Source organism: Hemibagrus wyckioides, linkage group LG26 (assembly GCF_019097595.1).
Source record: "Hemibagrus wyckioides isolate EC202008001 linkage group LG26, SWU_Hwy_1.0, whole genome shotgun sequence".
NCBI lineage: Eukaryota > Metazoa > Chordata > Actinopteri > Siluriformes > Bagridae > Hemibagrus > Hemibagrus wyckioides.
Window position 1 is genome coordinate 4,581,554 of NC_080735.1, and position 72,089 is coordinate 4,653,642.

At 39.4% G+C, this 72,089-nt stretch overlaps 3 protein-coding genes across 8 annotated transcripts; all 3 read left to right on the top strand.

The window, feature by feature from the left end:
- Positions 1-534: 534 nt before the first annotated feature.
- Positions 535-5,597, top strand: LOC131346567 (tripartite motif-containing protein 16-like). 4 transcript variants are annotated; one of them, XM_058380053.1, is made up of 6 exons: positions 535-1,030; positions 1,330-1,391; positions 1,442-1,755; positions 1,906-1,988; positions 2,219-2,274; positions 3,639-5,597. In XM_058380053.1, the coding sequence occupies exons 3-6, from the start codon at positions 1,557-1,559 to the stop codon at positions 3,721-3,723; spliced, it is 423 nt and encodes a 140-aa protein (XP_058236036.1). In that variant the 5' UTR covers positions 535-1,030; positions 1,330-1,391; positions 1,442-1,556; the 3' UTR covers positions 3,724-5,597. The 4 variants fall into 4 exon arrangements, 2 of the variants coding, with proteins under 2 accessions (XP_058236036.1, XP_058236037.1); XM_058380054.1 differs by lacking the exons at positions 535-1,030; positions 1,330-1,391; positions 1,906-1,988; positions 2,219-2,274 and having other exon boundaries at positions 1,448-1,755; positions 3,639-3,798; positions 3,947-3,976; positions 4,069-5,592; XR_009203637.1 differs by lacking the exons at positions 535-1,030; positions 1,330-1,391 and having other exon boundaries at positions 1,448-2,274; positions 3,639-3,976; positions 4,069-5,593.
- A 6,838-nt stretch (positions 5,598-12,435) lies between these two features.
- On the top strand, positions 12,436-20,769 carry LOC131347215 (E3 ubiquitin/ISG15 ligase TRIM25-like). 3 transcript variants are annotated; one of them, XM_058381176.1, is made up of 7 exons: positions 12,436-13,099; positions 13,401-13,496; positions 13,621-13,854; positions 14,001-14,160; positions 14,323-14,382; positions 16,115-16,173; positions 16,527-16,639. In XM_058381176.1, exons 1-6 carry the CDS (start codon positions 12,482-12,484, stop codon positions 16,138-16,140), a joined length of 1,194 nt encoding a protein of 397 aa, XP_058237159.1. In that variant the 5' UTR covers positions 12,436-12,481; the 3' UTR covers positions 16,141-16,173; positions 16,527-16,639. The 3 variants fall into 3 exon arrangements, with proteins under 3 accessions (XP_058237159.1, XP_058237157.1, XP_058237158.1); XM_058381174.1 differs by lacking the exons at positions 16,115-16,173; positions 16,527-16,639 and adding an exon at positions 19,041-20,769; XM_058381175.1 differs by having other exon boundaries at positions 16,115-16,661.
- A 3,238-nt stretch (positions 20,770-24,007) lies between these two features.
- On the top strand, positions 24,008-25,462 carry LOC131347216 (uncharacterized). The gene has a single exon (XM_058381177.1). It carries the CDS (start codon positions 24,008-24,010, stop codon positions 24,659-24,661), a length of 654 nt encoding a protein of 217 aa, XP_058237160.1. The 3' UTR covers positions 24,662-25,462.
- Positions 25,463-72,089: the final 46,627 nt, after the last annotated feature.

Sequence of the window (72,089 nt, forward strand, 5' to 3'; positions counted from 1 at the left end):
TTGATTTTTCCTCTTAAGGTTTACTACAGAATTTTTTTGTACAAAATGAACAGGTTCAAAATAATCTGAAATTGAGTTTCATTCTCTAATATTTCACAAATTCATTTTACATTTTTATTAATTAATTGTTGATAGGGGTTGGATAGTTTAAGTAATAAATATTACAGCCTGGTTTTGAACATAGAAAATCAAACAACAATAACAATAACAGTAATAATAATAATAATAATAATAATAATAATATATTTCTTTTATATTGTCTTTCTGTGAGATCCTTACCCCATAACATATGTAAAACCAAAACAATACAGCAATATTTTCCACTTAAAAATATAGTTTTTTTTTGTCACTGTGGGAAAAGTGATAAATGTTTTTAACCATGTTGACTGAGACTTTAACAACAGAGCCTTTTTATTAGGGTAAGGTTCAGAGTGCTCTCTCTCTCTCTGTCTTCCACACACAGACACAGAAAAAGAATGTCACACCCACTGATTTCAGAGTAAACAAAACTACTCTCAGATTGTGTGTGTCTCTGTCAGTGTGTGAGAGCAGGAAAATGGCAGAGGCTCGCATATCAGTAGATCACTTTTCAGCAGATCAGCTGTCCAGTGTGTCTGAATCTCCTGAAGGATCCGGTGGCTATCTCCTGTGGTCACAGTTTCTGTATGGTGTGTATCAATGGCTGCTGGGATCAGGAGGATGAGAAGGGCGTCTAGAGCTGTCCTCAGTGCAGAGACACTTTCACTCTGAGGCCAGTTTTATGCAGAAACAACATGCTGGCTGAGAAAATTGATGTAGAGTGTGATTACTCCACTGGGAAAAAAGGCATCAAATCCTGTCTGATGTGTCTGACCTCCTTATGTGAAACTCATCTTGAACCTCATCTTGAATTTTCTGCTTTAAAAAATCACACCTTAATTGAAGCCTCTTCAAGACTCCAAGAGATTTGCTCTCAACACGATGAAGTTCTCAGGATCTACTGTCGTACTGACCAAATGTATCACTATCAGCAGAGAGAACAGAGAAACAGGTGAGAACTAAAAATCTTTTTAGATTTAATTCCTCTGAATTGTATTTCTTAACTAGAATCAGATTCTTCAGTTATCAGATTTTAGAATGGTGGATCACATTTCAGCATGTTAAATAAATTTGTCCTCCTCACCCTGCATTAGTCATAATCACGTCCGAGCAGTTAGTGAACTTTAGAGCAGTTGAACACCAGTTTAACAACTTAAACAATTCCACACAAGCTTGTGAACTTTAACCATTTAGCTGCCATTAAGATTCACTCACATCCTTTTAAACCAAATGTATATTATTTGTGTTCAGAATGAGCTGAAGGGTGAGAAGATGAAATCCCAGCAGAGAATCCAGGAGAAGCAGAAGAAGGTGCAGGAGCTGAAACGGACTGTGTTAAAGATTAAGGTGAGCAGTGAGCAGAGACTGAGCTGCTCCTAGAAACACACACAACATGAACAACCAGTCACAGTAAGAAAGGAAAGTGTGTGTATGCTTCTTAACAGTCTCGTGCTCAGACAGCAGTTGAGGACAGAGAGATGATCTTTACTGAGATGATTAGCTCCATGGAGAAAAAGCGCTCTGAAGTGATAGAGCTGATCAGAGCTCAGGGGAAGGCTGAACTGAATCGAGTTGAACAACTCCTGAAGCAACTGGAGCTGGAGATCACTGATCTTAAGAAGAGAGTTACTGAGCTGGAGCAGCTTTCACACATAGGATCACATGCATTTCCTCCAGGTAACACTTGATGTAGCGACAAGTCCTAATTACTGTTCAGCAAACAATAGTATTGTGGCAGGAGCAAGGGAAAGGAAAAGGGGTAGGGAAAGTTTTCTTCATTTCATTTCATTGTTTGTACCGCTTATCTGATCTATACTCGGGTCACAGGGAGCCAGTGCCTATCTCAGACATCATCGGGCATCAAGGCAGGATACACCCTGGACGGAGTGCCAACCCATTGCAGGGCACAGGTTGGGAAAGTTATTCTAGCACATTATTCTGAGAAGATTTATCAGAAAACTAGCTTTCACACTATTAGACTATGCCTCCCTGGGAATTTCACACAAGGATTTAACATGCACAGGTTCGAATCACTGATATTGGTCAGAGACATTGGCCACCATTCAAAAATAGGTTTGTTGACAATTCTTTAATAAAAGCAGCATTTAAATAAATACAGTTGCATTTGTTTCTTCCTTAGACCACAAAGGGTCAACAGTCAAAGCAGGGAACTGGAGCCAACAACAGAGGCAGAGGGTCAGACTAACCTCTCTGCAAACATACCTTCCTTGCACACACACGCACACACACACACACACACACACACAAAGACTCGTAAGGATGAAAAGCGCAACACACGGTGAGGAAACCACCACCAAGGGAGGACCAGTCTCTACCCCAAGTGCCCAGACCCTGCCAAGACAAAGAATATACACATCAACAGATAGAACAATGAATTAACATTTAGCTGGGTTTCTCAGGCTCAGTTAACCAAACAAGAACAAAAACCTAAAGCAAATACAAGGTAACAGTAATAATCAACATAAAGAAAAAAAACAAACAAACTAATAAGCCAACTCGAATCATCCACAAGGACCCCGAGCATCAAACAAAAAAAACCCCCACAAAATAAATACAAAACCAAAGATTTCAAACCTTGAAAACAATTAAATAAATCAAAATATGTTCAACCAAACCTGAACAAAATTGAACACAAATACAAAAAGAATATACACAAGTAAACTAAAAAGATAGCTGAAACCCCATACTGGAAACAGATCAGCACGGCCAGAGCAGACTAGAATACAATTACAGGCCTTCATGGAAAACCTATAAGAAATTAAACTATTAGTGTTACCTCATTGAATTCGACCGCCCAATCCCAAATATACAACCATATTAAAAAAACTTACATACCAATCGTCAAATATATTAAAAGGAAGATTTCCGTAGCGAATTTAAGCAGGAAAATTGAAAATCCCAACCTGGCAGCTGCATTAGGCTCTCATGACTAAAACATAAAAAAAAAGAAATCCATAGAGTTCTAAAATATAAGCCAGTGCTTCAGAAACACATGACCCATTGTGACTGCAAACTGTTAACAAGCATTTAGCCACATACACATCCCATACCTGCTCTGACGTCCATATCCGGTTCATAAAATAATGACAATGACCCCATAAGTGAAGGTTAAAGCTGGAAGTAGCAATCGAAAGTGAAAGCACACTCAGAAATCACAGTCTCTAAAACATACATTAAGCATTGTGTTTAGAATTAACGTCTTATAACTGAAAATACATACTTGTACGAAACTAGCATTGCTTTTACCTTACTGCCTCAGGTATCCACGTTCGGTTCCTACGACAATGACAACAGCGTGTTAACCACACAGCGGTGTACTACAAGTGACGTATCCCAGGTGGCATACATGCTTCCGTTTTTTTATACGCTACCGAGTGCTGTTGATCGGATAAATCACCAAACAATTAACCATCGAGGCAATTGCCCCTCCTGCCAGAGTATCTTCTTGCGAGCTTCTTGCGGTTTCTTTCATCCAGTGTTGTCTTCTGAAATCATCAATTCATCTCTCGTTCCTTAACTTTCTCCTTCTCTCTCTGTAGAGTTTCCAGTCTCTCTGTGTCTCTTCTGATCATGAGGATTCACCCAGCATCACTGTCCATCAGCATCTCTCATTTGATGGAGTGAGGAATTCTCTCTCAGATCTGAAAAAGCAATTCAAGGAATTCTGCGAGGAGGAATTCAACAAAGTCCATCCACATGGTACGAGGAGCTGTTCCTGCTGGAGAAACACCATGATGGAAGTCTTTATTGGCTCAGGATATATTCACAAGATACACAGAAATAACTAAAACATTCACTTTAAACTGTTTCCATCTTTTACAGAAGATGATTCATTTTTGTCTTTCAGAGCCTAAGAGCAGGGAAGATTTTCTGAAACGTATGTCAAAACACACACACACACACACACACACACCAAACAAATATTAACATAATCACATTTTTCTGTTTTGTTTTTCTCTTTTATATTAGATTTCTGTTATCTGACTCTGGATCCAAACACAGCATATCATTACCTCCATCTGGCAGAGTGGTGAGATGGAGTTAGGAAAAGCTGTACTCTGATCATCCAGATGTATTTGACTCCTGTAGCCAGGTGTTGTGTAGAGTTTGTGTGGAAGCTGTTGCTGGGAGGTGGAGTGGAGTGTGTCTGTCTCAGTCTCATATAAAGAGATCAGGAGGAAAGGAAATGGAAATTCAATTCAATTTTTTCAATTCAATTTATTTGTATAGCACTTTTAACAAAGAGCATTGTCTCAAAGCAGCTTTACATGAGAAACAACATAAGAAAACAACAAACATAAACAGACAAACAGACAAACAGTCCTAGATGTTATCCCAAGTGAGCAAGCCTGAGGTGACTGAGGCGACTGTGGCAAGGAAAAACTCCCTTAGATGGTATGAGGAAGAAACCTTGAGAGGAACCAGACTCAAAAGGGAACCCATCCTCATTTGGGTGACAATTGTGTGATGCAGATACAGCATGTGTAGAATGTTATGTAAATCAATAAGGAGGTTGCTGTCCACAGTGCTGCTTTGAATACCCCAATGGAACAGCATTAGCATAGCTGCTGTTCATAATATTAGCAGTACTAGATGATAATGTGCATTTAATCAGATGTACTGGAGCACAAGATTATGGGATGTGTTAAATGTATGCCAGGCTAAAGAGATAAGTCTTTAAACTGGGAGACTGTGTCTGAGCCCCGAACACTGTCAGGAAGGCTATTCCAAAGTTTAGGAGCTAAATATGAAAATGCTCTACCCCCTTTTGTGGACTTTGATATTCTGGGAACTACTAGATGTCTGGAATTTTGTGGTCTTAAAGAGCGTGGTGGATTGTAACGTGTTAGAAGACTGGCTAGATACATGGGAGCTAAACCATTTTAGAGCCTTGAACGTCAGTGCTAATTTATAGTCAATTCTAAGTTTTACAGGTAGCCAGTGCAGGGATGATAATATTGGGGTTATATGATCATATTTTCATGACCTGGTAAGAACTCTGGTAAGACCTGGTAAATCCTGGAGTCTGTATTGTTCTTCTTCCCTTCTCTCTTTCTATCACAATGACATGGAAACTGAGTTCCATCATCCTCCAGAATAGGAGTGTATATGAATCACAGTGCAGGATGTCTGTCCTTCTACAGTGTCTCTGACACGATGAGACTCATCAACAGTGTCCAAACCACATTCACTCAGCCTCTACACTGGGTTTTGGGTTTATGAAGGAACTGTGAGATTTGTTACAGTACAATGTGAGAGATGTTACAGTAGATATAAAATTCCTGCTCTTTTTCTCATTGATCCTCAAATGTGATGAAACTTCAACATTTAAACAGTAAATATTAAAACACTGGGTTCATCAGCTACACTTTTGTACACAATAAAACAATTAAAAAGGTAAATTAAAAACACTTTCTTTACCTCTGCTGTGTGTAAATTAAAGTGAATTAACTGTATGAATTAAATCATCACAAATCTTATATAAAAATTTGGATAATTTCAGAGGCATTGTTCTTAAAGGAAAAAGTGCTGTTTTAATTAAATTGACATAATTAATTGACATTTATAGAAAAAATGTCAATTCTGTCTTTGATATTTTATGACTGTAAATTTGTAGCAATTTTAAAATGCAAAATTTCCAAACCCAAATAAAGCTTCAAAAACTCAAAATGCTGTCAGTTATCACTTATCCAACTGATACCATAAGACTTGTTTATTTTAATCAATAAAATCTGTTTAAATTAGTTTCTCTTATTGTTAATGATATTAGAATCATTATTCTGCACGAAATGTTTGTTTATGGTAAGTGGGAAATTGGTGTCCACTTAATAGCACTGACTCAATTACACGTGAAGCTGCACTGGATGATATAAATGCTAAATGAAACAATCTCTTGATGCAGAGCCAACTCTATTGGCTCTCAAGCGCAAGATCCACATTTGACAAATTATCTTGCTAATATAATAACAAAAACTGCACTATGTTGGTTCTTGTCTTTCATTGACTGATGCTGTAATGAAAGTAGGCGTAAAAAAGCATTTTTTGTGGTGCATTTTATAAGAACAGACAAGAATCAAAAAGAATCGAGTCATTTGTGAGTGACATCAGTAAATTTAGAAAAACAATCGGCTTATAGAAATGGGCACTTCTGATAACGCTCTAATGGTTCAAGATAACCACTTTATTAAAATATAGACCACAGCAATGCAACACTAAATTCTGTACAAATTCTGGTTCAGTGGTCACAATGAGCTCCGCAATTGCTACCTGAGCTATTAAGGTAAGTTCATCCAAATTCAAAATCATTTAAAATCTTCTTCACCAACGATAATAATGACTGACATTTAATATACTTCTTGTATTAAAATAAATAAAGCTGCTTTCCCAGAGGGTGCTCCTTTGTTGATGTTCTCAATAAAGATGGGGAATTATTATTATTATTATTATTATTATTATTATTATTATTATTATTATTATTATTATTATTATTATTATTATTATTGTTATTTCTTTATAGCCATCTCCATGATACCAACACATTCACGTTTGCGCATGCATGATTGCTTAGACCTTTTAACAAAGTTAGCACTGCTATAAAACCCACCATCTTTCCCCTGGGGCTAAAAATGTAGTCCTCCAAAGCAAGAAACTGTCTTGTTATCATCTTTTCTACTTGATTTATTTGCGTTGGACTGTGTATGCTTTTTAAACTGAGGTTATGTGCTATTAGCTACTTTTCCGTTGCTGTATGACAGTCTGTTCACTGCTGAGTCTGACAAAATAGCTGGATTTTTTGGTTTTATTTATTTTTTATTGTTTGTTTTTATTTTTTGTTTTATTACTACACAAGGAGTAATAATCTTAAAGAATATGCATCCTTGTGGCGACTCTGTGTTTAGCATGATGGTCTTAGATGTTTTTCTGCCGATCTGTACATTTTGTTGTCTCTCTGATAAGATGTTCAGCACCCAGTTACAGAGTGGGGAGTTGAGTCCCAGGTGTCTTAGTTTGTTTATTAGCTGCTGGGGGATGATTGTGTCAAAGGCTGAGCTAAAATCCAGAAAAAACATTTGCACATAGAAGTCTTTGGAGTCCAGGTGTGTAAGGGCTGGATGAAGGGTGGCTGAGATGGCATCTTCCCTGGACCTGTTCTATATGCAAACTAGAACAGGTTGTGGGAGGGAGGAAGAATGAATTTTATGTGCTGCATGACCAGTTGCTCAAAGCACTTCATAATGATGGGGGTTAGAACAACAGGCCAGTAGTCGTTGTGGCTGGATGGTTGTGGCTTCTTTGGGACTGTAATTATTGTGGTGGCCTTGAAACACTTGGGGATGACTACTTGATTCAGCGTGATGTTAAAGTACATTCTTGAGTTCATCAGCACAATTCTTTAGCACCCGATCAGGTACTGTATGTTGTCTGGTCCAGCTCCCTTGCATGGGTTGATCCTCAGGATGGTCTTTTTCATGCTGACTGGGGTCAGACACAGCCTGCTAGTGTGGGAACGGTGGGATCTTCTGTGCCTGTGTGTTGTTATGTGGGTCTCAAATCAGCCAAAGAATTCGTTGAGGCTGTTAAGCAGAGATATGTCACTGTCACAGGTCCGTGGTAGGGGTTTATAGTTTGAGTATAGGTTAAGAGTTTGGATGCCTTGCCAGAAACTCTGTGTGTCTCTAGTGTTGCTGAAATGTCCAGATATTTTATTGCTGTATTGTTGTTTTGCTTCCCTGATTCCACGGGACAAGTTGGCTCTTGCTGTTGCTAGGCCTGCAGTGTCACCGACTCTAAAAGCTGTGTCTCATGTCCACAGAAGCTTGTGCACTTCTCCTGTCAGCCATGGTTTCTGATTATCCTGAATAGTCACATTTTTTTTGTGTGACATAAGATGTAAGCAGTAACAGCCTCAGTATTTCTCTATGTCTGTGTGGTTGTTGTAAGTTGGTGCTTCTTTGAAGATGTCCCAGTCTGTTTTGATACAATGTCCTCAGGGATGCCATAGTTTCAGAACACATATTCAAACAGTGCAGTGGCATAGGTAAGCCTTTACCACACAAGGATTGCAGTGAAGCTTTGGGATTTGGGGAGATTGGTGACAAAATCGACTGAGATATGTGACCATTGGCCTTGTGGTACTGGGAGAAGCTCCAGGAGCAAATCTGGGCACAAATGTTGCAGGCAAATAGTGCAGTCGTTCGCATAGTTTTTGATGCCAGCTGTTAGTGAGGGCCACCAGTAGGCATTCATAAGGAGTTGTACAGTCTTTTGATGCCTGGGTGTCCCAATCTGGGTGAGGTTTGAACCCATTTTATAACTCGTTGGTGGAGGGCAGTAGGGATGTACTGGCATGCTAAGGGGCACTTGGGGGGTGGTTCTTCCTCCTGCTGAGCCTGGTGGTGAATCTCCTCCGTGATGTCCCACTGAATGGGGGTGATGATCACTGGAGATGGTAAGATGGTTGGGTTCCACATGCACGGGGTCATGGCATCGGCTTAGCTATTTTTGGAGCCTGGTTAAGAAGTGACAGTGAACTGGAAATGGGTGAAGAATAACGCGCTTGTCTGGGGTTCTCTTGGCCCCTTTTATATACTCCAGATTTTTGTGGCCAGTTAGTACTTGAAACAGGTGTTGTGCTCCTTCCTGGCAATGTCTCCATTCCTTCAACGCATATTTTATAGACAGTAACTCCCGGTTCCCAATGTCATAGTTGGGCTCTGCTGGGGTTAGCTTCCTCGAAAAGAAGGCACAGGGGTGGAGCTTTCCCGGGACAGAACAGCACCTATTCCACTGCATGATGCTTGGACGATGAAGCGTAGACTGGGGTAAGGTTGACATACAATGGGGCCTGTGGTAAATCTTTCCTTGAGCTTATTAATTGCTAGTTGGGTGGCATCGGACCAGCGAAGCATCTTGGGTTTGCCTTTGAGCAGAGCTGTGAGAGGAGCAGCCACTGTGCTGTATCCTCCGATAAAGAGGCAATTGAAGTTTGCAAAGCTCAGGAAACATTGCAGTTCCTTAATGTTGATGTGGGCCAATCGGTCACAACGCTTACTTTGCTGGCTTCCATATTTGCTGTACCCCCTCTCAACTGATGAAGTATGTCAGGAATGACATTAAGTGCCTGTGAAATTCACATTTCTCACCTTTTATTAACAGACTGTGTAGTCTTTGTAATATTTGGTGTATTTGGAAGATATGTATTTCATATAAGGAATATATCAGAATACTTTTGGAGTTGATATGATGCACTGGTTCAGGAAGTCTCTGAAGATTTCATTTACGTACGCCTGGACGTAAAGACGGCCAGCACATTAGTAAGTCCATTGGGCATGATCAGGTATTCATAGTGGCCATGTGAGTTATAAACTCAGTTTTCCACTCATCCCCCTCTTGCATACAACCAGGTTGTATGCTTTCCTCAGGTCCACTTCCTGGTGGTGTTTGGACTTTCCACCATGATAGTGTGACAGGGCATGTCTAGAACCTATACCCATTTGAGACAATGAAGTTGGCAGAGACCTGTGATTGACTTCTTTCTTGGACCAGGAAATTTATGGATTATGGTCTCTTAGCCAGGGAAAACCTAGGATTATTTGGTTAGGCAAATCAGATCATACACGGGAAATAATACAGCAAAATGACAATGGCTTGGTATGCAGTTAAACTGATGATACTTTGCAGAGAGTGTATGTGAGTGTGAGTGTGCTATACTGTAAATGCCCACTCGCCACTATTTGTGTCAGTACTCAGGTGAGGGCCTAGAAGAGGTATCTCTTAATTTTCAGTGCACAGAATGTAGGAAAATGTTGACTCTAAAGTATTGTAATTATAACATAATTAAGCATTGTTTTAATATGCTATGTGCCCCAACATTTTTGAACAATATAAAAGAACAAATATATTATAAGGGTTGTTTTGCATTTTGTATACACCATTTTCAGTAAAGTAGTTTACATGTGGTCTAAGTGAGTAGTTCTACCTCACAATGTTTTAACAGGATTAGCAGAATGCATAAGCTCCAGAACCTTGAGATCATGTTAAAAGAGGAAATGCAAAGGCTATATGATCAACAAAACTCAAATGTCTGAGGAAAGAGAAGAAACAAAACAAGACCGTCCAGGAGCAGGTGAGGCTCATGCTGACAATTACATTTGTTTTACACTTTACAAAACAATTAAAAGAGATTCTGTTCTGCCCCTGTAGGAAATCCACATCTAAGATATAGTTAAAGGCACGAGCAGAACACAGTACAGAACGAGGTTGCTCTGCTCAGCATCAAAAGCCAGCTGGATGAACTGATCAAAGACCGGAAAAGGCAGATGGGACAAATGGCTGAACCTAAACTCGAGGTAATGAAGAACAGGACTGAAGAGAAAAAACTGTTCTTCAGAAAGGTGAGGAGTTTAACAGGATGAAAGAATGTAGGATTTTATACAGCATTTACACTAGAAGGATAGAATTTAGGAACAAATCAATTAAGGCCTAATAAGGAATGAATACACGTTTGCTTTTAAATATTAGTTGTTCTAAGACAAAAACAACTGCTGATGATAATTCTAGGTGAAACTTGCTGCATGCTGCTGTGTTTTAAATATTAGTTTGTTTAGGGAAAATGCCTATGTATGCCTACACAATGCTCACTTGCATATGTGTGTAGAGGAGTGCCGTGCCAACAGAAGAAAACATGGACACCAAGCACAGAGACACGACACAGGACAGCTGGACTATGAAGATTGATGCAGATGTCAGCAGTATGTAACAAAGAGAGATGAATAGCTTTTTCTACATTTATGTACACTTTGGGATTTTGGGGGGATCATTGGGAATTTGGAGGTTGCCGCTTCATCCTGAGCCAAATGCTGGGCACAAAAATTGAGAATACTAATCAAGGCCAAGCTAAACAAAATAGTTCCTCTGGAAGTGTGAAACTTCCTCCGATAAACACTCACCGCAGCAGATGATCACCAGGAGGTGCCAGGTAGGACATGCAAAAGATTTTTCACAATAAATGAAATATATCTTCATACTGAATGTATGTCTTTACATTCTTCATTCATTATTTGTATATATTTATATATATATTTTCATTTTTTATATTGAATTTTTGAATTTTTTATATTGATTTTTTTAATTTATATATATGCGTAATTATATTTAACAATAGTGATTATTCCTATTAGAAATATGGATGGTTCTACACCAGAATTTTAGATACCAGTTAAATTTTACCATTCTCTATTGCAATTTTTACAGAACAGCAAAAACTTACTTTAGTCTAACTCTAGCCTAATGTCCTTAAAAAGTGACTAATCACTGACAACAGGTAAAGAGTCAGTAACAAAATATATTATAACGTAAGTATGTGAATATAATGGTGTTTTTAGCCACACTTTGTTTTATTTGTAATGGTTTTCTATGGGAAAGGAAATAGTTTAAACATGCTCATGAATACATACAATGAGGTTTATTAAATGACAAAAATTGAGAGATTGAAAAATCCTATTTCCCCTCACTTTATTCATGCATACAAGAGAATACACCAAGTGTAGCATTTTTTTCTACACTATAACAAATTGGTGTCTTTAATGATGTGATCCATGCATTCAGGCAAACATTACATTTACACATTCTCAAATCAGATCATGCTTGTGTTACTTTATTGAAAGGTTGCCTGACTGAAAGTTTAGGAAGAAGCAGTATTAGAGTATGAACAGTTGCAAGACACATGATTCTTACTTTATGACTGTAAAGTTGTAGCAATTTTAAGGTGTGAAATGAAACATTTACAAACCCAAATACAGTTTCAAAAACTAAAATAGTTGTTTTTACCACTTTGTATTTTGTCATATATGATCTGCAGCAAAACAGTTTAATAGCAAGTTTAATAATAGACACAAACCAATTCCATGATTTCAGTATATGATCTTAAAATTCCTAATGTGATATAGGGATGTCTGTGAGCTCATGTATGCAGAAAAGGGCAGATAGCTTTTCATCTGTGTGTGTAAAGTGAACTATTAGCACAATTATTAAGGACGCTGTAGTCTACAGTCCTGAAGATGAAGGATTAATTTCCCATTCTGTCAATGTTATTCTTCAATTCAGCAATATTTTCCACTTGAAAATGTAGTGTTTTTATGTCACTGAGGGAAAAGTGATAAATGTTGTTAACCATGCTGACTGAGACTTTAACGACAAAGCCTTTTTATTAGGGTAAGGTCTCTCTCTCTCTCTCTCTCTCTCTCACACACACACACACACACACACACTGTCTTACACACACAGACAAAGAAAAAGAAAGCCACGCCCACGGATTTTAGAGTAAACGAAACTGATCTCCGAATGTGTGTGTGTGTCTCTGTCAGTGTGTGAGAGCAGGAAAATGGCAGAGGCTCGTATTTCAGTAGATCACTTTTCAGTGGATCAGTTCAGCTGTTCAGTGTGTCTGGATCTCCTGAAGGATCCAGTAACTACTCGCTGTGGTCACAGTTTCTGTATGGTGTGTATTAATGACTGCTGGGATCAGGAGGATGAGAAGGGCGTCTACAGCTGTCCTCAGTGCAGAGACACTTTCACTCTGAGGCCAGTTTTATGCAGAAACAATATGCTGGTTGACGTGGTGGAGAAACTGAAGAAGACTGAAGTCCAAGGTGCTTCTCCTGCTCACTGTTACACTGGACCTAGAGATGTGAGTGCTGTGATTGATGTGGAGTGTGATTACTGCACCGGGAGAAAATACAAAGCCATCAAATCCTGTCTGATTTGTCTTACCTCCTTTTGTGAAACTCATCTTAAACCTCATCTTGAACTTCCTGGTTTAAAAAATCACACCTTAATTGAAGCCTCTTCAAGACTCCTAGAGAAGATTTGCTCTCAACATGATGAAGTTCTCAGGATCTACTGTCGTACTGACCAAATGTGTATTTGTTCTTTGTGCATGTTGGATAATCACAAAGGGCATGATGCTGTATTACTATCAGCAGAGAGAACTGAGAAACAGGTGAGAACTAGAAATCTTTTCAGAATGAATTAATCTGAATTGTATTTCTTAACTAGAATCAGTTTCTTCAGTTATCAGATTTTGGAATGGTGTATTACATTTCAGCATGTTAAATAAATTTGTCCTCCTCACCCTGCATTAGTCATAATCACGTCCGAGCAGTTAGTGAACTTTAGAGCAGTTGAACACCAGTTTAACAACTTAAACAGTTCCACACAAGCTTGTGAACTTTAACCATTTAGCTGCCATTAAGATTCACTCACACCTCGTATCCAGCTGAAAATAAGTGATTTATGTTCAGAGTGAGCTGAAGGATGAGAAGATGAAATCCCAGCAGAGAATCCAGGAGAAGCAGAAGAAGGTGCAGGAGCTGAAACAGGCTGTGGACAAGATTAAGGTGAGCAGTGAGCAGAGACTGAGCTGCTCCTAGAAACACACACAACATGAACAACCAGATATCCAGAGTAACAGTAAGAGAGGGATCTCTCTCTCTGTGTGTGTGTGTGTGTGATTCTTAACAGTCTCGTGCTCAGACAGCAGTTGAGGACAGTGAGGGGATCTTCAGTGAGATGATTAGCTCCATGGAGAAAAAGCGCTCTGAAGTGATAGAGCTGATCAGAGCTCAGGAGAAGGCTGAACTGAATCGAGCTGAACAACTCCTGAAGCAACTGGAGCTGGAGATCACTGATCTTAAGAGGAGAGTCACTGAGCTGGAGCAGCTTTTACACACACACGATCGCATGCATTTCTTCCAGGTAAACACTTGATGTAGCGATGCCTAATTACTGTTCAGCAAACAATAGCAATATGCTTCTTGCAGCTTCTTTCACCCACAGTTTGTCTTCTTCTAAGATCAGCAATTAATCTCTCCTTCCTCAACTTTCTCCTTCACTCTCTGTAGGGTTTCCGGTCTCTCTGTGTCTCTTCTGATCATGAGGATTCACCCAGCATCACTGTCCATCAACATCTCTTATTTGATAGAATGAGGAATTCTCTCTCAGATCTGAAAAAGCGATTCAAGGATTTCTGCGAGGAGGAATTCAACAAAATCCCTCCACATGGTAAGAGGAGCTGTTCCTAACACTGTAATGGAAGTCTTTATTAGTTCAGGCAATATTCACACAGAAAAGATAACACTTTTGACTAAAAACACTTATTTAAAATGAACAAATTCACTGTTTTACTTTAAACTGTTTCCATCTTTTACATTTTTGCCTCCACAGCTGCAGCAGTTCAGAAGATTTCAGTCTCAGAGCCAAAGAGCAAAGAAGATTTTCTGAAATGTATGTCTAAAACACACACAGGCACACACACAGAATTTTCAGGTTTACTCAAATTAAAATTCTAATTCTAGCTAAAATTATAATCAACATTTTTTTCCACTTATTTTCTAAGCAATGGCTGAGTTAGCCTTTCAGGATCAGAGTGTGAGCAAGTTCTAGAATGACCAAATAGTCTACCAAACCAGTGTCTAGGACTGTTATCAGTTCTAGACCAAGTCAGATTATCAGACATTTATGAAAGCTAATACATATGTTTCTATGTGTGTATGTTAAAAGATGAGATGAGATGAGGCCCCCTAAAGGCTGCTTGATTGCAGTTTCTCTCCTTTCTTAGTTGTCACTGGAACAAGGCACCGTTTCACCCTGCCCATAATTATCTCGAAAGGAGATAGTTGGGATTTTAGATGTGGTGTCATATGAATTTCACAAAGAACTGAAGGCAGGAGTTCTATTCGTTCTTCCTACTATCCCAGAACTTTGGGGATGGTATGGCATATGAAAATTCCAGTCAATGTTAAGCTTCTGGGTCACTTTGGACATAAAAGGTGTACAGTGATAACAGTACAATTGATTGTAGAATACCATACCTAGGTATTATTTCTTTTGCCAAAATTTTAAGAACAGTGTTTACATTCTCCTTTGCACAGGGAAGAGCTTCAACCCATTTTGAGAACTTATCAACAATAACCAAAAGATATTTTAGGTTTCTCACAGGTGGAATGTGTGTAAAGTTCATTTGTAAAACGGTGCTTCTGGAGGGGGTAGCACATCATGTTTGGCTCTTTTACCCTGAACACTGGCTCTAGCACAAATCATACATGCATCAAGTAGCAGTTTGGCCATGTGACATTAAAAATGCAAAATTGTTTGTTGATGTTTCTAATCACCCCTCTTCCTCTTATTTTCTACCATGAAAATGGCACTCGAGGAATGGTAAGACAGAACAGTGGAGTGCAGTGCGGCCCTGAGGACAGTGAATCAGTCCGTCCTTATCTGAGGGCAAACAGTTCTCAGAAGACCAAAACAAAATATCTTGTTTTGTAGCCTGTGTTTGTAGAAAAGATATGTCTATCTATTGGAGTCAAAATGTGTGTAAACAGAGAAAATACTGTGGTTGTTTTGTATACAAAAGATGCGGACTTGCCCTCTTTGGCAGCCCATTTTGCTACTTACTTTTGCTAATTGGGCTCGCGTTCCGAGGGAATAAAAGTGGCATAAATGACATTGGGAAGCACCCCTACCTAGCATGGCCTTATTTCTGGAGTGCCGTGTGAATGCCTGTGAGGTAAGAGTTGTTCGTTACATTCGTATGGCGGATTATTTGTTATGCAGGGTTTACTTGAGACTGCTTTATTTTTAGTGTGGACTGAGGAGCCGGGCGGGATGCTTGTAATGGTCGTTGCTAAAGGGCATCCTTGTGTGGGTTAAACTGAGATAGCTGACCTACCAGGTAGGTCATTAATCTTTAATAAATATTTTTTTAAATAGCTTAATTAACTTTTAATTTGCCAGTGTGTTTTCTAGCTACCCAGTTAACAGTTTTCTAAGCAAGGTTTCAGCATATTTCGGGCTTCTGGGTTCATATGACCATCTGAGAGAGTTGCATCCGGACACCGCAATATTGGTTGGTGTGGTTGTCCAACTGGACCAGGCTATCGGCACAGCAGAATTTAGCGGATTTGTCGTTGGATCTGCGCATTGGGTGTGATTTAATTCTCATCTTCTGTTTTAGTTCACAAGATTGTGGAACTGGACTGACCAATAATGCTATTTGGTGTTTTATAATCGAAGGTAAAACATTAAATTGTAGCCAGAAGTGGTGCATGTAGGTGTGTTCAGTTCTCACACAAGACATCACCATTACGTTTTGTTGTTTGAAATTCTTTTTCTTTTGTATTTTCCTTAAGCAGTGCTGTGATTTGTTTTATTTTTCTGATGAGTGCATTTAACTCAGCTTTTCCTGGTTTCTTATTTTTTATTATTATTAATCAGTTTGCTACTGGTTTCTCTTTTTCTTATTTTTATTTAATTTTTGGTAATGGTACATGTCTTACTGATAATTGAAAATCTTTCTGTTTTTTTGTTTGATAGTGAATGTTGAGTGTGCATGTCTGAAACCTTAAATGTGCTATATTTCCCTTCAGATTTGGGGCAGCCAGCGATAGTAAGAGTGTGTGCCTTTCTGCGTGTTGGTGGTGGTGTATCTGAGAGCTGCAGTGCTGACAGTAGTGTTATGTATGTGTTGTGGTGTTGGGGTGCACATGAGTTTGGTGTTCTCTGGCTTAGAGAGACCAGCACCCAATTCTGGAGAGGTAAAAATGTAAATTTTTTTAGTTGCTTCATGTGAACTGATTTTATTTGCTATCTGAATAAAAGTTTATTGTGTTGTCAACTCTGGTCTGACACCTGACTCAGCCATAACTAAATCTGTGTGTCTTGTGAAGTGAAGGGTAAGTCCCCAGTAATAGGCCCCAGGGGTGGCATAGATAGTTATCTTAGTTAGCAGCCCAAATTTAATTTTAGGGAGAAAGATTGTTGGGTTATTTAAGCCCAGCCCCTATGTATACTGCCACACATGTGAAATGGGTTTACTATTTGCAGCTTTGAAACCATGTGCATACCAAAATCATGAGTTACACCTGAAGCATATCGCGAGTCAGTATAAATAGTCACAACTTGATCTTTAAACAGTCAACATGCCCTTGTTAAAGCAATAAGTTCAGCTGCTTGAGCTGAAAGAAAAGGAATAGAGTGTACAATAGAGTGTACAAGCTTTGTGTCCAATGTGAGGCAAAGAACAGACTGAATACCCACTTAAGGTGGTATTATCATTGGGTTTAGGGCACGAGCCATCTACAAATATGTGTGCCCCACCCTCCAATAGATGTTGTGACCAGCCATCAGGGACCTGTTCCTCCGAACAAGAGTGCACGAGGTGGTTGAACAGGACAGCTGGGCTATTTTGGGCTGTTATGGGAAGGATATTGAGATTTTTTGTGTCACAAAGGATGGCTTCATAGCCTGAATGATATTGTGCGGTCATATGTTGAGTCTGAATATTCTGGTAAGATTTGCCTTTAGAGGCTCAGGCCAACATATGTTTAACTGACTTGGGAGTGTTATCAAAAGCACCAGCTGATTTGAGTTCTCTAACTCTGGTTGCAAATGCAGCTACTGTCATAGTTTGTAAACTTTGCAAGGCCACTCTGATCAGTTGTGCTGTCTAACTATGCATATTATTAAGACAGGTATTAATAAAGAGCGAGGGATACTGCAATGTCACTGGGAGATGAGAGCTTCCTTCCCATTCTCCTTTAAAACGAGCAATGAAAGCACTGGGAGTCTCATTACAAGCTTGCTTAGCATTTGCCGCATGAGATATGTCTTGTTGGCTCTGTGCTTGCTCCGTGAGAAACATGTGGAGCTGTGTATAAAACTGTTGTAAATGATCTGGCTCACTCCACTCGTAATTAGCAACTCAGCGTATCAATTGCGTTCCCTGGGTTTATCATAAACTGGATTCAGGTTAGCAATATTTTCATGTAATATATCCTCTGTTACATCATTATCAAGAGTGTTAGGTAAAATGCAACGAAAGTCCAGACCTGGGCATAATGTGTACGATTCTTCAAAGCGTCAACAAATCTACTAGGGTGGGAACAGGGAGAAAGAGAATCACAAATAGATTTGATTTTACTCATTTACATTTACATTTCTGGCATTTGGCAGATGCTCTTATCCACATACAAAAGTACATACGACATACAAAAGTACATACTCATGCTCAGAGGAGAAATGTGGAATGAGTTCTGCACAAAGGGAGCTGTGGCATTTTTTTAGTAGAATGAGGCTGAGTCTTGTCTTGTCTCTAATGACTACAGATTCAGATTTCTCCTGTTTCTCAGCCTGTCTATCTCTGTCTCTCTTCAGAATGGGTGGAGTATAAGGTGTCGGTGTCTGGGCTGTGGGAGTGGGAAGTATTGCAGCAGGACAAGATAAAACAACTTTTCTGTTAGGTTTTGAAAAAGGAGGCCTTTTATTTTTAGTTTTCTCGAGCTCCCTATCCCAAATTGTATATATAACCACACGAAGGCAGAAAGAAAGAAGAGTTTTCCTTTTACATCCTGCTCGACCTGACTATATCCGGACGAGCCCCCAAGAAACCGCTTCTGCCACTGCCTCCTGACCTTAATAAAGGGAAGATATGCTAAAGAGATGCTAAAGAACCACGCAGAGTCAGTGATTGAATAGCAGAACTCTTTAAATCATTTAATGAGATGAACAAGGAATATTTATACAGAAGAAGGGTGTAATCTTCAGTATTATCTATATGTAAACAAAAGACATCAGCAATAACAAACATGGTGGTTGACATGCTCACTTTCAGTTATCTAAGATACGGAAGACAGAACTGTCACTGAGTGTCTGCATTCAGCACATGTTCTCAAAACAGAATAAAAAGAATTTCTGGGACAAAACAAAAGATATCACAGTAATAAGATGAGGTCATAAACAAATGTTGACTCACACTCAGCCAAGGGCCACAGTCAGCCCAGGCCAGAGTGTGATGAGATACAGGATATCACACACACAAACACACACCAAACATATACTGACATGATCACATTTTTCTGTTTTGTTTTGCTCTTTTATTCTAGATTTCTGTTATATGACTCTGGATCCAAACACAGCACATAATCATCTCCAACTGTCTAAGAAGAACAGAGTGGTGACATGGAGTTTGGAAAAGTCGTCCTCTGACCATCCAGATATATTTGACTCCTGTTATCAGGTGTTGTGTAAGGAGAGAGTGTGTGGACGCTGTTACTGGGAGGTGGAGTGGAGTGGTGTTGGAGTTGTGTACATATCAGTCTCATATAAAGAGATCAGGAGGAAAGGAGAGGGTAAAGAGTGTGTGTTTGGACAAAACAGTCAGTCCTGGAGTCTGTACTGTTCTCCTCTCTCTCTCTCTTTCTATCACAACGACATGGAAACTGAGCTCAAAGTTCCATCATCCTCCAGAATAGGAGTGTATGTGGATCACAGTGCAGGAAGTCTGTCCTTCTACAGTGTCTCTGACAAGATGAGGCTCATCCACAGTGTCCAAACCACATTCACTCAGCCTCTATACGCTGGGTTTAGGGTTGCAGTACGTACAACTGTGAGGTTGTGTGACCCAAAATAACAGTAGGTATAAAATCACTGCTCTTCTTCTCATTGCTCCTCAAATGTGATGAAACTTTAACATTTAAACAGTAAATATTAAAACACTGGGTTTTAACTTGGTTCATCAGCTTCACTGTTATACACAATAAAACAATAAAAAAGGTGAACACTTTCTTTACCTCTGCTGTGTGTAAATTAAAGTGTAATATAAAGAATAAAGTGAATAATGAAGCAAATCAGAATTATTAGCACAATTATTAAGGATGCTATGGTCTACAATACTGAATACGAAGGATTAATTTCCATTTCTGGCAATTGTTGCTTTATTCTTCTGACATCTGCTGGTCAAACAGCGCTACTGCACACTATTTTATGCATACTAAATATTATATTTGAAATACTTTAGTTTCAGGTGTAGGTAGTGTAGGTAATGTGGAGGTAAAGTGTAGTTATATTGGGCTGGGTTGATCACGTATTATTTTTAATAAGTGCAGTGGATTATCTGAAACATGCATATGGATTGTTGTGCAGGACATTTTTACTTATGGTGGGAAAGTGTATAGTTTATGTAGTTATCTTTATGCTGATTACTTTGGTTATAAATAATGTATGTTTAATTAAGGCTTGGAAATTACACCTCCATTGAAAAGTTTCAAACTGTCCTCCAAATAAACACAAAATCTTTGTGGAACTTATAAACTGTGTGCTCTCTGATTCTCATGGGACAATAACTGTGTTAAAGACAGCAGACATGTAGGATAAAGCTGTGTACCATAAATACAAGGTGTGCTACTAGTGTCTAATCAAAATAATAAAGACTGTTTGACTGATCCAGTAAAACAATTTCTTGTACTGTATTTGTTATTTCACTAGGCTAAATTATACCATTTGGTTTTAATTTTCGTAAAAGTGCTGCTGACCAACAATAAGCATCTTGCAAATTGCACAACACATGATTGACTTATCTCATAAAAATGCGGTTATCACATATTAGTTATCACTTATCCAACTGTTTATTTTAATCAATAAAATCAAATTAAATTCTTAAACGGGGGCTTAATTTTCAGCAGGGTAGTTTGAGATGGAGTTTGCATGTTTTTGTCCTCGCTGGTATTGAGGGTGTGGGCATCTCCTGTAGTCGGCCAGTTTGCATTGTCAGTTCACAGCTCTCTGCAGTGCTCTCCCATACTTCTCTGCTCTGCTGGTACCACTAATCCACTGCTGAGACCACAGGTTTTGTCTGACCAGGTAAATAAAGATAGTTGGTAACCCAGAACGCACTGGAACAGCGTGAGGTCAGACATTGTCCATGTTAGTGAATTTTGGGCGTACTTGGCCCACAGGACAAACTCACTCCATTTATGTTGCTCTCGGCTACAGGGGGGGCAGAGGTATTGGCCTAGCTCCTGGTTGAAGCTCTCTACCTGCCCATTCACTTCTTAGGGAGTTGTACAGACATCTGGATGCCCGGGTGTCCCGAGCTATGTGAGGTGTGAACCTATAGCTTATTGGTGGAAGGCAGTAGGGACTTACTGGTGTGCTGGGAGACACTCAGTGGGGTGATTCTTCCTCCTGCTGAGCCAGGCAAATCTCCTCCATGATGAGGGGTGACAATCCCTGGAAATGGTAAGATGGTTCCAGGTCTTGGCTTCGGCTTTGCTGTTCTTGAGGCCTGGTCAATAGGTTACAGTGAACTGGAATTGGGTGAAGAAAAGTGCCCATTGTGCTTGTCTTTGGTTGAGTCTCTTGGCTGCTTTTATATACTCCAGATTTTTGTGACCAGTCAGAACTGGTAGTTGTAGTATGCTCTGGCCCCATCCCAATGCGGCATGGCGATGTAGCTTACAGCAGGTTATGGTCGCTGAACTGCTGGATGTCCAGGTGGTGCTCCGAAAACAATCTGGGCTTCATAGACAATTGGAGCTCTTTTGAGGGCAAGGCTGGCCTGTTAGGACAGGACGGTGTCCATCCCACTCGGGAGGGTGCTGCTCTCATTTCTTGCAGCATAGCACATAGTCTTAGAGCAGATCTAGTTAATCGGTGACAATCCAGGGCCAGGGCCAGGGAGCAGACAAGCAGGTTAATCCGACCGTCTGCTAGCTGCAATGAGTCGTCACTCAGGGTTCATAAAATTGTGACTGTGCCTATTCCCCAAACCAAACGAAAATGTTTTAACAATCAGAAAATTTGTTTTAGTAACCTGATTAACATAAAACTAGATGATAGTGAATGCACAGCCAGCACCTTTGATCTGAAGCTAGGACTGTTAAATATAAGATCTGTTTCATCTAAAGCACTTATTATTAATGAACTGATTACTGATCAGGAGTTCAGCGTTCTTTGTTTAACAGAAACATGGATTAAACAAAACGAGTATGTAACATTAAATGAAGCTTGTCCACCTGGCTACAGCTATATACATCAACCGCGTCTAACAGGCAGGGGAGGAGGTGTCACAGTTATTCATGATAATAAGCTAAGCGCCACACAAAAACCCAGTCATCAGTTCAACACATTCGAAGTTCTTTATACTAACCTAACGTATGCAAGTACTAATAATAAGTTCACAGAGTCAATTCCACTAATTGTTATCTACAGACCCCCAGGGCCATACTCTGAATTCCTTAGTGAATTTGGAGATTTTACTTCAAACCTTGTTGTTTCTTTAGACAAAGCATTAATAGTAGGAGACTTCAACATTCATTTTGATAAGCCAGAAGACCCTCTGAGAACAGCAGTTGTATCCATCTTAGATTCATTAGGTGTTAATCAAAATGTAATAGGACCCACTCATAATGGAGGTCACACTCTGGATCTCATTTTTACATTTGGATTAAATATAGAAAACAGTCACTCTTCCACAGTCGGAAGCCATCTCAGATCATTATCTAGTTTCATTTAGAATGCGTCTTAGTCACGAGATGCGCAACTTGCCACATTACCGTATGAAGCGTATATTTACGTCTGCTACTGCAGAGAGATTTACCGATAGTCTCCCAGAATTATCACACATGATTGGTTCACCTTCTGACCCTACAGAACTTGACCAGGCGACTGATTACTTGGAGTCATTATTTCGGAACACCCTAGACACTGTAGCTCCACTTAAAAGGAAAAAAATTAAAGACAAGAAACTAGCACCCTGGTACAACAACCGCACACAAGCTTTAAAACAATCAGCTAGGAAACTAGAGCGTAAATGGCGTCAAACTAAATTAGCAGTATTCCAGATTGTGTGGAAGGAAAGCCTTCTGAGATACAAAAATTCTCTTAGTGCTGCTAGATCAGCGTATCTCTCTGCCCAAATCGAAGATAACAAAAACATTCCAAAATTTTTATTTAGCACTGTAGCAAAACTAACTAGGAGTATAACCACTGTAGAAAAGCGCACACCATCTACATTTAGCAGCAATGACTTCATGAATTTTTTCAATGAAAAAATTGACAATATCAGGCAAAAAATTCAGACTAGTAATTTAAAACCATATTATTTGATAGATAATCCTTTAGATAATATAGCTATTTCTGATCACAGCTTAGAGTGCTTCACTCCACTTCAAGAGCCTGATCTAATTTCACCAATTTCTTCTTCAAAATCTTCTACCTGCATCCTAGATCCTTTACCCACATCTTTCCTTAAACAGATATTACCAGTAGCTACTGAACCCCTTCTAAAAATAATTAATTCTTCTCTAAGCACTGGCTATGTGCCTAAATCTTTTAAGCTAGCAGTTATCAAACCCTTGATTAAAAAACCGGACCTCGACCCCTGTCAGCTGTCTAACTATAGACCGGTAAAAACCTGCCCTTTATCGCCAAGATCCTAGAAAAGGCTGTAGCACAGCAGTTATGTTCATACCTGCATAGAAATAACATTTATGAAATGTATCAGTCAGGATTTAGGCCTCATCATAGCACAGAGACAGCACTGGTTAAAGTGGTAAATGACCTGTTACTGGCTTCTGATCAGGGTTGTGTCTCCCTACTGGTGTTACTCGATCTTAGTGCAGCTTTTGACACCATTGACCACACTGTTCTACTTGATAGACTAGAACATGTTGTTGGTGTTAAAGGAACAGCCCTCTCCTGGCTCAGGTCTTATTTGACTGACCGTTATCAGTTTGTAGATTTAGATGGTGACTTCTCTATGCATATCAAGGTTAAGTTCGGTGTTCCACAATGTTCTGTCTTAGGTCCACTGCTTTTCTCCCTATATATGTTACCCCTTGGTGCAATTATTCGTAAACATGGTATTAGCTTCCGCTGTTATGCAGATGACACACAGCTATATGTTTCAGCTAAATCAGATGAGAGACACCAGCTTATTAAGATAGAAGAATGTGTAAAGGACATTAGACATTGGATGGCCACTAACTTCCTCCTGCTTAATTCGGACAAGACAGAGGTGCTTGTACTATGACCACAGGCAGTTAGAAGTGAGCTTTCTGATTACAGAGTAATGGTGGATGGTCTTTTGGTTTCATCTTGTCCAGCAATAAAAGATCTTGGTGTGATTATTGATTCTGGTCTTTCATTCGAAGCTCATGTAGATAATATCACTCGGGTAGCTTTCTTCCATCTTAGGAATATTGCTAAGATAAGAAATATGTTGTCGCTTCATGATGCAGAAAAATTAGTTCATGCTTTTGTTATCTCTAGGTTGGATTATTGTAATGTCTTACCGTCTGGATGTTCCAGTAGGAGCATACACAAGCTCCAGTTAGTCCAGAATGCAGCAGCTAGTGTCCTAACTAGAACCAGAAGATATGAGCACATCACTCTTATTTTAGCCACACTACATTGGCTCCCAGTCAAATTTCGCATTGATTATAAAATACTGTTACTAACCTATAGAGCACTAAATGGTCTTGCGCCGCAGTACTTGAGCGATCTTTTAGTCTTTTATGATCCGCCACACCTACTCCGATCAAAGGGTGCTGGTTACTTGGTAGTACCTCAAGTAGCAAAGGCTACAGCAGAGGGCAGAGCTTTCTCTTTCAAAGCCCCAAAGTTATGGAACAGCCTTCCAATTAGTGTTCGGGATTCAGACACAGTCTCAATGTTTAAGTCTAGGCTGAAGACACATTTGTTTAGTCAAGCTTTTAATGTATAGTTTTCTTAGGTAAAGGAGCAGATCAGGAAGGTTCATGGGCATAGAGTGTTTGGTGTACTGGGATGTGTTGGATGCTGTCGCCTTACCACCCTCACAAGTTGCTCAGGTTTGCTGACTGTGAAGTGGTTGGATGCTTTATGTCCCGGGAAGCCTTCATGTCTGTGACCTTCTGGCTCTCCCTTTTAGTTATGGTGTCATAGCTAGTCTTGCTGGAGTCCCTGTCTGCACTTTACACATAATTCTACATTGTCTTTAAGCATCACATGATCAGAAACTTAATATCTTTCTCTTTCTCTCTCTACCTTCTCTGTGGAGCTATACACCCCACTCCTGAGCTCCCAGTGTTTGCCAGTTTCCAGTGCGACCGCTGCCCTACCCCTGGTCGGAGTCTCGCCACTTGATGGTGCCCACTGATGCTGTGGATGGATATGTGTGGCCCAGGAGACAGCCATGGACAGAGCCACTTGGGGACTTTCACACCATCACAGATATGCCATTTCATCTATCAGCCCGTGACAGCAAAGAACTTTGAATAATGACCTTAGAAACTACAATGACCTAATAGTTCCTCATGGGTCATTGATTGCTGTTGTAGAAAGGACATTAATCAGCTACAGTTACATTATTTTCTGTTTAGTGTCACCCAGATGAGGATGGGTTCCCTTCTGAGCCTGGTTCCTCTCAAGGTTTCTTCCTTCCATCCCAGGGAGTTTTTCCTTGCCACCATTGCCACAGGCTTGCTCATTAGGGATAAAATAGGATAAAATAGTCTAATTATAGAATTTAATAATTTATTCTTATTTCTAGTTAATTAGTTATTTTTAATTTTTTAATTTTTTTATTATTATTTTCCATTTTCTCCTCCCCTTTCTCTGTTTTCTTCTTTTGTAAAGCTGCTTTGAGACAATGTTCATTGTAAAAGGCGCTATACAAAATAAATTGAATTGAATTGAATTGAACTTGAAATGGGTGTTTTGTCCCTCCAGCCTCTTTTATAGACAGTAACTCCTGGACTCTGCTGGTGGTAGCTTTCTCAAAAAGAAAGCACAGGGGTGTGTGGTATTTGGCAGTATAATTATCAATAAGCAAACGAGACAGAATTAGCGAACATCCATCCGGTTTATTAATTAACTCACTTCACTTCTTCTTTCTTTTCCTCACATCACATCCGGTTTAACTACACAGTTCAGAGTTCCTATTTCAAAATAGTAGTCACAATGCAATTACTCATGAACACAACAGGGTGGAGTTTCCCCGGTTCCTTGAGGCAGTTCCTTTATATTAGTTGGTGGGGGCGTCCATTTCTGCTGTACACCCGCTCTATGCATGCCGTATCGCAGAAATGAGATTGAGTGCCTGTGAAATTCACATTTCTTCCCTGTAACATAGAAACAGCACTGTAGCAGTCTCTGTAATACTTGCCGTACTTGGAATATGTGTGTATCATAAGTCTTATATAGGAACATATCAGAATGCAGTCGACATAAACTATGACGCACTGGTTCAGGAGGTCTCTGAAGATGTCATTCACAAATGCCTGGAAGACTGCTGCCACATTAATAAATCCATAGGGCATGACCAAGTATTCATAGTGGCCATGTAAGGTTATAAACATGGTTTACCATATGTCCACCTCTCTTTTGTGAATACTCATGCTTCCTGGAGTTGCTCTAGGGCTGGTACCAGATACCAGTGGTAGCAGGATGGAGTGTTTTATGGTGATGGAGTTAAGCCCCCAGTAATCTATGCATGATTGTAATCCGTTTCGACAAAGAAGTACCCGGATGCTGCTGGGGATGTGGAAGGTTAGATGAAGCCTGCTGCCAGGGCCTCCTTGATATATTCCTCCATGGCTTGTGTCTCAGGGTGAGATAGCGGGTAGATTCGAATCATGGGGGGTATTGGGTAATAGTTCAATGCCGCAGTCCCAGGGGTGATGGAGATGGTAACTTGGCAACACATTCTTTACTGAAAACCTCCTCAAGATCATGATACTCCCTGAGTATAATCAGGCACCTGGTGGTGTTGGGACTTTCCACCAAGGTATGGTGGTGACAGAGCATGTGTAGAACCCGTTTGAGACAATGAAGTTGGCAGTGAGGGACTAGTGACTAATTTCTTTCTCAGACCAGGAAATTTGTGGATTATGGTCTCTTAGCCAGGGAAAGCACAGGATAATTTGGTTAGCCAGAGGGAGGTGATAAGCAGGGTGATTTCTTCCTTGTGAAAGAGTCCTACCCACATGAGCCATGAGCTGTAACTCCTGGACTAGGTGGTGGTGGATGATGTTAAGAGGCACTTCTCCTTGTGGTGGAAGAAATCGAGTATGAGGCTTGAAACCTCGAAATGATGTGACAATCATCCTGCTCACTTATTCACAGAAAACAATACATTCATTTAAATTTTCTAAGACACTTTTTGTTTAGAAAGGCCATATGCGAGGAGGTGTGAATGATCATGAATAATGCTGTAATTCACACCAGAGAAGACAAAGACCCGCATAATGAGCTGCATACTTACTCCTTTCAGTCAGGTATGTGACTGAGGAAAGTGCTACAAGAAAATAATTTGAGGACAAAAACATATTTCTTTGTTTGTAGTTTTCTTGCAAGAATCCCAGGAACAGTTCAAGATAAATAAAAAGTGTAAAAACAGACATTCAGGGTAAAATGGTGCAAACAAAAACAGTGTAGGATATATATATATATATATATATATATATATATATATATATATATATATATATATATATATATATATAAAACCGTCCAAAAACATACATGCAGGGTAAAACTGCAACAGGAACAGTGCAAAATAAAAATCGGAAAAAAAATAGACATTTACGGTAAAACAGTGCAAGATAAAAAAAACTGTGCAAAAACATATATGCAGGGTAAAAATGCAACAGCAAGCTGGTGTCCGGGGGCGTGGTCTTGTATGTAGATTACCCAGACTGTTTTCCCTGTGAATAGCGTGTGGGCGTGTCCTGACTCAGGTCATTATCAGATAATGAAGTGCGACAGAAATTCTGTGCCTCTCCTTGGTTTCACACAGATTACATGTCTGTGTGTGCAGTATTCGCGGAGTTTCAGTTCATTTTAGTGACCCATTTCAAAAATATTTTCACGGAGACTGAGATGGCTGAAAGTGCACCCTGTATATTTTCTTTATTTTACAAAAGCACAATGTTTTGTGGATATTGTGAGTGTATATATGTAAAAGTAGACCCTTTACAGATTCAAATGATGTACTACACTTATGTGTATGATCAAAAATGACGGAGCATTTTAAGTTCTTTTCACGGTTACCAGAAAAAAATGCAAGTATTCCCGCCGGCGGGATTGCCGACTCCTAAGGGTTAAATCTGAGGAGTTCCTCAGCATGCACTTCCAGGTTAGCTGCTATCGCAATGCACACTTCTGGGTCAGCAGCCATTTCATCTGTTCTTGTGCTTTATAAGGATGCCACTGAATGCATTTTCATCGCCAGATGGTCTTTTCGGTTGCCACATACTCAGTAAGTCATCCCGCCTTTTCTGACGACTGTTTCTTTGCCTGTTGCTGTGCTATACCTGCGGATTATTTAGCCTGCACTCGTCATGTGGATTAGTTACTCTTCTGTGCCCTGTTATCACTGCTTTGTGTCTAAAGACTTTAATGACTATACTTTTCTTGGCTTTCCACTACCACTATCTACTGAGTATTTTATATATTGCTCTGTGTGCTATGCTAAACTTGTGGATTATTTAGCCTGCGCTTATCCTGTGGAATTGTTACTCAACTGTGCCCTTGTATTGTGCCCTTGCCTGTTATACATCCCCTGTGTGCTTATTTTATTGCAGTTACTGTCCCCATTGTGCATTTGAGTCCTAGTCTCTGATTGTGATAGTAACACCATGAGACCATCAACTTCCTGGTCATTCCTTCACTGCAGACACCCTCTTCCTTCAGTTCCTCAGGTTTGCTTTTGGGGGTGAAGCTTACTAGTATTGAATTCTTCCTTTCAGTCTAGCCCTGTCACTGCACACTTTTACAAAGTGCATGGATGCTACTCTGGTGCCACTGCGTCTCCAGGACATCTGTGTACTTAATTTCCTGTACAACTGGCTCATCTTGGCCCAGAAGATACCGAAGCCTCTCTGTCAGCAAGGTGCAGAGAGTGCTCGGCCTCATGGTGGCAGCAGCCAATGTTATACTTTTGGGTCTAATTCACATGAGGCTGTTCCAGTTCTGGTTCAGAGGTGTGGCCTTTTATCCCCTTGGCGCCATATGGGTTATGCACTGCGGACTTCATACCCTTCTCATGTGGAAGACCCCAGTTTCTGACCTTGGGTCCCACTCTAGAGGCGTGTCATGATCGCGGGACTCCTTCGATGGACACCTAACTTTTGGGCGGGGGAGTGGTCCTGGATAGCCACCCTGCCCACGGTCTTTGGGAAGGCCCTCAACTGTTGTTGCACATAAATAGCCTGGAGATGAGGGCTGTGTTTGTAGCACTGAAACACTTTCTTCCACACCTCAGGGGTTTCCATGTGCTGGTGTGCACAGATAGCACCACAGTCTAGTGTGGTTGCTTATATCAATTGTCAGGGAGGTCTGGGTTTGCGCCCTCTGTTCAAGTTGGCGCAGCAGATCCTGCTCTGGGCAGAGACCAGACTTCTTTCGCTGAGAGCAATTTTCAATTCCACACATAAATGAGGAGGCAGACTTCCTGTCGAGACCTGGGGAGTGCCGGCTCCACCCTCTGGTGGTGGAGACCATCTGGCAGATTTACGGCTGAGCGGAAGTGGATCTGTTCACCTCAGAGGAGTTAACACACTGTCAGGTGTGGTACTCCCTCTCTCATCCAGCCCCTCTAGGCCAGGATGCCCTGGTACAGACCTGGCCAAGGCTGCATCTGTATGCCTTTTCCCCGAAGTTCCACATTCCAGACATTCAAGGTCAAATAATTATTCGATGCTGGACACAAACAGCAAAAAATGCATGATGGTTACTATTATTTGAAATTGTACACACCTTTTTATTCTGTTGGACATGGGAATGCATCAGCACGTCACTCCCCCCAAACAACACAGCAATTAGCATTTACTTACATCTGAATAGAGTCGTTTACATAAATCTTGCATGTGAGTGGAGCAGGTCTCCGGCGAGTGTGGAGATGAGAATTTGACATACTTTTGTTTTTTATTTTTAACATGAATTTAATAACAAACATTTATTTGGTAATAAACTTTTTAGAAAGACAACCGTCTACCATTTGTGAACATATTTTTGTCTGGGTTGCTACAATGTAATTTCATTTACAAAAACACTTTCAAAGAGAAAAAAAGTGATTGGCATCATCGACGATGCTGTCGACCCCTAAGGGTTAAAGGTGTACGTGGTCGCCATTGCTGCGAACCATGCCCTTGTCCTCAGTGCCCCCCAGATAGGCATCCTCTGGTCTCTCGCTTTCTGCGAGGTGCCAGGCAGCTGAGGCCTTCCTGCAGACCGTACCTCCCCTCCTGGGACCTCTCGGTGGTCCTGGATGGGTTAGTGGAAGCCCCCTTTGAACCCATGGAGTCAGCCTCAGAGAAGTTTCTGACCCTTAAGACATCTCTGCTTTTAGCCTTGGCCTCCCTTAGACAGGTAGGGGATCTGCAGGCTCTGTTGGTTGCCCCCGTCTGCCTGGAGTTCCTGGAGGATCTTGCACCCCAGGGCTGGATAGAGGTGTTCTTCTCAAGATTCAAGATTCAAGAAGCTTTTATTGTCATTTCAACCACATATAACATAAGTACAAAAAAAACAAAACAGGACATTTAGCGCTGAACATGTGCAAAATAAAAAAATGAAATGAAATAAAATGAAATGATGTACAAAAACACAGGTAACTAATAACATATATGACTGTAACATATATATATATATTTGCACAATATATATTTGTTGTCAGGCTGCTATATACTATATATATGTATATATATATATATATATATATATATAGCGGCCTGACAATACGCATTGTGCAAAAATGCAGTAGCAGCAGTTGAGGTATTGCAAATAGAAATAAACAAAATATAGCAGCGGATGAAATATTACAAGGGTTGAGGTAGTGCAATAAGTAAAGAGCAATATAATTTTGTTCGCACAGGTGAGAGAGAGAGAGAGAGAGAGAGAGTGTGTGTGTGTGTGAGTGAGTGTGAGAGAGATAGAGACAGAGAATTTTGTACAATGGAGAGAGACTCCAATGATCTTTTCAGCTGTCCTCACTATCCACTGAAGGGTCTTGCGATCCGAGACGGTGCAGTTCCCAAACCAGGCAGTGATGCAGCTGCTCAGGACACTCTCAGTGGTCCTTCTCTCAGGATGGGGGGAGGGAGATGGGCATTCCTCAGCCTCCTCAGGAAGTAGAGACGCTGCTGGGCTTTCTTGGTGATAAAGCTGGTGTTGAGTAACCAGGTGAAGTTCTTTGCCAGATGAACACCAAGGAATTTGGTGCTCTTGACGATCTCCACAGAGGATCCGTCGATGAACAGCGGAGAATGGTCACTCTGTGCTCTCCTGAAGTCAACAATCATCTCTTTAGTCTTGTAGACATTCAGGGACAGCTTGTTGGCATTACATCAGGCTGTTAGTTGTTGCACCTTCTCTCTGTATGCTGACTCGCCGTTCTTGCTGATGAGACCCACCATGGTCGTGTCATCAGCGTACTTGATGATATGATTGGAGCTGTGCATTGCTGCACAGTCATGAGTCAGCAAAGTGAACAGCAGTGGACTGAGCACGCAGCCCTGAGGAGCTCCAGTGCTCGGTGTGGTGGTGTTGGAGATGCTGTTCCCGATCCGGCCCGACTGAGGTCTCCCAGTCAGGAAATCCAGGATCCAGTTGCAGAGAGAGGTGTTCAGGCCTAGCAGGCTCAGCTTCTCAATCAGCTGCTGAGGGATGATTGTGTTGAATGCTGAACTGGAGTCTATGAACAGCATTCATATGTCCTTATAGTCCAGGAGGGCCAGATGGAGGTTTGTGGTGATGGCATCGTCCATGGAGTGGTTAGGACGATACACAACTGCAAGTCTAGTGAGGGTGGAGCTGTGTCTTGATGTGCCTCATGACGAGCCTCTCGAAGCATTTTATCATGATTAGTGTTAGTGCAACGGGACGATAGTCATTGAGGCAGGACTGTAGACTGTAAACTTCTTAGGCACAGGGACAATGGTCATAGTCTTGAGGCACGTCGGGATGATGGAGCTGCTCAGGGAGATGTCAGTGAAGACATCAGCTAGCTGCTCTGCATTCCCTGAGCATTCTGCCAGGAATGTTGTCTGGTACAGCAGACTTCTGTGGGTTAACTCTGCATAGAGTTCTCTTCACGTCAGCTGTGGAAAGACAGAGCACCTGGTCGTTAGGAGGAGATATGGTCTTCCTCATTGTTACATTGTTCTGTGTAGAAGTCATTCAGCGCATCTGGGAGGGGGGCATCACTGTCACAGTCAGGTGATGTTGTCCTGTAGTTCGTGATCGCCTGAATACCCTGCCACATGCGCCGGGAGTAACCGCTGTCCTGAAAGTGGCCATGGATTCTCTGGGGGTGTGTGTGCTTTACCTCTCTGATGGCTCGGGACAGTTTGGCCCTTGCTGTTTTTAAGGCTGCTGTGTCCCCTGCTCTGAAGGCGGAGTCTCTTGACTTCAGGAGAGCACGCACTTTTGCAGTCATCCACAACTTCTGGTTGGAGCGTGTGTTGATGGACTTGGAGACAGTTACGTCATCGATGCACTTGCTGATCTAGCCGGTCGCTGATGCTGTGTACTCCTCCAAGTCAATAGAGTCACCAATGGTTGCAGCCTCCCTGAACATGTCCCAGTCAGTGCACTCAAAACAGTCCTGAAGAGCAGAGATGGCTCCTGCTGGCCAGGTTTTAACCTGTTTCAGAACTGGTTTAGAGTGTCTGACAAGTGGTCTGTATGCTGGAATCAACATAACAGAGATGTGGTCTGAGTAGACGAGGTGGGGGCGGGGCTCTGCACGATACGTGCCGGGAAGGTTTGTGTAAACAAGATCCAGCTGTTTACCCCTCTTGCCACAAAGTCCACATGCTGATGGAATTTAGGGAGCACTGTTTGAGATTTGCATGATTGAAATCTCTGGCGATAATAAACAGTCTGTCGGGGTGAGCATTCTGCAGCTCGCTAATAGCTCCGTAGAGCTCACACAGAGCCTCCTAAGCATTAGCACTGGGGGGAATGTACACTCCAAAAATGAAAGCGGTAGTGAATTCATGTGGTTAATAAAATGGTCTGCATCTAACAGTCACAAACTCCACTAGCGATGAACAGTAATTAGACACAAGCACAGAGTCCTTGCACCACTCTGTGGTGATGTAACCACACACACCACCATTGCTAGGCTTACCACACAGAGCTGCATTTCTGTCGGCACAAAACGGGTTAGCCTGGCTAGCATCCGGAACTCTGTCGCTGATCCACATCTCTGTGAAAACAAAAATGCAGCAGTCTCTGAACTTAGTCGGATATAGTCCAATTTATTGTCCAGTGAGCAGACGTTGGACAGAATGATGGAGGGGAATGCCGGCCGGCTTGGGTCTGTTTTTAGCCTAGCACAGACACCCGCCCGTTTTCCACGCTTCCGCTTCCTCAAGCACCACTTGCAATGTCCTCTCTCCTGGCCACTGGCATCAGGCGACACCAAGGACTGAAGTCTGGTCTTCGCAGCAAGCCGAGGTCACGAAGTTTGCCGAGTACATCATCATGCAGGTTAGTGATTGCATGATTTCTGAGCTGTAATATTGTCTGGCAGTCGTATACATGAACACCACTGTCTTTGGTGTCTATGCACTTTGAAATTCAGGTTCTAACAAAGAAATAGCACCATTTTGGTTCCGGAGTGGCCGCTGCATGCTACTGCCGCACCGCCATCTTGGAAAGATCTCCAGGAGATTTGTGCTGCGGTGGGCTGGTCTTCTCCGCACACCTTTATCAGGTTTTACAACCTGGACCTGGACCACACTCCTGGGTCTCAGGTCCCTAAGGGCTAATGGGTGCTCTGTTCCTGGTCCACTCGTGCTCTCTCACGGCCCCTGGGACAGACATCGACCGGTGTGTGGCGGCGTGGGTATTGACATTCCCACAGCGTCAGTCATGACGCAGCGTTGAGTTCCCTCAAAAGGAAACTACAGCAGGTTATGTATGTAACCCAGTTCCCTGAGAAGGGAACAAGACACTACATCGCTGGCCACACCCCGAGTGTCCTCTCGTGCTTCCTTCAGACAAAAGGCAAGCTGAATGGATGTGATGTAGATGCCCTTATATGGACTTGCTATATATATATATATATATATATATATATATATATATTATATCTATTTATATATATATATATATATATATATATATATATATATATATATATTGCTATATGTGTATATATATATATATATATATATATATATATATATATATATATATATATATATATATTCCTCCTTCATGTGTCCTATCCAAGGCATGTGTGCACATGGAGCTTCAGACACACTTCCTCAACAAAGTGTTCCCATAACGTCAGTTATAAGGCAGCATCTCATTCCCTTCTCAGGGAACCGGGTTACATATGTAACCTGTTGTAGAATACTGCCATTTAAATGCCAAGACGAGGAAAGATGAATTTCTACTTCCTTGCATTGAGGAGTACTTAGACTCATTAACTAGAGCATGTTGTTTCTTTACACTAGACCTAGTTAGTGGGTACATGCAGGTCCCTGTTTCAGATCAGGATAAGCCCACGACAGCGTTTTGTATCCCTTTAGTCTATTTGAGTGTAACCAGATGCCTTTTGGCTTCTGTAATGCACCCAGCACATGGAGCGATGCCAGTGTCCCAGAAGTACTGCAGCAGGCAGAGGGGAAGGGACAGGGTTTGCGGGCATGTCAGTAAGTGTGTTGCCATGCTACACTAATTCTGATTTGCGCTCTATGCAGAAGGCAGATCCTGTCATTGGGATGGTGTTGAACTTTTGGAAACAAAGACGCCGTCCAGGGTCTGATGAGGCCTGACCAATGTTTAACCAGCTCCAACAGTAGGAACAGTTTGTAGATCAGGAGGGCATTCTATATTGGAAGTTTTTCTGTCCTGATGGAGGTGAAAGTTGCTATCAGTCAATTTTGCCTGAAATGTTGAAAGAAGAAGGGTTTAAGTTGCTTCATCAGCAGCATGGACATCAAGGTGCTGAATGAACTGCTGAGTTAATTTGACAGCGATGTCATTGGCCAAAAATGTCATCTGATATAGTTTGATGGTGCCAACAATGTGAGCGTTAAAGACAACACACCAGCAGCACAAGGTTTTATGGGTCATCTGCTAGCTTCAAAGCCAAGCAAGATCCTTGCTATTGATTTTACTATCTTAGAGCCTTCGTGCTCAGGACAAGAAAACATGCTCCTTATGACTATAATGTTTTTAGTAAATTTGCAATGGCTGTCCCTACACGGGACCAGCGAGCTGAAACAGTAGCTCAGGTCTTGGTGGAAGAGTGGTTTTATAAGTGGTTTTTTGAGCATCTTAGGCTCTACCGTTCCAATGGCCTGCACCCAAGCAGATCTCAGATTCTAGTTTCGACGCACTTTGTCTTACTGAAACCTACCTTAGACCAAATTAATACATTGGTCTAAATGAGTCTACTCCATCAGGATATTCATATAAGCATGAGCCCTGTCAGACTGGTGGTGGTGTCGAACCATCTATAACAATTCTCTTACTGTTACTCAGAAAACAGGACACAGGTTTAGCTCATTTGAAGTGCTCATCCTTAATGCTGCACTTGCTGACATACATAAAAAAATCCCTACTATATCTTGCTCTGGCCACCATGTATAGACCCCCAGGGCCCTACACTGATTTTCTTAATGAGTTTGCACATTTACTCTCAGATCCTTTGATCAGTTTTGACAAAGTGTTAATTGTAGGAGACTTTAACATTCATGTAGACGATGCTAACGATACACTAGACTTAGTTATATCACATGGGACTGATATGTTACTGATATAGCCATTCTACCTCAAAGCGACACTGTTGCCCCCATCCGACTAAAAAAGGTCAGAGATAAAACACCTGCACCATGGTATAATAGTCATACTCATGCCCTCAAGAGAACAACCTGTAACCTTGAGCGAAAGTGGAGAAAAACCAAATTAGAAGTTTTTAGAATTGCGTTTAAAGACAGTTTGTCCAGCTATAGACAGGCTCTAAAAGCTGCTAGGTCTGAGAATCTGAGCAAACTGATAGAAATAAACCAAAATAAACCCAGATTCTTATTCAGTAGTGGCTAGACTAACAAAACATCAGATTTCTGGAGGGAGTATTTCAGCACAGTTTAGTAGTGAGGACTATAGTATTTATAGTATTAGGAACAAAATATTGGATGTTCAACCTTTGACAGCATCCAGTGATCTAGACCAGCCTAAAGCTCCACATTTAAAGCTACAATGCTTTACCAGTATAGGGCAAGAAGTGAAACATGCAGCTGGAGAGCCTCTTCTCAATATTATTAACTCCTTCTTATATCTAGGCCATGTCCCAAAATCTCTCAAGTTAGCAGTTATTAAGCCTCTTCTTAAGAAACTGAAACTAGACCCTGATGAAATATCAAATTACAGACCAATTTCAAACCTTCTGTTTATATCAAAAATACTAGAAAAAGTGGTGTCAGCTCAGTTATGCTCCTTCCTACAGGAAAACAATATCCTTGAAGAATTTCAGTCAGGTTTCAGGCCCCATCATAGTACAGAAACTGCACTAGTTAAAATCACAAATGACTTGCTTTTAGCTTCGGACCAAGGCTGCATCTCAATTTTAGTCCTGCTTGATCTTAGTGCTGCATTCGACACTATAAATCATAACATTCTTGTAGATCGCTTACAAAACCACATAGGTATGCAGGGACAGGCATTAAAATGGTTTAGATCTGATTGATACCACTTTGTAGATTTAAATGGAGAACTGTCCAGTGTTCAGTTTTAGGACCTTTTCTCGGTATACATGCTTCCATTGGGTAACATCATTAGAAGGCATGGGATTAGTGTCCATTGTTATGCCGATGATATCCAGTTATATATCTCATCAAAACCAGATGAAATATCTAATTTGTCTAGATTAACTGAGTGTGTTAAAGATATTAAAGATTGGATGACCGATAATTTTCTATTACTAAATTCTGATAAGACAAAGATATTACTTACTGGTCCAAAAACCAGTACACAGAAGCTCTCGATTCAGCTTGCATTTAGAAGGATGTACTATTACTACTAGCTCAACAGTGAAAGACCTGGGTGTAATATTAGACAGCAACTTGCCCTTTGAAAATAGTATTTCTAATATTACAAAAACAGCCTTCTTCCATCTTAGAAATATTGCCAAGCTTAGGAACATTTTATCTGTATCTGATGCAGAAAAACTAGTTCATGCATTCATGACCTCCAGACTGGACTATTGTAATACATTAGTAGGTGATTGTCTTGCATCTTCAATAAACAAGCTACAGTTAGTCCAGAATGCAGCTGCCAGAGTTCTTACCAGGTCAAGAAAATATGAACATATAACCCCAATATTATCATCCCTGCACTGGCTAAATGTTAAACTTAGAATTGACTATAAATTAGCACTAATTATGTTCAAGGCTCTAAATGGTTTAGCTCCAACATATCTAGCCAGTCTTCTAACACATTACAATCCACCATGCTCTTTAAGATCACAAAACTCCGGACTTCTAGTAGTTCCCAGAATATCAAAGTCCACAAAAGGGGGTAGAGCGTTTTCGTATTTAGCTCCTAAACTTTGGAATAGCCTTCCTGACAGTGTTCGGGGCTCAGACACAGTCTCCTAGTTTAAACGTAGACTAAAGACTTATCTCTTTAGCCTGGCATACATTTAACATATCCCATAATCTTGTGCTCCAGTACATCTGATTAAATGCACATTATCATCTAGTGCTGTTAATATTATGAACAGCAGCTACACTAATTCTGTTCCATTGTTTCCCTTCTTCTACCCATCCTGAGGCATACAGAGACTGTGCCGGCTCCAGTGGCATCCAGAGATGGGCCAGCTCCAGCCGGGTTCTGCTTTGTGAGGATTGAGGTATTCAAAGCAGCACTGTGGATGACAACAACCTCCTTATTAATTTACATAATATTCTACATATTCTATGCTGTATCGGCATCACACAACTGACTACACATAAATGCACAGTGTAATCTCACACTCCACTGTCACCCAAATGAGGATGGGTTCCCTTTTGAGTCTGGTTCCTCTCAAGGTTTCTTCCTCATACCAAGGGAGTTTTTCCTTGCCACAGTCACCTCAGTCAACTCAGGCTTGCTCACTTGGGATAACATCTAGGACTGTTTGTCTGTTTATATGTTTGTTGTTTTCTTATGTTGTTTCTCATGTAAAGCTGCTTTGAGACAATGCTCTTTGTTAAAAGCGCTATACAAATAAAATTGAACTGAAATTGAATTGAATTAAGTTTGGAGTTCCAGGTCGTGTTCATTCTGACCAGGGCCATAACTTTGAATCCGCTTTTATTTATCAGCTTTGTGATGAGTTTGCTAGCTGCTGCAGATTGTCGTAAGAAGCAGCATGATCAGCATGTTCATGACCATCCTTTAACTCTAGGCCAAATGGTTTATATACGGGATTGTGCATTGAGAGGTTGACATAAGATCCAGGATCTATGGAGTTTTGATAGTATACCAGGTGGTCCAGGCCCCCTAGTGATGGAGGTGTGGTTTATGCCATTGCACCTGTTACAGACTTGAGTTTGCCTCCAGAAGGAGGTTTTGTCTGGTCCCAAGCCAACAGAATCAATAGAGGTTTGTAAAAATGTTGAAATGGAAGCCTTCACAGAAATGAACCACATTGCACATGTGCTTTGGAAATGATTACAAACATATTTTGTAGATATCTATCATTTAAGGCCCATTAAAGCCTGAGTACATTTAAGGAAATGTTATGTGAAATGCTATATTATCTTTTAAAGTGCTAGTTAAGGTTGTTTCCCACCCATAGAATGGAGAAGAATCACAGTCAGTGGCAGCTCTTAACTGACAATCTGCTGAGTGGTAATGAGACTTGTTGAGAATGCTCCAATCACATGAAGCCAAATATAAACTGGGAGGGGTCACAGACAATTTGAAACAAGCCAATCAGAGCTCAGCCTCAAGTCACATGCTTTTCAAAAGTTTACATACATACACACTTGTTTGCCTGGTGTCCCGCACACAAATTAAATTTTTAAATAAGTGATCATATGACTAACAGTGAAATAGTGAAACTAAATGATTTTATTTCATTATTAAAATAAAAAGAAGTTGAAGTGTTTCACTTCTGCAACATTTCAGGTATGCATTTAAACTCCTATGAGTTATAGACTTGGAGGAAACAACTGGTTGCCCACTGTAACACCCAGTAAAATGGTGGGATTCTAAACTCTTTAAACTCCAAGAAGCAAGACATTTTTTTGTATTTTAAAGATTGTAATTTTTTGGGGGGGATTTTTGCTTTTTTGGACAGTGGCAGTAAAAACACAGTGGAGAGAGATGGGATGATTTACAGCAAGGGGCCTAAGCTGGAACTGAAGCTTAACTGCCTGAATAACAGTATGTGAGGCACTTGTTTAGCTATTTATTTATTTAATATAGCCATTTGATTGTAGCTTACAACCTACCTGTTGCTGTCATCTGCCAGCAGTTGTTCTTGAAATGGACCTCATCAATCTCTTTCCTGTTCTACAAATCCCCCCTTTCGATCATAACATAAATTGATCATCAACATACATAAAATAAACGCTTATGAAGACTTACAGATAAAATGTTTCTGAAATGAGTACTTTCTCCCTGACACCATCAATTATAAAAATAACCTGCAAAACTATATTAAAGGGTGCCTTCATCAATGTATAATTCATTGCAGCAAAGTTTAATATATTTGAAGCACTTATTGTACAACTAGAAGGCTGTTTATCTCTGTGTAGGCATCATGCTCAAATACTACATCAATCTAACATTTGCTTTGTGTATGTTTTCTGGCTGCAGAGGGGATCATATCAGCCCACAGTGGACAACATGCAAGTCCTCAAGCTGAACTAGTGACAGTACATGCTGTAGGTTCCAGTCTCTCCAACATCATGTCCAAGTCTATCCCATGTCTTCACACAAGTCTGGACTAGTGACTTACTCCTCTTGTTCAACCAGGGCAAGTAAGCCCTGATACATAATGTTTATTCATTTCACCATGGATTATCCATCATATGGACATGTGCTGTTTTTTCAAGATTTCGTTACTAATTTGCGAGTATTGGACAAGGTATTTGATCAATTCAAACTGTTTTATCATAAGAAGTTGTTGACAATAAAATCTAGGCAAACCAACTGTAATGCATTATGTGTTGTACTATATTTTGTACGGTAAAGTTAAAATATAATATTAATATGATATATATATATATATATATATATATATATATATATATATATATATATATATATATATATAAAATCCTATGATTGAGGATGATCTTTAAATTTAACGTGCTCAATAAATAAACGTGAATTGCCACGTTGTGAACTCATTCTGTTTGTGCAAAACCTTCAATAACCAGTAGCTGAATCTCAACATTCTTTTAAATGTGCTTTTATTTCCAGCCCTAGTGTTGATTGCTCTACATTATTTCTTTTCTTTTCTTATCTTCATTGTTAAGATTGTGTTAATTATTTTTCTGTCTAGTTATATTCTGTTTGTGCTTAAGCCTCTGTTTCTTTTTTTGGGTTTTGTCTCTTTGTAGACAAACCCCATATTTTGGTTAGTTTATTTTCTTTATTTTTTATATTGTATATTTCTGTATTGTGAGTTTATTTTGAGATATTTACTGAACTTTAGCTTTTGTTTATTTGTATTTATTAGTTTATTTTGGGGTGGACAACTAATTGGCATCCATTAGCTTTTTGATTTTCCTTGTTTTATTTTATTTGAACTCATATCTCATATGAATGAATGAATGAATGAATGAATGACCATAGTGTTGCTTTTTAACATTGTAACCTTTCAATTTAAATAAAATATATTTTTATATGGGAACCCACTGCTTCTGACCCTGTGTGACAAGCGAACCTGTGCGAAAAAGAAAATTATTGGGGGCACAAGGCAGAGAGTGGCACAATGAAAAGAGCAGAAAAAAGTACAATATAGAGGTGGAAATCTAAAAATTTTGCCTAGGGCACCAACAGCATGCTGTTGCAACTGTCCCTTATCCCAACATTAATGTAAAAGCTTGTCATAACATAATAAAATTGCAGTTTTATGGATTAATAAAGAACAATTTGCAAAACTCAGGTATCTTTCTTCTTTATTTATGCATAAATAGCTTTTTAAAAATTAGACTAGGCACAATGTAACCACATTTTGTTCAGTTTTGTATTTTTTCAATATGTCAGGAGAGAGAAAGCACACAACAGATAAGAATGCCCCTCTACCTGTTTTGACATTAGCAGCAAATGTACTAAAGGATGAAGGCAGGACAGTGAGGTCTGTGGCAAAGTGCCATTTGTTGCACAACCCTCTACTGAATTATAAAAATGAAGAGAGAAGCTAGGTCCAAGAGAGGAGAACCACAAGAAAAGTATCTAAAAATATCTAAAAAACTGCAGCTGACCTATGCAATGGTTCTAAGCACCAAAGTGGTAAGCAAAAAGAAGGTATGTATACAAGAAAGTGTTGAGTGTGTGGAGATGGTGAAGTAAAAGAGAAAATGAGAGAGTAAATTAAAAACTACAGTTTATGTTTTCATTGTAATATCTTTTTTTTTCAGGTTTATCAATTTGCTTTCCAGCTTGCAGTGCATCATGACCGTAATTACCCCGAAACCTGGAATGAAAACTTCATGACCAGCTCTGACAAAATAATATATAATATATATGCTTATAAGCGACAGCCAGTTTAACCTGATAAAGATTCGCAAATAAAATAAATTTCAAAATAATGTTTAATAATGATTTCATCACATTTTAATAAATGTTGCAACTTCTCTGTGCACTGCTGCAACTGTCCCTTGTTATGTCATTTGACTTTGTCTATTTCAGTATTAATTGCACAAAGTTCTATCATATGTTCTCGTTAGAGCAGTGTGGGTGAGAAGATAGTTGTGAGTTTAATGTATTAAAATTTTGTCTTTCCAATACAAACAGGGTCTGAAAGGCAATGCAAAAAGTCTTGTACCCACTCTCCCCTAGTTTAAAAGTACCTCTTCTATGATACTAAAAGAGAATACTGCATTCAGATCTATGCTGGATTCACTTTTGACACAGAATGCAGAAAAGAAATTTAATTCCTGAGGCAAAAATATTTGGAGCATGAAGATAAACCAGAAAAGTATTTGGTATATCTTATTAAGAAGATATATGTTTCGCAGTATATTAGATGTATTGCTGACTCTGACTCATAACTACATTTCCTCATCAATGGTGATCTCAACCACTTCAACATCAAACTCAGACAATTATACAGTAAAGGCATAAGAAACATTTACTAATTTACCTCACTGTAGTTTACCTTCAATGGAAGTTTATTACTAATAAGTCAACCTTTAACGAAAAATAGGGAAATGTGTGCATATTTAAAATATAGAATAGTATGGAATAAAATAAAAGCAAAAGGCTTTTTTTTTTTGGCTTTGTTAATACTGCTCCTTGATGAATCATAATGCTTTGCTGACACCTTGTGGTCTGGTGGTAATACTCACATAACGTACTGGGGAGAGAAAAGCTAGAAAGCTGCATTTACTTAATTAGTTTAGAATACCATAAACACATAAAATAGCAGATGGCAGTCTGACAATTTAGTTTTTTCTTGAGAAATAATGCAAGGCTTTTACTGAAAACTTTTTTCAGAAGCCCCTGCTTTATGTTTAAATATAAATAAATGTGATTTGATGTCTCTTAATGAATTTCCTCCATATGTAACCTTAAAGATTAAGCAGTCTGTTTAGAAATTTATATAATGCCTAAGAACAGTAAAGTTGTAATCTTCTTTTTTGCTCCAATGGTTACTGTTCTCTATTTATTTATTTTTTCTTATTTTTCAGGTGCACTGCAACAGTCTGTGAATGTGAGTGATTATCTGTTCAGATCAATGCACGTAACATACTGTATGTTCGCTAAAGGTAAAATGATGAGTTTTTCCTGAATTTGCAGCAGTAGATTTTTCTTAACATATATCACTTAAATGGCTCTTTAAATCACAGTAAATACTGCAAAATGCTTTAATTGTCCAGTTCAAGAAAACATCACTGTTGTACTATAATAAAGTATATATATATACACTATATTGCCAAAAGTATTTGCTCACCTGCCTTGACTCGCATATGAACTTAAGTGACATCCCATTCCTAATCCATAGGGTTCAATATGACGTCGGTCCACCCTTTGCAGCTATAACAGCTTCAACTCTTCTGGGAAGGCTGTCCACAAGGTTTAGGAGTGTGTTTATGGGAATTTTTGACCATTCTTCCAGAAGCGCATTTGTGAGGTCACACACTGATGTTGGACGAGAAGGCCTGGCTCTCAGTCTCCGCTCTAATTCATCCCAAAGGTGTTCTATCGGGTTGAGGTCAGGACTCTGTGCAGGCCAGTCAAGTTCATCCACACCAGACTCTGTCATCCATGTCTTTATGGACCTTGCTTTGTGCACTGGTGCACAGTCATGTTGGAAGAGGAAGGGGCCAGCTCCAAACTGTTCCCACAAAGTTGGGAGCATGGAATTGTCCAAAATGTCTTGGTATGCTGAAGCATTCAGAGTTCCTTTCACTGGAACTAAGGGGCCAAGCCCAGCTCCTGAAAAACAACCCTCGACTCGTCCATCAGATTGCCAGATGGAGAAGCGTGATTCGTCACTCCAGAGAATGCGTCTCCACTGCTCTAGAGTCCAGTGGCGGCGTGCTTTACACCACTGCATCCGACGCTTTGCATTGCACTTGCTGACTTGCTATACTTGCTGACAATATTTCTCCTAAATTCAAAATATAACTATTGTTATTTAGAGTGTATATTTAAAGGAAATGGCAACACATCAAAATAACCCAAGATCATGCAGTATTTGCAGAGCTTTAATAACTCAAATAAAACAAAATGCAAATAATTTGTAAACTAATTGTATTAATGCTTTGGCTAAATAACATTAAGAAATCAGTATTTGGTGGAATAACCCCGATTTGCATGTGTTTTGGCTCCATGCTCTCCACCAGTTTCTCACATTGCTGTTGGGGAACTTTATACCACTCTTTTTGCAAAAAAGCCAACAGCTCAGCTTTACTTGATGGTTTGTTACCATCCATCTTATACATATATATATATATATATATATACATACATACATAAACTTTTCAGTTTTCTTAAAGACTTCAGCTCTTCAGCTCTGATTGGGCCAGATCCTCTCAAATCCCACTTTAATGAGGATTTACATATAGCCATGCCCTGTTGACATTTCTATGGGTTTAATACTGTATAATACTATATTTCCTGTATAAATATACATTACACATTATATATAAGTATTATAATAATTATTGTACAATGTTAAAGGGAAACTTTTATATTCATTCAAGATAATTTGAATGAAGTAAAAGAATAGAGAAAAAGATCAGACACATTTCATACGGGAGACAGTGTGATTGTGATTGTAGTATATGATTACATTACAGTGAAACTGAACACATGAGCTCAAGTTCACACATCATGTGACATCATGCTTACATGCAATGATTTAATCTGGAAAAATAAATAAATAAATGGTGCTCTTATATTGAAATTCTTTCTTTTCAGCGTTTAACTACACACACATGCTGCTCTGTGTGTCACATTTCACACGTATCCAATGCCTCCCATCGATACACATATACGTCATGAGTAAGCAACAATCACATTAACTTGATCTTAAATGATTAAGTCATTGTTTTTTCATGGAAAAATAGAATAAATAAATAAAATCCACAGGGATGTTGTTCAAACTGGGTGTGTGTGTCAGTGCCCATGATAACCTTAAATTCTTGTTCCTGGTGGACTGGAGTGGAACCTGATGTGGTCTTCTGCTCAAATGCCTCAAGGCTTGGTGTGTTGTTCATTCTGCTCACCGCGGTCATAAAGAGCACTTATTTAAGTTGCTATAGTCTGAAGTGTTTCAGCGTGCAGACGATCTGCCCACACCATTTTGTGTAATTACTAGAGATTGCTGTGTACAAAAATCTTATAAGATTATAAGAAAATAGGAGACACCACCCTGCTATTCTGATTAGATAACTGAATGAAATTGCAGGTGTTCCTGATGACCTGGGCAGTGAGTGTACCTAAGATGTCCTACTGTAACAAAATAGGCATACATTTAATGCAAATTGTGAACTTTCATATACATACATATTTCCTCCAAAAGTATTAGGACAACAAGAACATTTCTTTGTTTTGCTGTACACTGACAACACTTGAGTTTGAGATTTAAAGATGAAAATAAGACAATAAATCAGAAACTCTGCTTTCCTTTCCTGACCTCTACTACATCTACATGTGTCAAGCATGGCACCTTTGGTTGCACACCACAAAATTTGTAGTAGTTCTAAAGAAAATGTAAATATTTAACACTTAATATTTGTTTGAATATCCCTTTGCTTGCAAATACCTGGATCAAGCCTGTAACCCAGTGACATCACCAAACTTGCATTCTTCTTTTGTGATGCTTTTTCAGGCTTGTACTGAAGCTTTTTTGGGGGTGCTGCTTGTTTATGAACATTTCTTCCTTCAGTCCTCTCTTCAAGAGGTGAAATGCATGCTCAGTTGGCTTGAGATTTAGTGATTGACTTCCACTTTCCTTCCTGATGTAGTCCTTTGATTTGGTGGCAGTGTCTTTTGTACCATTGTCTTGCTGCATGATTAAGTTCCTCCCAAGTCGATCGGATGCATTTGTCTGTAAATTGGCAGTGAAAATGTTTCTGTAGACTTCTGAATTCATTCTGTTTCTGCTAAAATGAGTTGCATCAGCAATAAAGATTAGTGATCCTGTTTTAGTAGCAATGCAAGCCCAATCCATGAAACTACCTCCACTGTGCTTGGCCCAGTATTGGCTAATCTCTCGTCTTTCATTTTTTTCTTTACTTTGAGAGTCTTAGTTTAGTTTCACAAGTCTTTACCCTGCATAACCATTCTCTTAGCGCTTTCCTGAAACATGAATGCAAGACTGTTTGCATTATAATCATCACTACTCATCAGACCACCAGTGAATCAAGACAACCTGGAAAAACCCATTCAGCACATTCAAGCAACCAGGGAGTCCCTTAGAATTTTTTTGTAATATACCCCTTTATGTCTAAGCTTACTGATTTTCCCTTACACCAATAATTTCAGAGGGGTCTCTCTCTCATGGTTTACGGTTTCTTTTTTGGTTTTGGTCGCCTAGTTTTTGCTTTTCCGGTTTTTGATCCTTTGCCTGCCTTTCTGTTTATGATTCTGCCTGCTGATTTCAATAAAGAGCCGCAAATGGATTCTACCTCTACCGTGTCCAGCAAGTCCTTACAGGATGCTTCGCCTTATATGAGTCCAGCGGATATGAGAGTGGCTCTGTGGCGACAGCGTGTCCTCATCCAAGCCTACCAAATGGAAGTGGATTCGCTGAAAGCCGCTAACCAACAACTGCAGCTACAGCCAGCTAGCCAAGTCCCCGATGCCACTCCAGCCTCTCGTGGTGAGCTACCTCGCTTTGCTCTCCCGGAGAAATTTGATGGCTCATGCTGAGGGTTTCTGCGCCAGTGCGACAACAGCCAGCAACCGGAAGCCTACGGCAGAGAATCTACCAGGTGTGCGTTTATGCTCTCGCTACTTACGGGCAAAGCGCTGGATTGGGCGTCGGCTGTTTGGGATTCCGATCCCAAAGTAAAAACATCTGCAAACTATTTCACCAATTTGATTACGGAAGTGTTTGAATACCCAGTGGGGGGGAAGGACATTTCAGTTCAACTACTGGAGCTGCGCCAAGGCTTTAACACTGCAGCGGATTATGCTATCAAGTTTCGCACATTGGCGGCCCAATTGGGGTGGAACGCGCCTTCACTCATGGCTGTATTTCGGGAAGGACTTAACATGGAACTGAAAACCGACATGGCATGCAGAGATACGAATGTCACTCTCTCTCAGTATATTACTACTGCCATTCGCCTCGATAATCTGCGCCGCCAACACCAGCCAACTTCTGCTAAGATCCGCCGCATGCTAGAAAGCTCACACCTGCAGAGACTAATTATGACGTGGGAAACAGAGAGCTATTATCCATGAAAGTGGCCGATCACTGATCATAAGAACCTCGCATATCTCCGTGAAGCCAAGAGACTAAATCCCTGCCAAGCCAGATGGGCGCTATTCTTCTCCAGGTTCAATTTCTCTGTCACGTACCGACCCGGCTCTAAGAATGGGAAAGCGGGGGCACAATCACAAACAAGCCGCCTGTTACCTGAAGGCCTCTTAGAGCTGTTACCGATTCCTCAGCGTCCCTGGTCCCACATATCCATCGATTTCCTTACCGACCTCCCAGTATCTCATGGGTTCACCACTGTCATGGTTATCATAGATTGCTTCTCTAAAGGCTGCAGATTAGTTCCTATGAAAGGGCTCCCCACTTCCATGGAAACCATACAGGCGGTGTTTCAACACGTGTTCCGCACCTACGGTCTGCCAGAGGACATCATGTCTGACCAGGGAAACCAGTTCACGTCCCGTGTCTGGCTCGAGTTCTGCCACCAGCTGGGCATCAGCGTCAGCCTGAGTTCTGGTTACCACCCACAGTCCAATGGTCAAGTAGAACATCTCAACCAGGAACTGGGGAGGTTCCTTCGGACCTACTGCAGCCGTGAACAGCAAAGGTGGAGTGAGTTCCTGCCCTGGGCCAAATACGCCCAGAATTCACTACGTCATTCATCCACTGGGCTGAGTCCATTTCAGTGCATTCTAGGATATCAGCCTCCACTCTTCCCCTGGTCCGAGGAACCATCTTGTGTCCCAAGTGTGGAAGACTGGTCTAGATGGAGTCAGGAGGTCTGGGAACGAGCTCATGTGAGACTTCAACGGGCTGTGAGGAGACAGGAGATCCAGGCGAACTGCCGGCGATGCCCTCAGCATGATTACCAGGTGGGCCAGAAAGTATGGCTATCTACAAAAAATCTCAGACTGAAACTGCCATGTAAGAAACTCAGCCCACGATTTATAGGCCCATTCAAGATTGTCCGGCAAATTAACCCAGTCTCCTATCGCCTGGAGTTGCCCCCAGCCTATCGTATCTCTCCTACTTTCCACGTGTCTCTGCTCAAGTGTCTCATCACGAACCCGCCAGCTCCACACCTTCACCTCTGGAACCACCCCGCCCCTGGACATTGATGGCACATTAGCCTACCAGGTTCGGGCACTACTGGACTCACGCCGCCGAGGTGGACGGCTGCAGTACCTGGTTGACTGGGAGGGGTATGGTCCGGAGGAGCGCTGCTGGGTGAACACATGTTCCTAGAGGGGGGGGGGGTACTGTCACGGTGTATGCTGATCCAGACCACCAGAGGGAACCATCACCTGAATATTGACTGTGTGCATGTGGTTTCCTGTTTCCTGTTTCTAGGACTTTTAAGCAGCATGCTCTCTCTGATCCTATGCATCATTTCCCTGAGTCTCATGCCAAGCCTTGCTGTTACTAGCCTTTCTGATTGCTTATTGTGTATGATCCTTGCCTGTTTTCCTGATTCCACGGTTTACGGTTTCTGTTTTGGTTTTGGTCGCCTAGTTTTTGCTTTTCCGGTTTTTGATCCTTTGCCTGCCTTTCCGTTTATGATTCTGCCTACTGATTTCAATAAAGAGCCGCAAATGGATTCTACCTTTCCCGTGTCCAGCGAGTCCTTACACTCTCTCTCTCTCTCTCTCTCTCTCTCTCTCTCTCTCATTTCAGTAGTGGATTAATTGTTCCTGATGCTCCATAGCAGTGTATGAGAGAGTTCCTTATCATTTCCTCTTCTGTAAGATCTCTGTAAGTATGTACTTCTGTTTCCACCCAAGTTCTGTGTCCATCTCAAGTAACCACCTGCTGTCCTCAGAAGAGGAAATATGTTCTAATGAGCACATATTTCAGCCTTCTGAAGAAGAACTGCTGCTTATTCAGCTAGTGCAAGTGGAATTATCAGTTATATCAGTTATTAGTTATTAATATATATTATTGTTATATTGTTTATTGTTATTATTATCCCTTAGGTTTTTTTTGATACAGTCACAATGGGTGACATTTTAAAACATGTAGGGACTACAGACAGGGAAAGGGAGAGTTTCAAAATGGGATGTGAAACTTTATGGTTAAACCACAGTCACTGATTTGGATATTCATTTCACAGACACTAATTGAATAACTGTCAGTGCTTGAACTAAGCACGTCAATGTGCAGTTGAATATTTCCAGTGCAAAAGGCCACAGGAAATCAACAGAATCTACACACAGAACTCCCAGTGTACCACAGGGCTGTGTACTGAGTGCTCTCTTACACATCCAAGGACTGTGATCAAAGCCTTCAGACTGACTTACAGCTAAAGACTGAACAATAGAATCACTCTACCTCAATATATGTTATATGTTTTATTTTTATCCGTAGCCATGCAAATGTGCTAGCCATGCAAATGTGCTAAGAATGACAATTAAGATATCTTTGACTTTGATATTTCCATTCTACTATATTAGCACAGTAGGCTACTCCATACCCACTATATACTATACGTTGATCATCCGAAAACCAGCTGCCTACCAACATTGTGTAGTTCCCCCTTGTGCCACAAAAACAGCTCTAACCTGTTGAATCATGGACTCTACAAGAACTCTGAAGGCATGCTGTGGTACCTGGCAGACACAGACTTTAGCAGCAGATCTCCTTAAGAGCTGTAAGTTGTGAGCTGGGGCTTCCATAGATCAGACTTGTTTGACTAGCATATCACCCAAATTTGATCTGAGCACCTGAGTGTCCTGTGTGGACAGAAATGGTCATATCCTTTTGGTACTGTATAGAAAAAAAACACCATGTGCGTGTTAGATTAGCACTGTGAGAGGAAAGAAACAGTCAATTGTTCATGGCTAGCCCAAGGTTGTGTGCAGTGATTGAAGGCGAGATCAGCAAGTTGTCCAGGGAGACAGAAAGAGCCTGATGTGGGGATAAATAGTAGTTCAGTTTAGTAGTAATGAAATAAGTTGGCAACATTTAATAGTATTCCACATCATCTAACTTTTCATAGCAGAAGCACCTTCTGCTAGGCTGTGTGTTGCTTCTTTTTAGTAAAACACCTTTAAACATAACTCACAGTCAGCTTTTATTTTGCTGTGTCCTTAAGTGGCACCACCTAATTTATAATCTGCTATCAAGGTAATTACCACAGCTGTGAACTGGATGGAAACCTTTTCAGCTCTGACAGCCAATAATATTTTAAATGTAAGCTGAGCCATAAGCCTATGTTCAGTAGAATGGAATCCATCTCAAGTTTCCTCTTCACATGACAATGTTTCACGCAGGTTCTTAAAGTAACCTGAAAATATAATAATGATACGGTCAAGGTGACAGTGATGTTTACTTATCCTTGAATAAAAATGTATCTAATGTACATAGCTTCATTTATCTGTTCTGCCTCTCACACACAGGGATAAGCAAGAAAAAGAGGAGGAAGCTACAGATTACAGGTTTTATCTTAACCGCAGAAGCTTAGCAGAAGTCGCGATGTACATTTCATTTGTTTAAAATGCACTCAAAATACTGATTATTTTCAGTCCTAAATCATGACCATGCTTTAAATATTAAATAACTTCAATACTTTAAACACGAGACACAATTAAATTATTAGAATATGTTTTGCTTTTCTATACAATGTAATGAATTTTTATGATAAACTTGCCATGGATACACTCATTCATATTCAAGTGCATTCAAAAACAAATGAACATTTATTATTCAATTTACAAACATTAAAGCTGTGTAAAAGTCTGATTAGTGAGAATCTTTCAGCAGAAAGCTGACTTAAATCATACTTTATATGATTTCTCTGAGCTAATCTCATAATCAAACTGCTAAGTAGCCAAGTAACTAGCAGGATGTTTATAGAATATATTAATATTTAATTTAATTTAAAGGTATTTTTTCCTGAGCATGACTCAGCAACTAAAGCCTCGTTCACACTACAGGATTTTAAGCCCGATTTAAGCCCGATTTGCAAATTAACGAAAATCAGCGGGTGATCTGCGCTCGGCAATCTTTATGTGTGAACTACTCAACGATGCATCAAAGCTGAAGCGTCGCTAACACCTCGGAGACAAAATCCAGATATCTGGCATGTTAAATATCTGGGGCGGTCGGCCGACTCGACATCACGTGGTGTCAATTGTAGCTACGACCTCCAGCCAATGAGAGAGCAAGTCAACAGAGTTGAGGTCACCGGAAGAAAAGCAGCAGCAGCAACATGGCTTCAAAAATAGTGTGGACACAACATTTATTTTAATAAATTAACATTTATTTAGAGCGAGACTCCTGCTGACGTCCATTTTCAAAACAAACCTCTACCGAAAGTCTCGCGTCATTTCCGGATCCACCTGTCGCGTGTGTTTTCATGACAAAACGTGGTTTGGGGACGGCGTTGAGGCATTGAGTGACAAGAGTTGTTGTCAGATGGTATGGTGTGAGACCCCCTCTTGTGGATCATTTACGAAGCGTTGCGTAGTGTGAACACCACAAGGACAAAAAGACATACAGTGAAGTCATGTAGTCTGAACAGCAAAGCGATCTGCTGACGGTTAAAGTCTTGTAGTGTTTCCAGGCCTTAACAGAGGAGGAGTGTTTCAGATCTTTCAGCTGTCAGAGGGCACCATCACATGCTGTATCCACATGCTGTGTGTTTATGTGTGTAAAAGAATTTTATTGACCATTAAATGACCATCGAACAGCGAACAGCTTGAGACAAGGAGAAATGTTTGATCAATATCTAATCAGAGAGTGCATGTGTGTGTGTGTGTGTGTGTGTGTGTGTGTGTACACAGCAATAGCACAATTTCAGTTTTTCAGGATCATTCTCATTCTTCTCAGAAAAAAAAATGAAAAAAGGAAAACCTTACTGGAGTCCCTGATGGATGCAAAGCCTTCATGTTCTCTTGATTTTTTGTTAAAAACTAAAACACACTCCATGTATAACTCCATGTATGCTCAGAGAATGCAAAACTTTGATTCTATTAGCAACAAGGAGGAACAGTATGAAAAACGTTACCTCACCCTGAGATTTGTCGTCTTCCTTTTTGTTTATACAAATGTGTGTGTGTGTGTCACATGTCTAATATGAATTTATTACAAAATATTATATTTCTGCCTAAAAGCCTTAAAATTATTATATTTAAACCTAACTGCTTGGAATTTTTTCAGGTAAAATATTTAAGAAAAGGTTTTCAGGGTATTTTACACAGCATACGATTTATTTCTTGGGTGTGTAGAAGCCTCTATTCAGATAAAACCTATTATTATTATTATTATTATTGAATAACTATCCAATTCTAATTCCTCAAATATCCTCAACGAGCCCATGCACCTCACTACGGACACAATAAATCAAATAAATGCGCCGGCCAAGGCTTCTGATGCTAAGCACTTAATCCTCTCCTCTCACAGAAAAGTCGAACCTGCTGCTGCAGGACACTGATAAACTCCTACGGCTCTGACATCCAGCACTTTACAACACGTTCGCTATGGATTCCTCAGAAAGGTCTCGGAGGCTAATGCGAGCAAAGAATTGGGTTGTGCATTTCTGCGTTTTTCAACATTTCAGTTCTTTCCAAAACTGTGTTAGAAACGTACTGACTCAATGAAATTTTTTACAAGGGGGGAAAAAGTTTCAGATTTAAAATGACCCATGGAAGCTATTGTCTGAAATCTTTTACACTGCGACAACATATTATTATTGTTCATACATTTTTCATTTTTATTCTGCAAAATTGTACAGAATTTCCAAAGGAATTGTATCATATTTACACAGAAATATTCTAGACATGTTACAATATTTTTCAGAAATATTCTGGAAATGTAAAAATATTTTTCAGAAATCTTCTAGAAATGTTATGATATTTTTTTTTTTTTTTTAGAAATAATCTAAAAATGTTACAGATGTTTTAGACAACAATTTTACAGAAACATTATAGAGAAACATTACTAATATTTTACCCCAAGGTTCAGAGATTACAGAAATGCTACTGAAATGTTCCAGAAATATTTAAGAATATTTGCAGAAAAAAAAAACAGAAGAAAAGAATATATATTAGGTATAAGGTATATAAAATGTTACAGGAAGATTTTTAATTTATTAACTTTTGAAATGTTACTAAAATGTGCAGTAATGTTACATAAATGAAAACACATTACTGATATTTTTATTTTACAGAAACATTATTGGGAAAGATTACTGATATTTTAGCCAAACTCTTACAGAAATGTTATTGAAATGTTAGAAATATTTAAGATATTTACAGAAATAAAAGAAATGATGAAAAAAAAAAACAAAAACAAAAAAACAACAACAAAAAAACACATATATAAACTGATATATAAAACGTTACAGACATAATGAAGTGTGTGTGCAGAAATGTTACAAAAACTTATTGACATTGTACAGAAATATTATAAAAATGTTAAAGATGTTTCAGAAATTGTACCTAGATTGTTTTTAAACAAAGTTAACAGAAATTTTACAGTCCAAAACTATTACTGCTTCATGAAGCATTTATATATTTTTGCATTTATTCTGCTGATTTCCTCCACAGGCTTCAAAATTTATCAACAGTCTTCAATTACCTATTGACGTTCATGCTGCATAAAACCATAAAACCTCATTAGCATTTTAATTAGCATAAAACAGATTGCATTAATTAGTGCACGAATGATTTATAATTAGTACTAATGTACATATTGGATTAATGTGATTTTGCGTGTAATAATCAAACTTCCTTTTGATTTTCCTGCATGCAGAAGAAGCAGAAGTCAAAACCAGCAGGTCCTACTCTTTACTTGTGTGTGTGTGTGTGTTTGTGTGTGGGTTGTGGGTCAATACTCCCACTCCAGCTGTTATGGCTTGGCTACATGCTGTTTTATTGCGAACACATGCTGAGGCTAATTTAGTCCCCCGTCTGGTTTTCCCGTGTGGCGCTCAGTGGAAGGTACATTACCGAGCGAGCGGACATTTGAAACCCGAGAGAGAAAAGAGAAATGGCCTGGGTGCATTTTCCAACTAATTACAATGACGTATCCTCGAAACACAGGGAGAAAGGCTGAATCGATAGCATTACTGCTCCCTGTATTGTTAGAATTAGGTCAAACAGGTTAGCATTAATGCTCTGAGAGAGGAGGCTAGTAGCTATTGCGTGTGCTTTTAAAAAACACTTTGTAAGAATAGCGCTAGTGTTATTAAAGTCGGTATGGTGGGCATGCTAAGAGGAGAATGAATTGTCATGGAGACCTGCTACCATAACATAGCTTTCATTTAAAACCAAATTCAGTGTGAGAGCAAAAAGGAGCAGTTAGATTGCTGAAAGGAAGTCAAAAAGCAACATGACATAAAATGATTGTGAACTCGAATAAATAGTGAACAAGCCGTGTTGTGTGATTAAAGGCAGCGAATTTGAGATTTGAACTGGCATGTGAAAAAATTCTCAGCAGTGATTCAACAATTCAGTGATTGAATGATTCAGATATTCAAAGATAGAATGATTCAGTGATTCAGTAATTCAACAATTCATTGATTCATCAATACAATGATTCAGTGACTTAATGATTCTGTGATTCAACAATTCAGTGATTCAATGATTCAGTGTTCAAGACATTTATACAGACGATAAATTGGTCTCACAGCTGAGTTAGCAGAGAAGCAGATCTTCTTTAGAAATCATTTATTTAAAGTTGCAGTGTCTTACACTTTTTTTTTCTATTCAGCACAATCCAGAATTCAGCAGTTTGGAGCCTGAAAATCGTTTCTTTTTGTGATTTCAGAACACAGCAAAGATGTGATTTAAAAATCAAGATATAGATTATAATTCAGTTGCGATAACATAAAGGACAAATACAATGACAGCTTCACCTTGACAGCTGCCATTTTAGCACAGTTAGTATCAGCTTTTAGAGGAATGTGGCCGGGTCTCAAACAGTGGGATGTGTTTTTGAAAACTGCTGGAATTCTAAACATGAAAAAATGAAGATAGGACCTAACATGGAGTCTTGAGGGAAAAACCACTGAGAAAACAGGAAAACTGATTATCCAGCAGTGTTTATGGGCTCAGTGGTTAAAATGTTGGTCTACTGATCAAAAAGGTCATGAGTTCAAATCCCATTATTGATAAGCTAGCACTTAACTGCTCAGTTGGATATGATAAAAGTATGTTGAAAGAGCAGCTCCCGTGCATGGGAAGAAATTTAACATTGCTCATTCAGTGAATAAATAGATTGGAAGATTTGCATTTTTTTTTGTCTCAGACAGCACAGACTATACGAATTTAAAATGACTCAAGAACATTTTCATCTCTTTTTGTTTACTATTTTCTAATTTTCGAATTCTAAAAGATATTACATTATTAAACACAATCTGCATTTTAAAGCTATTTTATTTATATATTTATTTATTTGTTCAGGATTAAGTTTGCATCAAATGAACCATCATATTACTTTTCCTTACATAAAACCTCAGCAGGGCATCAAACTTTCTCTAAAACTGCAGCTAAGACCAAAGACTGAGGGAAGAAGTGGATAATGTGCCACTTGAGGAAAATGAACACACCCTGTGCTGAACTTTACGACTCTGAGTGAGTTCTCTTGAAGCCTTTTTCTGAATTTAAACTCAAAGGCATCAGTCTCGCAGAGCTCATGACGGACTGAAGATAAAACAATGCTGGTGTGCGGCGCATCAGAAGCGCAGTAGGACTCATCTTCATGCAGACGGCAGAAGCAGAAGCGCAGCGGATTATACACAGGCGCTGTAAGGTAAGGGTCGTGACCTCGGTGTGTTTTAGAGAGAGCGCAGACTTCCAAAACACAACGGCTTCGTGAATAGAAACTCAAGAAAAGTTTACAAACTCGAACATACAGATATGAACGGAACAGCTGAATGGTGATTTAATCAGAAAGTTTAAATCAGAAAATTGCATTCTGGCTTTTGATTGGTCAGAAGGTGGCGGTTAATTTTCAACAATAGAAGCAGGTTAATGCAAATCACAGAATTCTACTAATTAAAATTTTTGTTTATGTCACAAATAAAATTTGAATTTGCGTTTGATTCAATAAATCATTGGTTTAATGTTAACAACTCATGTAAAAAGGAGCTTGTAAAGTAATAATAATAATAATATCCTCTTGGTTCTCGCTCGCTTCTTTCTTTACTTCACCATTCTAAATTTAAAGTGACTGTAGTTTTGAGAATGTATACAATAAACAAATCCTCATTATCTCAAATTTCCAAAAAATAATTCCTGTGTGAAAAAGTGGACTAGCAAATAAACACACTCTTATTAATCACTGCTAATATTGAATTCTGTGATCGGAATGAAACTTTAAGCACTTATCGTTATAATTATTGTGATTTTCCCTCAGAAAAGTCAGCGAAAGGTTTCACTGAAGGTGAACTTATTGTTGATCATTCACTCTAAAAGGCTGTGATAGAACTGCTAAGAAAACATTTAATCACAGTTTGTGTGGGTAAAGTAAAAGTTTATTTAGAATGTGTTTTTTAATCAAACTAACCAAAATCTTGCTAATAAAGAGTGAAAGCTAGCGATAAGCAGTTAGCAGGATGATATAATGGTGTGTAGCTTGAGGTGTTCAATTAAGGTTAATTAATGAAGTGCGGTGTATAAGGTATCATGTGTTTGGTGTGTAGTGAGTGTAACATGTATGTAACTCTTTTTTTTTTTTAGCTCTTATAGGCTAATTAAAAGCATTTTTATTTCTAAAATGTTGTCCTGTCTATTTCCTGTCTGCTATATACTGAATGAGCTGTGCTAATGAAATACAGTTTAATAAGAGCCTCAGCTTTATGAAAATGCTCTCTCACTCACACACACACACACACACACAGAATTCTTCTGCTTCATGACTCATACTCATTCAGTCTGCTAGTCTGTCTGCAACACAAACACACAGCATTGTTCCTGAAAACACAGAGAGAAGATAAAATAACTTCACAGGAAGAGACACGCTGAGGCGTATGAAACAATTCGCTGTATCCAGGCAACACGAACAGACCATTAGCGTAGCTCATCCCCCCCACCCCCCGATGTAGTGTATTAAACAAACCACTAATTAGCAGTGTAATTAACCGCACCGTGCTTGCAGCTTATTTTACACAACACCACATGCCAAGAGTTTTAGTCCTGAAGTCTGTAGGACTGGTTTGCTTTTATCACATATGTCTGGTATCTCTCCTGGACCTGATTTAGAGATGCAAAAATTGACCTTGACCTGATATTACATAAAAAAAAAAAAACAACAGGATCTGCTTATAAACTCTTGGCCAAATATTCAGTACTGAGGAACAATTCAGGCAGTTGGTATGGTTTCCATTAAACAGCTTCTTTCTCCAGCAAGATCTCATGGTTTGAATGTTGGTTTGTATATTTTAGACATTTCCTAACAGTAATCATGAAACAAGATTAAACTGGACCCTTTTTTTTTTGGATAAAACCTTAATTTGAAGAAATGTTGTGCGAGTCATTTTGTCAAAAAAATTTCAAATAGATTTGTGGGATTCACTTCATCTAAATAGCTAACCAGCTTGCTAAAGTAAAGTGTTTTCTAATTAATAGCAGTATTTTATACTAAACAGTGTTGAGGTGCTGAAATGAAAATAAAGACTACTGTTGATGTCACATAATTAGCCTTGTGATTGGTTGATTAAATGGATTTTTAATATTAACTGTTAACATTGTATTTTACTTTTCAGTAAAGTGTGTGTGTGTGTGTGTGTGACGAAGGCATTTTATTTATTTTTTTACGTAAATTTAAGTAAATGGATTTTTAATATTAACTGTTAACATTGTATTTTACTTTTCAGTAAAGTGTGTGTGTGTGTGTGACGAAGGCATTTTATTTATTTTTTTACGTTTTTTTAAGTAAAAGTTATTATTATGAAGTGACTCAGTTGTGTGGAGGAGTTTGACGTGAAACTGAATTTTTGGTCTTCACATAAATAAAGGCTTCTTTTTCCCCCCCCTGGATTCAGGAGAAATGTCAGTCAGACCTGAAATATTGAACCCCGCTATTCTCCTTCAGTTTACACTGCAGAAGATTTTTTTTTTTTTCTTTATTAGATTTTTTTTTTTTAAGATTTATTTTGATCAAACCCACAATTCCTCTCACTTTCAATATTTCTAATTTTGCTTTTGTTCAAAATGGCGAAAAAGCAACACAAATACAAAGAGTTCAAACTGGTTTAAAGTGTGGGATTTAAACTCACACACTCACTCAAGCCTGATCTGTGAATATGTACAGCTCAGAGATAAGCACTTTTCACTTTGGACTGAGATACAAGAGGCGATAAACTGGAGAGTTTGAAAATAAATTGCATTTCTGGGTGAAAAAAATAAAACAGTGCAGTTTAATCTGTTACTTTGTCTTCTTTCTTCTTCTTCTTTTTTCCTGCTCCCACAAACACTCTATAAGGTAATGGCTAGATTTTGTAAAATTAAAAGCCCTCCTTTGGAAAGTGCTAGAAAGACTCAGCTCAGCGCTTCTCAACTCGGCCACTGAATGACTAAAGAGGCTGCCATTCAGCCTGACAGGAAACCCTTACCTATTGATCTGAGTGCAAAGTGGATTTCCTGCCCTGGCTATCGACTGAAAAATATATAAAACACTAGGGTATTTTTAGCACAAGTGAAAGCCTTGCCAACTCCTTAGAGGGTGAGATTTGAAGAAAAAAAAATGTGAGGACGTACTGACCTGTCACTCTTCAGTGTGATTGATCAAAGTCTATTAATCTATTGGCTTCTTCTCCGTCTCACAGTTCAGCGTTGAGAGGCTCAAACTAAATCTAAGGTTTCTTCCCTAAGGCAGTCAACACCCTGCTGCCGCCTGAAGCTTACCAGGACTAGTTAAACACCTAACTAGGTGACTGAAAACCACTGCACATTTACATTTACATTTCTGGCATTTGGCAGACACCCTTATCCAGAGTGACGTACAAGAATGCTTTAAAGTCTCTATCAATGAATACATTAACACTGGTTCAATAGGTCACAGACTTAGGATACCATCAGCCTAAAGGAGGATTTTTTTTAATCAACATACAACAATACATAAAACAAACCGGGAAAACAAGAGCTAGTGCAAAAGTTGGCCAGCTGTTCGGACATCTAGGGGAAGTTCATTTCACCACCTCGGTGCCAGAACAGAGAAGAGTCTAGATGTATACCTACCTCTTACCCTGAGAGATGGTGGGACCAGTCGAGCAGTGCTAGTAAATCTGAGAGAGCATGGTGGAGTGTGAGGATTGATAAAAGCTTTGAGGTAAGAGGGAGCTGGTCCTTTCTTGGCTTTGTAAGCAAGCATCAGTGTTTTGAATCTGATTCAGCTACAAGAAGCCAGTGGAGGAGTGCAGCAGTGGGGTGGTGTTGGGGAACATTGATGCTGTACTTATTGCTAATACATTATCTACTAGTTTACAAGCCGTGTTCTGTATATTTATTAACCTACACTCATCTCACACTGTTGAGTATTGTACTTTACTTTGTGTACTCTACTCTATACTTCATGTACAGTAACTTATATGCATACTGCTATGCATCACATGCTCTGTGAGAAACAACATTTTGCTCCAATGTATATAATAATAATAAAAAGAAAAAAACCCACATGACTTGACTTGAAGCCACAACATCTCCTGGATGGAGACCCAGAACCTGATGGAGAGATTGTGCCACACATTTGGTTTGAAATGTCTGGGCATCCCATAGGAGGAGCTGGAATCTGGCGCTGGTGACAAAGCTGACCTTTTCAGTATGTTGCCATCATGAGCCTCAGAAAGAAAAGAAAAGCAGAAGGAAAAATGAATGAATTAGACAAGGACATTGTTACACTAAATACAAAACATATAATATATTATACAGACCTACTTCATGAATATTATATGAAAGCTGGGATTGTAACTGCCCTCTTATTCACCAAACAGGGGCAGCTGAGGTATCTTTATGTAGTATTTGTTTCCAGAATGCTAGGATTGCTTGGAGCCATTTGAAAGCATATAGTCACTTAATTTGTATAAATAACAATAAGTGAAAATGGAAGGTGTCTATTGATGCCATTGTTTTCTTCAAATTACTCATGAGTTGTCATGCCTATGCTGAAATCAGGATCTAACTACAATTCCCAGAATGCCATACGACTAAAAAAAATGCTGCTACTGAGATCTAAACAGAGCTTCAGCTCATCCCCTTTCCCTCATCAGACCACATCAGGTCCTCCACTAGATGGCACTGTTCACTTTCCCTGCTTTCCTCTGCACTCGATCCCTCTCCCACCTCCTTCTCGTTTTTTTCGTCAGAAGCTAAAACAAAGTAATTGCCTGCGGCGGGGTTCAGAAAGCCGTGGCTCAGAGTGACGCATGTCTCGATCATTATTCATCAGAGTACCACACGTCTCCCTCCTACTGCTTTCGGGGTTTGGGACAAAGCCGAGCCGAGCGATGCCCGCTTCACCGATCCCCCCCACAAAATAACATGGAGAAGAGAAGAAACTCTGATTTGGCTTTTAGTAGGATGGAGGAGTGCAGCGAGGGAGGGAATGAGGGAGGGAGGTAACGAGGGAGTGAACAAGGGAGGGAAGTCATGTCTGGATGATCAGAAGCGTCTCAGAAGTTTGCTGCCACACAAACGACAGAAACAACGACTAATTAGTGCCGAAATGGGCATTTTTCTAGACAGCAAGGGGAGAGAGAGAGAGAGAGAGAGAGAGAGTGATATGCAGATTTGAGGCTGAATGCTTTTGATTCACTTAGTTACAGGACAGAGAAGGATAAAGGGAGAGCCACATAAAAAGAAAGAGAGAGAAATAGGGATAAGTGAGAAGAAATAGAGAAAAGGACATGGACGATAGAACGGGATGCAGAGATAAGGGGATGAGGAGATGAGAGGATGGAGAGTTGAATCATGAGGGAAAGGGAATGTGTGTGTGTGAGAGAGAGAGAGAGAGAGAGAGAGAGAGAGAAAGAGAGAGAGAGAGAGAGAGAGAAAGAGAGAATACTTCATTACTTAGAAAGAGGCATGATGTAGAAACAGAAAAAGAGAGAGATAAATGAGACGAGAAAAAGAGAGACGAAGATAATGTAGATTTGTGAGACTGCAGGCTTTTAGTTATATGAGAGCGAGATACAGTGAGAGGAACAGAAACACAAAGAGTGTGAAACAGAGAGAGAGAGAGAGAGAGAGAGAGAGAGAGATGCTGTCTTTCCTAAATGCATCATTCAATCTCTGCCAAAGTAATAGTTAACATTAGCCCAGTCTGACCTTAACTGATGACAGACTAACCTAGCATAAGCATGGAAAATATGAAAACCTAGCATTAGCATTAGCAAGGAGAACGGGAACACCTAGCATTAGCTATACCGAATGAAAATAGGAAAATTTAGCATTAGCAAGGAAAACGGGAAACCTAGCAGTAGCATTAGTAAGGAATATGAGAAAACCTAGCATTAGCATTAGCAAGGGAAACAGGGAAAATGGGAGCATTAGCATTAGCAAGGAAAACTGGAAAACTTGGATCATTAGCATTAGCAAGGAAAACTGAAAAACATAGCATTAGCAAGCTAAACTTAGCAAATTAGCTAAAATGATTTCAAGACATTTTTTTGTCTCCTCATTTTATATGATTCGTTGCTAACTTGAGCAAAGTTATGTATTTCACTGAGGTAATGCCGGGGCTGCTTATTCACTGCTGACGAAGCAGGACACAAAAAAACCCACCAAAACCTCAGAGTGTCCTTTGTTCAGCTTTAACTAAAAAATATTATTGATATAAAGCACAAGATAATACAGAAATAGGCATAACAGTGTGAAGTTTCACTTCGAGCTTGTAGGCACACTTTTATTCTTAACTTGCCTCTTCATTTCACCTTTAGAACAAATTCACACACACACACACACACACACACACACACACTGTTTAACTCTCCTGTTAATGATTAATATTTACTCTTCCTGCAGCTTATGAAATATTTAGGCAGTATGGTGAAATAAAACATTTATTTTGTGAAAATAAGATGCAAATTACATACCAGGTTATAAAATAAGATTTTATATTTGGGCAAAAATATTTATTAATTTATTAGTCATTCCTAATATGGAAGATAGAAGTAAATATTTATGTGTATATAACATGTGAATTCACATCTGTTTTATTACATGCTGCTGTTGCATCATGCAGCTCCTCATGCATTGCTGCCTCGTCATACAACGCCGTGTTATTATGCATTACTGTGTACATGTTACATGTGGACATGTCGTTATGCAGCACTGCGTCATTAAATATCCCGACCCTGTTACGCCTCTCTGGTTGTTCATGCGTCACTGCCTCATTATGGTTTCCCACTTTACTCAGCATCATCATTGCATTATACCGACACAGCCTTGTTACGCATTGCTGTGTTTGTGCTGCATTACGTTCTGTCCCTTCTGTGAGAACTCCATTTCCTCCAAAAAGGACAGAGTAATGTATGAGAGAGTGGAATGTTAGCCATGGCCTGAGGCGATGTGTGTATAGTTCAGCAGGAGCAGCGAGTGAAAAATGGAGGTCGAATAGCGGCGGACAGTGAAATGACCTCCACAACGAGGCTGAGAGCTGAGGCCAGAGACCGAGCAGTCGCGGCGTTTCACTCCTGTACCTCTGTGATGGAGTGCAGCGTCATGGACGTGAGCGTTGTGCGCGAGAGAAAGTGTGAAAAAAAACCCCAGCTAATTTTAATAGAACAGCACTGTGTGTTTATTTACTCTGCTTAAATTCAAGCTTTTGTATGTAGTTACTTAATATTCTTTAGTTTCACAGTGTTTTTTTCCATTTGGTTTAAAGAGTGAAGCAATTTGCATGTTACACAGAACATTATTTATCCACATTAGCTGCACTAGCCACTGTGCTCATGTTGCTAGGTGATTAGTTACTTAGCAAGCAGCAGCATTTTGACTTTAATAACTAGACAGGTTTCATAAAATATTAATATTAATGTTATATAATGGAATGTGTTAGAAAAAGGAATCAGAATGCTAATATAAATATATGCTAATATAAATAAAGCTACACAAACATCAGCATATGAGCTAATAGAAAGCATTAGCAATTTTTATACCTCTGTTATAAACTCGTATTAATAAATCTAAAGCGAGCGAGTCAAAACTAGCAAACATTTAAGAACTTAGCTTTTGCTAGCTAGCTGAGGCAAGCTAGTTGCTACAACTCAAGCTTTACCTCATCTACCTGTAACTCCAACTCATTTGCATATTAGATCATCTGCTGATTTTTGAACATCTGCTCTGTTTAAGATATCTGGCTTTGTGCATGTGTTCATTTTGTAATTGTTTCCTATAAATGTAAAGAAAGCTGTTAATATATAATATGGAACATTTTATGTGCCAGTGTTCATAGAGTCCAGAGTCCAGAGGCTTTTACATATCAAAATGTCATTCTTTGTACTATAAAGAAATGAAAGTGAAGCACATTTCCTAATTGTGGATCAAAGCGGCATCTTCCACAAGCCTGTCTTCCAACGGCACTCTGATTTAGAGTAATTGGCTCTATGGGTGTGTGTGTGTGTGTGTGTGTGTATGAGTGTGTGTGAGTGAAAGAGAGATATTGCAAGGAGGCTCTCAGTGGCTCGTAATTGACCGCATCTATCACCAGGCAATTTCCCGCCAAAATGAAAAGAGATCCAATTACACATTCCCTGCAGGCCATTAGCACAAACCTGCAGCCATGCAAAACACACAAATAAATAACACACTCGAGCGATATATGATGTACAGGGAGTAAGACTCGTCTCTGAAATTAACCCTGAGCCGTGGATTCGAAATCAAGCAAGACAGGAAAGTACAAGTCCCTGTCTGGACACAGATCTAATATTTAGTCAATAATACCAAGTGTGTGTGTGTTTACACTACAGGAGAGATAATAGATGAGTTTTAAAGCTGGAAAAAAAACAAAGAACTGCTTCCTGTCCTGTCAACAGACATGAAAAAGTTAGAGAAAAGACAAAAAAAAAAAAAATCTGGGAATGTGAATGTGGCATGTGCACTCGACTTAGTCACAGGTTTTGACACAAGGTAGTATGTGCTTACATTCTGGTGAGTCAGTCTCTTGAGTGGTGCTAAATCTTGTGGATGCTGACTCGGGAGACTGACTCACCAGACTCTATACTAACCTGTGTCAAAATCTGCGACTAAGTCGAGGGAATTTTTTTGCCTTTTCTCTAAATTTGTCATGTTCGTTGACCAGATAGGTCTTATCTGGTATTTCTGGTAAGGTTATTTTTTTCAAAAGCAATCATTTGAAAATCCTTGAATTTTCGGGCTTTTTATAAATTTAACATTGGCACATCAGGATTAAAACGGATTAAAGAGATAAACAAAACTGACAGCAACTGTTATAATGAGAGATACAATGTTCTGCTCAGCATCCAGTGCAGATTAGATAAGAGATTGTCTCAGATCCTGCCAAAAAAAGTATATTTACACTTACACAGAGCTTACTATCAAGGGACATGTGATAATAAAGAGCGTGAAGAAGAACAGGCAAGAAGTCAAACTAGTGAGACAATAAAGAATCAAAAGGCTTGAGAATCTCTTCTAAAGAGTCCTAGATGTAAATCAGAAGTTTAGTGAACTCGGGAAGTTTGATGTGTGTTCTGGGGTATTTATAGGCCGTAATGTCTATAGGCCATAATGTTTGTTGGAAAATTGCAGTTGAGGTTCCTTTACATTTCTGGCATTTGGCAGACACCCTTAACTTACAACACATCTCATTTTGTACAACTATGCAATTGAGGGTTAAGGGCCTTGCTCAGGGACCCAGCAGTGGCATCTTGGTCGACCTGGGATTTAAACTCACAGCCTTTTGATCAACACTTTGAGTTCTACACTTTAACCATAAGCTACCACATCCCTATAAAACAAATGCAACTTTTATGTGTTACATTTTTTGCATTTGGCAGACACCCTTATCCAGAAGGACTTTTGTAAAACTGAGCAGATGAGGGTTAAGGGCCTTGCACAGGGTCCTATCAGTGGCAGCTTGGTGGACCTGGGACTGGAACATACAGCCTTCAGAGTCGTAGTAGCAGCATCACAACACCTTAACCACTAGGCTACCACAGCCCAGAGAGGTTATGAAGACTTTTCTCAGCTTGCAAAATGGCTCTACTTAAGACAGCGCTCTGATCTTCATGTTGATTTAACCTTTTTAACAACAAATGCAGCTTTTTCACAGTTGAAGTTTAGGTTGGGGAAGCAGTAGCTTAGCAGTTAAAGTGTTGCACTACTGATTAGAAGGTTGTGAGTTTGAATCCCAGGTCCACTAAGCTGCCACTTGAGCAAGGCCCCCAATGTAAGATGCTCTGGTTAGAGTAGATAGAATTTTTAATTGTTTAAACAATTAATCAATCCAACAGGGCACACCTAGCTAAAACACTATTTTTGCACAAAATGTGACGTGTTGATTTGATAATAACATCTCTGATTCTCATTAAAATCTGTGTTGTACATACTGTAGCGTGTGTCCACATAACCACACAGTGTCTTCAAACCTAAAACAAAACGTACAAATCTTGAATTGAGGCAGATATCAAGGTTCTAGTATCGTCCTTCCTGTGAAAGTCGACTCTGCTGGAGAAAGCAGCAAATATCAGTTTCTAGTTCGATATATTTGTGTATTTGCCAGCTATTTCCCAATTCCCCACTGCTGCTAGCATCCGTTCTGACAGCTAACGACCTTCGCTAAAATGAGCAACGTTTAAAAGTTCCTTGTCACAGCAGCTGATTATATGATAGCTTGTCTTCATAGCTGAACAATCAATGAAGACTGGAGTTGTGTTCGTCCCCGATTCCCACCTCTCGACAATGTGGGTCGATAAAAGACCCCTGTAAATATTCTGCAAATATCAGAGGGTCAGTCGAATATATAGTCACATACTAAAAGTACAAACCAGCGTAAATGATGCAGATATTCTTCTGACAGCTGAAGCCCTTTGCTAACAAAGTGGTTGACCTTTAAAAGATAACTTCCTCACCAAAAGAGCTGATTAGCACCAGTGACAGATGATGGCTTGTCTTCAAGTCCCAACATGCTGTAATGGTGATCGATAAAAAAAACAGCACATGACTGTGATATATATATATATATTTGAGCATCTCCAGTGTTCTCTCTGGTGCTGCAGTTTATATTTTTCACCCTGACCTGTATTCTCCTGTAATAACAGGAGAATGAGTGAGAATGAGTTTGGAGCAGATGGTGAATGGTTTCTTATAATAAATGATATTTTATTTACTTTTGTTTACACAGAGTTTCAAGTCCCCTAGTGAATTAAAGTTTTTTTTAAGACTCTATATTCCCAATATTATTTATTCATGTTCAGGCAATTACTACTTATGTTATTAACATTCTCAAGTGTTAATAGAATAATATATTTGACCATTTTCTTATTAACAATGAAAACTATAAAAAATGTTAATAGAATTTTAGCTCAAGAAGCTTGCCACATACCAGCAGGAGTAGAAATAAGAGCTGGAGCAAATTTGGATGCCAGTCTTTTAATAAATATAATGATCAAAATAACCCTGTATGTAATCTCTGTGCAATATAAACACGTTTTACTTCATTATTACTTAATTAATTTACTTTAATTACTGTGAGTATCGCTCTATTTATTTTTATTAAATAACAATTCCAGTTGAGTCAATCTAACCCAAAATCAGCAGCAAAGCAGCAAATATCAGTTTCTAGTTCGATATATTTGTGTATTTGCCAGCTATTTCCCAATTCCCCACTGCTGCTAGCATCCGTTCTGACAGCTAACGACCTTAACGACTAAAGACCTTGATGGTCTAGTGAAATTTCATTATTTACTCAGTAACTGAAATTGTACTACTATGTTAAATTATTACATTATACACTAAATGATTTACTGTACCTTAGGGTTCTGTTTTAGATGTTTTTCATTATACGTGTGATTTATTCTGGGGGAAACCCATTGGATGCTGCTTTGCTTGAATTCTAACAGCTTGAATTCTAACAGCTTGAATCCTCTTGTATTATACTTTGACATCTCTTGTTTAAGAAAATATTTTTAAAAAGAAGTGTGGAAATTATTCTAACTATGGTAATGGGGGTGTGGTCAAGTGTCAGCTACAGACAGAGAGGAGGCGGGTTGACCCGGAAGATAACTTATTAGCGCCAGTCTACTTATTTGTGTTCTTTCAGTGACTGCAAGGAAACAAAATGAGCAGAATAGAAATCAGTGATTATTTCTACTCATTGATTAGAAAGTTCTCATTTAAAATGTGTATTTCTTTACAATTTGGCCCCAGTTTTTTTTTTCTCCAAGTTATAAATTTTAAAGTAGGTGATTTTCAGGCATCTTTCAACAGAACCTTTAAATGCATTTTTTCATTCTCATTCAAAGAGAATGAGACTCATACAAAGAAAAAAAAGAAATATATTTCAGTTCTGGAAAGTGTGTCATTTTCAAAACTATAGAGTAACATAGTCACGATTTCACAATGCGAAGGTTTTCCCAGGCTTTTGCCAATATGCAAATATGGTAATTTTTCCTATTCTAATCCCGAGTCACAGCTGCCTCTCATTTAGATCGCATTACCCATGTCAGATCACAGGTGGCAAAAAATCGTTCTCCAGATAAATGAGAATAAGTCTCAAGGCATTATATTTGTTTGCTATAAGGCAAATAAAACCTGCCATCTGCCTCTTCGAACGTCTGCTCATGAGACTAAAATCCTGTTATTTTTGACTCATCTACTAAATTTCTTCTCTAAATGACTCCATCTTATGAAAATCTTATAAATGACTCATCTGAAGCATGTACACATTGCTACAACACACCTATATAAAATAAGTCCAGACACTATCCCTGTTATACACTCAATGGTCACTTTAAGAGAAACGTCTCTGCACTTGATCAGCCAATCATGTGGCAGCAGATTATCAGACTGGGGATTTTAGTGGATGTTGGTGCCTGACAAACTGGTTTGATTATTTATTTCTGATCTCCTGGAATTTTCACACAAAGTAATCTCTATTTTAGCCGGTTCAGCTCAAGGTTAAGCATGTTTTGTGCTTTGAGATGCTTTTCTACTTACCACGGTGGTTATATATATTTATATTGATATAAATGATGATGATTCTATCAGCTCAAACCTGACTCTTTTTTTTTTATTTAATTTTATTGTTTATTTTTGTTTTTCACACCATTCTGTGTGTAGAAATTTGTAGTTCAACAGTTTCTGAAATACTCAAACCATCTTCAATACAGAATAACACGCGCTTAGATTTGCCTGTATTATATTAGAAACATGCATTTTTTACCTTTAAAATGAACTGTTTTTTTGCAGAAGGATTCATTTCATCTTGTAACTGTATCAACACAACACGATCGTGTCCCGACCCTCGCTCCATCTGTCCGTTTTCCCTCTGAAATGTGTTTTAGCGTTTGCAAGCTGCAATAATTCCTTCTTAAACTTCTCATCCGTATTCACAGAAGTAATTAGAGAAGAGCTTCTTTGTGTTATAACTCTGCCCCAGACCTTTCCCTCTGTTGTTAATTGGCACTTTGAGATACACACAATGCCATTTACTTTAATTCATTATCCACTGTGGAACCTGCTCAAAGATCCACAGACTTGAGACTGGGTGTGAGGAAGAAGATATGTGGCTAATCTGGGCTGGAATAATAAATGTGTACTATCTGAGATGCCCAAACGTGATCCGTTATACTGATCATTATGTGGATGGACGGTTTAAGAAAAGCAGTCATACTTCATCCTGATCAGCTGATTTTAAGATGTTCTCACTTCTGCAGCTGCAATAGAACCCTGGTGGGTTTTCCCCATACTGTAGGAATCAAACATGGCAATCACACTTGGCTCTAAGAGCAATTTAAACAAAATGGCTTCCGAGTAAACTCTAGTGAAGTGGACTACAGGGAAAAAGTGATTCAACTGCAGGAAGTGAATGAAATTCAGCATAGCTCAAGTGATTAAGGCTCTTGGTTGAGGATTGGGTTTCAAGCCCCAGCACCTCCATGCTGCCACTATGGGGGCCTTGCCCCCCCCTTGCTCCAGGGGCACTTCATCATGGCTAACCCTGTGCTCTGACCTTAACCCTTCAACGATAGGATATGTGACTTGGTTCAATTCTACTGGTTCCTGTCTATAAGCTATTTCTTTTTTTTTTTTACCAGTGGGTTCCTGTCGGGAAGGTTTGTAGCTGATGGGTTTGTGTCATGTATCATGGCTGACCCTGCGCCCTGACCCCAACCCTTCAAAGATGGGATATGCGAAAATGGAATTTCACTGTGCAGTAATGTATATGTGACAAATAAAGGCTACTCAACTTAACTGAGCTGTGAGGTGCAAACTGAGCCAAAGGACAGAGCTGTAGTGCTACAGAAAAGGCGAATTTTCACTGGATGTGAAAAGTGTTTGAGTATACATATATATACAACTCAGCATTTTTTTCCCGAAACAAATCAAACTAATTAGCAGTTGCTTCAGTATTAAAAGGTGTGAAAGCAGACTTAGATATCTGCCTCCTCTTAAGCTCTCTGTGTCTCTTGCATCACAAAGAAATGATCTCTTTGTGTGTTCAATATCAGAATATGTTATAAACACTGCTTGATTGAAACTTTCCTTAAACCTACTGATGACTAATATCTACAAGTATCACTCATGAGCGTAATTAACTCCTGTTTATAGCATGTGTTGAGGGAAATCTAGACCATTCTACTTGTTTAGACTAATGATGTGTATATAAAACACTAGACTTTATTATTAGGCTTCACCACACACACATTTAAACACACACACTAACACAAGGTGCCATATGGTTAATCTTCGCTTCAGTGAGCTCCTTGGCCCGTCACTCCTCAAGCCTCCTTACACAGGACACATAGGAACACACTGATTTGGTCATTTTTAATCCTGGGAAACAAAAGAAACACAAATAACAAGATGTTCTCAGCATGCCTTTGACAATTCTGCTTCTCTGTAAACACAAACACTGCAGTCATTTGAACTAATCACAGTGCGCCTTATTACAGAGTAATACAGCTGGTCATTTGTCCATAACAGAAGATAAATGTGCTCCATTTTTAACTCAGAGGGATGGAGCAGTGAAGCGAATCGATGAGGAGTGACGTGGGAGGATTAGTGAGGTCCCTCTCTGAGCCTCAAAATGTCCGTTAAAATACTGGATGGAGTAACAAAAGCTAGGATTGCTACACGGAAGATCCAAATATGTTTTGTGATCCAATCACATCTCATTGGACACTTTATTAGGAACACCTGTACATATGATTTCTAAAAGGTTGAAGCTGCTTAATTACTTAGATAAGACTTTTAAAGAGGAATAATTGCATGCAAAACACCATTGAGTTGGAGTTCGGATACCATTTGCAACAAGTCGAGGCAAACAAAGCTAATAAACACTAATATTTCTTTCTTTGCCAAACACACCTACCTACATTTCCATTCTATCAGCAGGACGCAAAATGAGGTGTTAAAATGAGGATTGCTGCCCAATGAATGTTAATCTGTCATCTCATTAAAATACATTGCACTTGAACCTCTCGTAGAAGCACAGTGTCTCAGAATTTCTATCAGTGCTGTGTAGGAGGCTTCAGAACTGTCCACTGAACATAGTGCAAAAAATAACATACATTGACCGATGAATTTTATAGAAAGTTTGGTAAACAGGGTCAAAAAGATGCAATTTTCCAAACAAATGAGACCAAAATATGGAACATTCCAGAAATATGCAGGTATATCTCTCTCACTTTAAAATTGATGTCATGATCTTTAATATTATAGAGTAAACATTTCCTCACAAAATGTTAGACTGGTGTTTGCTTTAACGTCCTTTTCTCCACTGGGTTTCTGGTTTTCTCTTATTATTATCTGTACAATTAGTCCAATGGGTTCCTGTCCAGTGTTTTTTTTTTTGTCCAGTGGGTTCCCATCCAAAGGGTTGCTATCCAGTGGGTTCCTGTTCAACCGTTTCCCATCCAACAGCATGCTATTCAATAGGTTTTCTGAACAGGTTTCTATGCAATGGCATCCTCTCTGGTGTTTTTGTCCAACTGGGTTCCTGTCCAGTCTTTATTTTTTGTACAATGGGTTTCTGCCCAAAATGTTCCTGCCAAAAAGGTACCTGTGCAACAGGTTCCTATCTAATCGGTATTATATCTAACATGTTCCTGTTCAATAGGTATTTAGACTAATGGGTTTCTTTCCAAGAGAAAGCGGGTTCCCGTCAAACAGGTATTTAATTGAAAAGTTCAAGTCCAAAAGTTATTTAGTCAAACAGGTTTCTGCTTAAAAGGTTCCTGCAAAAAAGGTACGTTAACAATTTCCCATCTAATAAGTATTTAGTCCAACAAGTTGTTGTCCAAGAGATATTTACTTCAACTGGTTCCTGTCTATAAGTTATTTTGTCCAGTAGGATCCTATTAATTTTTTTTTCACCGGTGGGTCCCTGTTGAGAAGGTTTGTAGCTGATGGGTATGTGTCCATAGGGTAATGAGTGTAATTAGTTTCTGTGCCATGGGTTTTTAAAGATTATTCTACCGAATTGGTTAAGCTTAATGCTTAATTATTTTATGTATAAAGAATTTCAACAGCATGTAAATTAGCCATGTAAATTAACATTCAGACTCTGTTATGGATGAAATGATGCATTTTATTTCCTGCAGACACAGTGATTAAAATCAACAGAACTTTGCTTTCCATTCATTGTTTTGTCTCAGTCATCACATGACATGTGATCTATTGAGTGACCTACACATTGTAGAGGAAGCTGCACATTTATCATTCTAATAATTCTCCTTCTTTGTCATGCTAATTATTGGTTCTGTCATTGCATCAGATCCAAAGCTTCCGCCTATCTCCCCTTTCATCCATCACTCCTACTATTTAGGTGAAGAGAACGTTCAAATGTTTCTGCACTACCTCACTTCTCTATACTCCCTGCAACATGCTTCTCCAATCTTAGAAACACTTCCCAATCCTATGCAGAAAGCATATAACACATAACCAGCATTAACCATGTGGGAGTGACAAGATGGCGAGTA

Excerpts from the sequence above, each read along its gene's own strand:
- LOC131347215 (XM_058381174.1), top strand. The coding sequence starts at position 12,482 with ATGGCAGAGGCTCGTATTTCAGTAGATCACTTTTCAGTGGATCAGTTC. Across the intron at positions 13,100-13,400 it reads CAGAGAGAACTGAGAAACAG|AGTGAGCTGAAGGATGAGAA; the intron begins GTGAGAACTAGA and ends ATTTATGTTCAG. Across the intron at positions 13,855-14,000 it reads ATCGCATGCATTTCTTCCAG|GGTTTCCGGTCTCTCTGTGT; the intron begins GTAAACACTTGA and ends CACTCTCTGTAG.
- LOC131347216 (XM_058381177.1), top strand. The coding sequence starts at position 24,008 with ATGGTGGATGGTCTTTTGGTTTCATCTTGTCCAGCAATAAAAGATCTT.
- LOC131346567 (XM_058380053.1), top strand. The coding sequence starts at position 1,557 with ATGATCTTTACTGAGATGATTAGCTCCATGGAGAAAAAGCGCTCTGAA. Across the intron at positions 1,756-1,905 it reads ATCACATGCATTTCCTCCAG|GGAGCCAGTGCCTATCTCAG; the intron begins GTAACACTTGAT and ends CTCGGGTCACAG. Across the intron at positions 2,275-3,638 it reads GCCAACAACAGAGGCAGAGG|AGTTTCCAGTCTCTCTGTGT; the intron begins GTCAGACTAACC and ends CTCTCTCTGTAG.